The sequence below is a fragment of the Myodes glareolus genome, chromosome X, assembly GCF_982192425.1.
Source record: "Myodes glareolus chromosome X, mMyoGla1.1, whole genome shotgun sequence".
NCBI lineage: Eukaryota > Metazoa > Chordata > Mammalia > Rodentia > Cricetidae > Myodes > Myodes glareolus.
The window spans coordinates 61,682,694-61,754,782 of NC_142053.1; the positions used below are offsets into that span (position 1 = coordinate 61,682,694).

The 72,089-nt window shown below is 35.4% G+C and overlaps 2 pseudogenes; one reads left to right on the forward strand and one right to left on the reverse strand.

Moving 5' to 3' along the window:
* Nucleotides 1-21,470: 21,470 nt before the first annotated feature.
* On the forward strand, nucleotides 21,471-58,514 carry LOC125389259 (ubiquitin-ribosomal protein eS31 fusion protein pseudogene; annotated as a pseudogene).
* A 2,327-nt stretch (nucleotides 58,515-60,841) lies between these two features.
* On the reverse strand, nucleotides 60,842-62,945 carry LOC125389430 (vigilin pseudogene; annotated as a pseudogene).
* Between the last annotated feature and the right edge of the window lie 9,144 nt (nucleotides 62,946-72,089).

The window sequence follows — 72,089 nt, forward strand, 5'->3', positions numbered from 1 at the left end:
ATCGAGTGGCTAGGTCTCATTCAACCATTCATTCATTCATTTGTTCGTTCATTCATTCGTTAGTTCATTAATTCATTTTTATAAATATAAAATATAACAAAATAAATATGATAAAAGAAGAAATATTACATAAAGTTGTCAATACAAACCTATGAAGAACAAGCACTGATTAGAAGATATAAGCATTAGAAATCCCACATGTTCTCACACTCAGGAGTCCCATAAAAGCACTAATAATATTGATAACCCTGGAAGTCCTACTTACATGGCTAGTCTCATGGTTTGAATAATGGGTCCATAGTGTAGCAAAACTGAAACAAAATGCTTTTCTATCTGAGGAATATGAAATCAATTCAAACATTTGCTGTTCAGATCATGTTCTTTATTTTTTAGTCGTATAATTTTGTTTAAGTTCTAATTCTTTCTAGTTCTTTTGTTTCAATTTTCTTCAATTCTCTCCTGCTTCTTTGTTAATTTAGCTTAAATACATTTTTTACAGGAGACTTGAGGCAATAATAAAAATGCTACAAGAATTATATCTTATTGGTCATAGCACATTCCTTAGGTAAACATTAAGGGCAGAGCAGTGTACCATGACAACACAAGATTTCAAGATTTTTGGTATAAGACTATGAATAGAGGCCAAGGGCACAGGGCTCAGTAAGACAAATTGTAACAAAGGTCTTTATCAGCAACAGTTGGCAAGCAAAGAACTGACTTGATGCTTTAGCTTGCTTTGTGTTAATAACCTTGGTTCAACATCTGCAACTATGACCTTGTTCATATCTGCAAAGTTTTTTAACTTAAGATCCATTTACAGAAACATTCAGTCTAGTTTGAACTTGCTCTGTAGTGAAAATGAGCCAATTGCATATAGTATGAATAAAAGAAACAAAGCAGGCTTTTAAATGTCTTACAGCCCTTGTGTGACAATAGATCTAGCTATAAAGCACATCCTATTATATTTTCCATGTATCATCATTTTACAGATTATGAGAAATTATCTTCCTGACCATCCATGGTTATATGTGCACAGAAAATTGAAATGCAATAATGAGATTACACATACAGTATAGTTGGAGACTACCCATTCCTTTTCTGGCTGGCCAATCCAAAAATAATCACACAGAAACTGTATTAATTACAACACTGCTTGACCAATCACTTCAGCATATTGCTAGACAGATCTCATATTTTAAATCAGCCCATTTCCATTATCTTATATTTTACCAAGAGGCTCCTAGTTTACCAGTACTGGCACGTGGGCATCTTTCTCCTCCAGCAGTTACATAGCATCTCTTTGTCTCTGCTTCTCTCTCCTCCTCTATTGGCTTGAAATTGCAGCTTCTTTATTAACCAATGGAATTAACAGCATACAGAGAGGAATCCCACATCACCTCCTCTTTTCTGTTTAAATAAAAAGGAAAATTTAACTTTAGCATAGCAAGATTTCATATAACAAAACAGGTATCTAGTAAGAATTACAGTTAACAATATTTATATCTACTTTATTTTTATCATAACTAAGGGAATTTATAACTATCTATTCTTCAAACCCATCAAATACTCCAGAAATATATAGCATTTCCTTAGACTGGATGTGCACTGTAAGCAACATCCAAAACTCTAAAATTAACAGAGACATCTTGCTGCTTGGACAGTCACCCAAAATTCTTCTGTAACATTGGTGCACCCATCTTCAGCCTACAGAACCATAGTGTCCAGCAAACTTTTTCATAAAGCAGAAAATTTCAAAGACAATTCTGCCTTTATTGGCAATCTGTTGGTCACGTTCTTCTATGTCCTACAGAATGTCTGGTAGATGATTTCATGAAGAAAGAACCCAGATAGACCATCTCACCTATAGGCAAGTTCAGCAATTGCTTATCTGTCAGTCCTGCATGTCCAGTTCATACAGCTTACCATCAAGCAATTCAGGAAACAGCAGATTCTTGCCCAAATGGTTAAAAAACTCCAAAAGGAGTCTCTTTAATGCCCATCATCCTCTTGAAGTAGATTGGTGCTGCTAGGAGCAGATATGTCTCACTGTCACTAAATATCCTAAATTCTTAAAACATTTTAAATGCCATATTCTGTTAGTCTTTGAAAGGTTTGAAGAATAGGTATCCATCTGAAATATATCTCTGTACATCTTGAAAATCTAAGTTACATGACTAAAAGCTTGACTATTATAGATGACTATTAATCCACAATTTTTAATTCGACATTACATTTTAAAGTGAGTTGTCTAAACATAATGCCTTAGACAAGTAGAGAAAGACATATAACAAAATCGACCTTAGTTTTGTATCAATAAACAAAGATCCATACCAATGCAGAGTATTCATCTCTGTAGCATATCTCCCTTCAAATGTAAGCCAACTTTTATAAACAATATTGAGGGAATTTTGGTGTTGTTTTTTCCAAACTATTTCCTGATTTTTATTGAGTGAAGTAATTTTGATATTCATGGAGACCTTTCAGAGGATCTTGGTCCATAAAGCCATATTAGTCTAGACGGAATCCGTAGGATCTCATTCTCTGTGGATACAAAAACAGAACTTCTTTTCCAAAGCAATATATCCTTAGACCCAAATTTTGAAACGAAGATACCTTTAAAATATATATGTTTGTTTAGCTTATCAGCATGTACTATTAAATGTCTCTATTTATCTCATTTATAGTAAAAAATAATCAAAGAAAACAAAATAACATACATAATCCAGACTCTCTGTGAATTTCCCATCATTATGTGGCTCTGTTTTCTTTACTCTTTTAATCTATTATTGTTTCTACTCTTTTATATTATTTTACTATTACTTTAAAGACTTTATTTTGTTGTTTATACATTTATAACTGTCTATATCCTTTTATTTTCTCTCCTAAACCTATCTACAATTTTAAACATACTGTTTCTCATTTAGAAGTGTTTTATGTCTGAATCTGTCCTTTTGTGTATCTGTAATTCTTTTCTGTCCAGGAGCACTGCTTAAAATGCAGAGCAGCATGTCTTAGGATTAAGACAGTTTTGCCTTTGCCTCTGCCCAATCCAACATGGTGGAGGCAGTTCACCCACTCTCTGAGCTATACCAGTTCCAGGTATGCAAGGGGTCTACGTAACAACATTAAGCAGTTCGTAACATGCTGCCTACAAACTACATTCAAGTATTTTGTCTCCTGAAAGAGTCAGAATTTTTGTTCGCAACATGAACCAAAAACCTGCTTCTTAGGCTGAGTCAATAAGCCTTTTCTTAAAGGAACCTGGCACCTCAGCTTGCTGCTAGCAAACAGAGCCAATCCAAAAAAATGCAGTTACCAACAAGCCAAGCTCAAATCTGCTCTCCTGTGTCTAGAATTTCCTTCCAAACTCTCTCAGGTTTTATGAGGATGGTGTTGGCACACATTGGCATACCAATTTTTTTGATGGAAACTGCTCATTCATTTCCACTGCCCAGACCCATGATAATCACACAGAAACTATATTAATTATAACAATGCTTGGCCAATCACTTAAGCACATTGCCAGTTATCTCTAATATCTTAAATTAACCCATTTCCATTATTTTGTATCTTACCAAGAGGCTTGAGGTTTAACAGTACTGATGCACGGGCATTTTTCTCCTCTCATGGTTACATGGTCTCTCTTTGACTCTGTCTACTATCTCCTCCTCTGTCTCCTTAGAATTACTGTCTTGCCCTGTGCTGCAATAGTACCAAAACATCTTCTTTATTAACCAATGGTATTCACAACATACACACAGAGGGGAATCCCATATCAATACACATTATATGGGATTACACCTTACAGTACAGGTATTGGGGAGGTACCATAACTACTTTTGTGCATGTAAAATTACCGACATGAGCAACAGTTTCCATAGTCAGTGGTCCCACAGGCCTTTCCAAGGCAAGATTCTCCTCCATGAGAGAATCATTTCTCTGGTGGTTGACATCTGAATACTAGTTGTCACCTACTGCAAACGCCTGTGACCTCTGATATCACAATATATATGCAGAAGACCTGGTAATGACGTGTCCAGCCCCTGTGTTTGCTGCTTCAGTCTCTTAGCCCATGTGAGCATTGTTCACATTGATTTTGAGGGTTTTATTTTCTTAATTCCTCTATCTCCTCTGACTCTTATACTCTTTCATCCTCCTCTTCTTTGGGGTTCCATGAGCCCTGCAAAGAAGTATTTGAAGGAGACATCCCATTTAGTCCCAAGTGATCCAAGGTCTCTCACTCTTTGTGTACTGTCTGGCTGTCTGTCTATATATCAGTTCCTATCTACAACAGAAGGAACCTTCTCTGCTGATGGATGAGTCAGACACTGATCTATAAGTATAATAGACTACCATTAGGAATCATTTTATCACTTTTATTGTTTTACAGGCTAGTGTTATTTGGTTTAACCATAGTTCTCTGGGCTATCAAGTATCAGGTTCTTGGTAACAAAATGTCAGGTATGGGTTTCATCTCATGGTCTTAAGTCAACTCAGATATTTGTTGGTTACTTCCACAAACTTTGTGCCACCATTGCCCTAGCATATTCTGAAAGCAGTGCAACATTGTGGACTGAAGAGTTTGTGGCTGACTTGTTTAGATTTCTCCTTAAGTAGAGCACAGAGTACATTCTTGTACCAAATACATTGTAATGTGGGGGTGAAGGATCTATGTAGGCACTAGCTCAACTTCTATATGTTCAATGAACAGAGTAGGTGGTTTTTTTCAGCAATAGTGTCTTGTTGTCTCTTTATACACAGCTGCCTATTGTCTTTGTAGCAGTTTAGGTTGTTTGGGGATTGCTCTGAGACCCCTTTAGCAAACAACTCAGTTAGATGCAACACAATACCAATACTGAAAGCATGATTTAGTGACAAAAGATGCCCAGTTGGAACTCTTGTCTCTGCCATTACTTGTTGATTTCATTTAGATTACCTTTATATATGTATATATCTCAGTAAATGTCTACTGTGTTAGATTTCAATATTATCACTCAAATGCCCACTAATTTTTCTGTTTATCCCTATATTTCCTCCCACGATCTCTTCGCCCCTCCTCTAAACTTGACCAAACCATCTATCCATACTATCTGTTTGGTTTCCCTTTCCTAATGCAATCTATTTGCTCCCTCTATTCCCTTACTATATACCTACCATCCATGATTCCATGAATTGTGTATTAGTTATCATTGCATTCACACCTAATATCCACATATTAGCAAATATATACAATATTTGTCTTTCTGGGTCTCACTCAGGATGATGTTTCTAATTCTATCCATTAGTCTGCAAATTTCATGATGTCATTTTTTTTAACAACTGAATCATACTCCACTGTGCAAACATACCATATTTTCTTTATCCATTTCTCTGTTGAGAGACATACAAGTTGTTTCTAATATCTGATTATTATGAATAGAAAAAGAATGAAAGTAGTTGAGCAGGTGTCTCTGTGGGAGGATGAAGCATCCTTTGGATATATGCCCGAGAGTGGTGTAACTAGCTCTGGAGGTGGACCTATCCCATCATTTTTTGGAAGCCAACACTAATTCTTTAGTAGGTGTAAAGTTTTCACTCCCACCAGCAATGCATGAATTCTCCCCTTACTCCATGTCCTCACCAGCATAAGTTATGACTTGTTTTGTTGATCTTAGCCATTCGGAGAGTTGGAAGATGAACTCTCTAATTAGTTTTGATTCGCATTTCTCTGATAGTTAAGGATGCTGAACTTTTCATAATTGTTTCTTAAATTTTCTCTATTGAGAATTCTGCATTTAGTTTTGTACCTCATTTTTGTGAATTTGTCATAAAGTATATTTTGCTCTTATTTTTCCTTCACCCAAGATCCTTCCAAACTCCAAAACCAGAGAAAAAAAACTAGCAACTGCTTTTAATAATTCCTTCTGTAAGGTGAACCATCAAAAGAGAATACAGTGAAAGTTGCTTTGCTTGTTTGGATTTACAGGCAGCATATATTTACTTCAATTTTTATTATATATAAAAAGCAATTAATGAAATATATGTTATGAAATATTTTAATCTTAAATAATTAGAAAATAATGATACAATATGTTCTAAAAATCAGCACACCTACTAAAAATAATTAAAATTGAGTTGACTAATAAGAATTCTATATATTTCTTAATTTATTATTAATTTTATTGAATCAAAATTCTTATATTATTCTATATTTGATACAGCATAGTATATCAGTGCATAATATTGATTTAAAATAACATATTCACAAACCTAGCTTAAAAAATATAGTGTGATTAGTTACAACTTTTGTATATTTTTATAAAATTTTGTATGAGTATATCATGTGATATGTATAATTTAGTAGTTGAATGAAATGTTTCAGATATTATCAGAAGTATATATGTGTGTGTATTTGTGTATGTGTTAAGCTACATTAAAAAATCATGTATACGGTGTCTAAGGAAATCATAGGATACTAAAACACAAATATAAATTAATATAAAATATACTTCACTTATAAAAACAATTTAGTGATGAATTTTATTACACAGCACTCATAAGCTGAACACTATAAAATTATAAATTATAAAAATGAATACTTAAGAGGTATAGCATAATAACATGCATAAAGACTTAGATTTATTTTCAGCATTGAATACAATCAGGTATAATGTTATACACCTTGAGTCCCATTCACTGAAAAGTGAGACAGGTTGATTGGAATTTCAATGTTGTCTTTGGCTATATAGGAAATGCATACTGACCCTGAGATATACAACATTATCTCTCAAGAAGGGCCAAGCAAGATGGCTGTGAAGGCAATGGCAAATATTAGCCAAATGATGATTTGATTTGATCCTTGGGATCCATATGATGAGAGAGAACTTTATCCCATGAATTTTCTTTATACTTCCACACATATACTGATGAATGCATGGCCAAACATAGACATACCTATAAAAATAAACAAATAAAAGAGAATTTAAAAATAATACATAAACCAGCAACTGTAAAATATCCATTTTCTGTAATTTCAAATAGAATTTTATATAAAATTGTCCATATATTAAGCAGTCATATATTTTAGCAAATTTATGAAGATTAAAATTACATCAATTATCTTATTCTGACCACAATTATACAAAACTAGAAATTATTAGTAGAAAGTCCTGTAGAAAAATCACTCAATGTGGCAATTAATTGCCTGATACTAAACAACTAATTTTTAATAAAGAGACTGAAACACCATTTTTGAGAAAAAATAAAATGGAAGTACAATGTACCCAAACAAATAGAATATAGCATAAATGACTCTAAGAAATAAGATTTATCAACAAATGAATACATAACAGTTAATAAATGCCCAAAATAAATTGGTATAGTTCACCAAGGAATTAGAAAACAGAGAATAGAATGAATGCATTTCAAAATTGGTAGAGGTTGGAAATTACTCATATAAGGAGTACAAGTGCACAATCTCACAATACATGGTACCTCCCTGAACCTTTAGGATGGAGCTGGATCAGATTCAAGTCAAGGTACTCAGGTTCAAGAAAAACTACAACAGCCCAAGGATGCTGGAGAAGCAAGAATCAGATAACATCTGACCCAGATTAGGTAATCCAGGCCCAGTTATCTTTACTTGACCCGGAAAGTGACAGGGACTAGCCACAGGTTTTTTTTTGTTGTTGTTGTTGTTTTTTGTTTGTTTGTTTGTTTATTTGTTTGTTTTTGGCACTTGTAACCACTATGACAGTGGAAAACATTCAGAGGAATACAGGGGCTACACACTGTGGCCTAGAATACCCTTTACACACAGAGAAATGACACTTGAAACCTGCAAAGACATTTCTCATTCCTTCAGTAATGTAAAGGGGTGATTTTTATCAAAATTTAGGAAAATAAAGAAAAACCCAAACAACAAGCTACATCCAGATGCAAAATTCAAGACAACACATCTCTTCCAAAAGCTGCTAGTCTTCTGGAAATAACCCACAATGAAAATGCAATGCAAAGAAGCCATGAATATATTCTAAGAGAACAAAATAAATGGAGAAAAATAAAGAAATTAATTTAAGCTATGACAACAGAATTTAATAAAGAAATCAGTATCCTAATGAAGAAGCTCAGTGGAAAGCCTCATCAATAAACTGGAACATGTGGAAAACAGAGTGTAAGACGTAGAAGACAAGGCAGAGGAATAGGATTATTAAGTAAAGGTTAATGATAAATTAAAATCAAACTACATGGAACATGGGCAGACTTTAGTGACCCCATGAAAATGCCAAGTCTTTGAGTTATGAGCATAAAAATAAAAGACCCAAGTCATAGGAATTGTTTTCAATAAAATCATCAAAGAAAATGTTGCCAAAAATACAGAAAGGAGATTCACCCATATTCAAGGAATCCTAAAGTTAGACAGGACAAGAAAAGCAAATAAAAATATATTGTAGTTAAAACACTAAAACAGAATATGGGGCATCAAAAGTTGCAAAAGAGAAGGATCATGTCATATATAAAGGCAGGTCTATCAGAATTACAATAAATTTGATAGAATATTGTTAAGTCCAGAAGAACTTGGAAAGATAAATTTCAAATTTTTAAAGGCCATATCAGTCTACTCAGACCATTATACCTGGAACAACCATCTACAGTAATTAAAGGAAACAGAAAATTGTTCACTGACTAAAAACAAATGAAATTAATTTAGACATGTTTGAAAAGGATAGTAGAAAGAATAATATAAGTCTGATGGGAAGAATAAACACATCAAATAGGCTATAAGGGATATGTAAACAAATCTCTGAGAGTTAATCAAAAATGTCAGAGAAAACACAGTGAATTCAACCAGATGACAGGAGTTAATAAACTGTTCTAGTTAGATTTGTTGTCAGCTAGACATATCTGAGGAAAAGGGAACCCAGTTGAAAAATTATTTTGATTGGACAGGACTGTTGGCATGTTTGTGAGAGCATTTTCTGGATTCCTAATTGATGTAAGATGTCCCAGGCCATTGGTGGTGGTGCTATACCTGGACAGGCAGGCCCAGGATATGTAAGAAAGGTATCTGAATGTGAGTCATGGAGAAAACTAGTATGCTGTGAAAAATTCTCTTGAAAGATTTGTCACTCAAACTGGTTTAATAAAATGCTGATTGGTCAAGAGCCAGACAGGAAGTATGGGTAGGTTAGCCAGACTAGGAGGATTCTGGGAAGAGGAAAGGCTCAGTCTGCAGTTGTTACCCAGACACAGAGAAAGCAAGATGAGAATGCCTAACTGATAAAAGGTACCAAGCCACACGGCTAACATAAAGAATAATTATGGCTTAATTTAATTTGCAAGAATTATTTTGTAGTGAGACTGAGCTAATAGGCCAACCAGTTTATAAATAATGTAGGCCTATGTGTCTTTATTTGGGACTGAATGGCTGCAAGACCAAGCAGAACAGAAACCTCTGTCTACATTAGTACCCAGTGTTCCTCTGTGGTTTGGGTTTAGTTCATGCTTCCAGATTACTACCCTGAGTTGCTGCTTTGGCTGACATCCATGACAGACTTTAACCTGTAAGCCCAATAAACCCATTAATCCTCCAAGTTGTTTTTGGTGAGTGTTTTATGATAAAAAAGGAAAACAAATTAAGAAAACATCTTCAAATAATAACTGAATATTAATGGTCTCAATTCCCTGATCAAAAAGACACAGAACAGCTGACTGTTTTAGAAAATAGGATTCAGTTATTTGTTGCCTTCAAGAAATATATGTTAACAACAAAGGAATAACCATCACAACAAATGGTAGGAACACAGTTCAGAAGCTCCTTTTAAATAGAGTTAGGGGGATTTCAGAAAGGAGGGATTCATCTGGGGCTGATAAGTGGAGAAGAGATTAATATGGGAGTTGATTGGTGGAAGGTCCTAGTGGTTAGGGACCTTCTAGCAGCAGGTAGGGAAAGCTATCTTTAGTTATCAGAAGACTGGGGGTGCCTACTGAGCCAGCGGAAGTGGCCATTGGTACCTGCTGAGCTAGCAGAAGGTTGTTATTTTTCCTAAGGACTATCTGTTTAGCTCTGTCCCACTTTAGTGAGCAAAAACTAAAGCTTAGAATTCTGTCAGGCTAATTGGAGAGTCTGGTCTTCCTTCCACCCCCCACCCACCACATCCAATTCTCTCATTACCCCCTTGAGTAGTTAGTTATCTCAAATACTAAGGTACATTTTCCACATCTACCGGCTTATATTGCTGTCTCAGAATCATCAGTTGGACCATAGAGATCTATGATGATCATGATAGCTAGGTCTCCTGACTGAAACCTGTGGAGCACAGAAGGTGGCGCCTTCTTAAAGACTGCATACAGCTGAGACCAGAATTGTTTCTGCACCTGAGACAGGACTTGTAGGGAGGAAAACCATCTTTAGTCATCAAATTCAGCCAATAATTCTGCCCTAAGATTAGGCAGAATGGGTGGTGGCCTGTCATACATGATCTTAAATGGGGTCAGGCCTAGGGTATAAGGAGAATTGCAAACCCTGAGATAGCAAAGCAAAGGAGAGACATCTAGTCATCGCCATTCTCAAGGGTTAATTTGGTAAAGGTCTCTTTTAGGGTCCAGTTCATCCTTTCCATCTGCAGCCTTCTTTGCTGATATACAATACAAATCTCCCAACGTTCTAAGCAACCCTTTAGAGGCAGCTTTGCAGGATTTCAAGGTGTCATCTGCTATCAAGAAGTCATTCACAAATTGTAATAAGCTGACTTTCAGGTGGGCTTGTCAGTACTCACCCAAGTCCATGTGAAATGCTTCATCAAAGATAGTAGGAGAGTTTTTAAGCACTTGGAGTAGTCGTGTCCAGGTCAGTTGTTCATTGAATCCATCTTCTGAACTTGTTCATTCGAAAGCACACATAGGCTGACTGGTTGGAGTCAGTGGCAGGCTGAAGAAGGGATCCATGAGGTACAAGTGTATAGATGACCCATTCTGGAGGCAAAACACTTAGAAAAGTATAGGGGTCGAGAACTGTTGGGTGGATATCCTCAACCCTTTTAATTACCCCACAGAGGACTTGTACTGATATAGTCATCTCAATTAGGCTTTTAAACTGGCAACAGGGCCATGTTCCATGCTGACTGGCAAGATACCAAAATAATCAGGTCTCTGAGGTGCTTAATATGGGGAGATCTGATGCCCTGCTTCGCATCTATGGGCATTGAGTGTTGTTTGACATGTGTTGGCATTGCCGCAGCATTTAGCTCTATCGGTGAGGGTGGGGTAGTGTTCTGTCAATTCAGGCCTGCCAGCTTCTGCAAATGCTTGGGGAATTTCTTTGAAATTTTCTAGAAATTTTAGAGCAGGTCTCTATTGTCTCTTTGATTTAGAGGGAACACAAACAACTTGTATTCATCCACAAGTTACATGGTGAGCATGTGTAGTACCTCTCCCCTTTGATCAGTCACTGATATTCCAGTCTAGTCAAAATGGATATGGGCCCCTAGCTTACTTAATAAGTCTCTTCCAAACAGTGGGTATGGGCACTCAGGGATGACCATAAAAGAGTGGGTAACTTAGTCCTCTCTTACATCCATTGATCTTCAAGGAATCAATGAGTACCTCTTTATTCCTGTAGCCCATTTCAACCAGGATTGCTTTGGTGACATTTTGACTAGGGGTTATTTTAGAATGAAATGTTATGCTCCTGTACCCACCAGAAAATATATGGGATTCCCCTCCATCTTTAGGATTACCCAAGGCTCGGAAAGGGTAACTGAACCCCATCTCCTTTAATCACTATTTCTTCTAGTTTCAGTACCTTTATTTTTGAGCCCTATCATTCTGAACATTTATTCTTCCAGTGACCTAACTTCCTACAGGAGGCACAATGATCTTTTTGCAGACTAGGCCTATTGCTCAGTCCCTGTTTTAGGCCTTTCCCTTTACCTGGTGAGTCTCCAAAGGCCAATGCCTGTCTTCTAACCTCTGGGCTGTCTGACATAGAAAGAAGGACTTTGGTGAGCCCCTGCATTTGTTTTTTTTAAAGATTTCATGAGCACATTAGTCTATCTGTTTTCTGGGGTGTTCCTATTAATGAATCCTTTCTCAATAACCACAATGAGTTCAGCCAACCTCTTACCTTTAAAACTTTATAGTCTCTGCAACTTACAGTAGATATCTGATGATGACTGATTGAGAAAAGTCAGACTGACTGTAGACCAATTCTTTGGTGCTTCTGGATCTGTCACGCCCGACCTCGACCAGCAAGGACTGACGCAACACCAAGAGTCTTCCAGCAAGCGACTTTATTTCAGGATCTCCTTTACAAAATAACGTCTTCTTCCCCGAGCCCTCCGTGTAAGCAGCTTATAAGCCTCTGTTCTCCAATGATTGTAAGCCACGTGGGCATAGCTCATAGGCTCCCTGGCAACTGCAAATACTCGTCAGAGTATGATGCAGAGTCATTCCACAGAGGAGCTGTGGTCTGATGCCAAGCAAGGAGTTGCCCACTCCAAGGTGGCCATTAGAGAGGCCAAGAGCCAGCGCTATATTTAAGATACGGTCGGGGAGCCATGTGGGGGAGGCAAGCAGCGCCCCACGTGGATCCAAGATTGAATAGGTCTTATAAGCTTCTATTAGTCCCTCTAGGAATGCTCCTGAGGTTTCTTCATGCCCTGGTGTACCTGATTAACTTTGGGCATATTTGTGGGCTGTCCTGTGGCACCCTAGAAACCCTCCATTAGAGTCTGTCAGTAGACTTCCAGCCTCTCCCTAACTTTCTCTGTGTTGAAATCTTAGTTGGATCATGTCGCAGGAAACCCAACATTTATGAGGTCTTCCTTGGTGTCCGGTCTTCCACCTGTGCCTGAAACCTATTTCCAAGCCTTTTTCTGATCAGGACCCTCTCTGCAGTAGTGAATAAGACATGGAGCAGTTGAAAACAATCATCCCATGCAGTCTGATGAGTGAAAAGGACAGAATCCGACAAGTCAATTAGCCTGACAGACTTCTCAGAAAACTTAGAATATTGTAATTTCTAATTATAAAGGTTGCTAATGGCAAAGGACCAATGGACTAGCTGTAGCCTTCCCTCAGCATCAGGTTGTCTCACAGAACACAATGGAAGAGCCATGGTGTCATCCCAGGCTGGTAGCTCCTCCCTCTGAGAATGAATACATATATGGGGGGCTCCTCCACATCTCCCACTCTTCCCTTGAGAATTTCTCATCCAGGGGCACTTTGGAGTAAGATGGTGGGATAAAAAATAACTATTCCTCTAAGTCACCTGGAGAAGGAAAGACAGGGTACAGGGGTGCAGCAGGCAGTGTTCTGTCCACCTCTCTCCATTAAAGAGTATGACTCCATTCCCAACAAAACATTTTGTAGACAATCATCAGCTTTATGTTTTTTTTTAAATGAAGAAAACCAACCAGAATTAATAAAACATGATCAAATCCCATAACTCCTCTGGCCTTCAGCAACTTACTATACTCCTCAAGTTCATATCTCTTTTCCTCTGGTTTAGCCAGATATTCTTACTTCAGATAGCCTTTTCTTTTCTTTTTATTCTCTTTATTATTTTTATCTTCTGTATATTTTAAACAACATGAAAACTTTTATCAATGTCTTTCTTGTGATTTCTCTTAGTAGTCTAGAATATTGTATACCTATAGTATTTTAAATAAGAAAGGCAGTGTCAGAACAGGAAAAGGTTAAGGGGAAATAACTGGCAGCAAGGCCACTGATCCACAGTAAAGAATTTGTCTCAGTAAGGAAGGGAAGGAGAGCACAGCAGGCAGTTTGAAGGTACAGAGTTCTGCCAGACAGTATTCTGCAAAAAAATATAAAAATTGTCAGCTTCCTATATATGATACCACAATGATCAACTGCAGGTTTTCTGTCAGGCACCCAAAGTTCTGCCAAGTTCTTATCAAACATGACTTCATCCCCTGTCAGTAGCTCGGGTTTGAAAGTTCTTGGAATGTTCCAAAGCATAACTCAAGGGAACAAGTTGAGTTTGACTAAGCCACTCTTAAGAGATGTAACAAGGTAACATTATAGAAAGCAGGAAGACACAAAAATAACACTGACAGAAATGTACCTATATGACATGTGTGCATGCGTGTTCATGTGCGTGCATGTGTGCGCGCGCATGTGCGCGCGCGCGCGCGCGCACACACACACACACACACAAACGCAAACTAGAAAGACTGGCTGCATGTCTCCCTGAGGAGTTCCATTTTGTAACAGGCATGACCTGTGTTCCCTATTCAACCAAAGGATCCCTCTGTCCCAATTTAACCAAAAAGGACTCTCTGTTCCAGTTTAACCAAAAGAGACCCTCTTTCCCAGTTCAACCAATGGAACCCAGTTGTCCCTACCAAATGAGTCTGGGAAATCTACTGGCTCTAGCAGAGGTACCTCTAGCAGGTCCTCTGAGTCAGCCTCGGCCTCCAGATTCAGTTAGCTTGAGCCTCCAGGAGGGGAAAAACACCACAGGCCACAGAACAAGAAACAGAACAGACTAAGACAATGAGCGCTCACTTTACTTACCAGCTTGCTGGATTGATTATCAGGCAGTCAACATGGTGGGGTTCTCTGGGGGCTTCCCAGACAACACCCCAATTGTTAAGGTCTAAGAAAAGTCCCCCAAAGAAGACCAACAGCCACGGATGCAGTAACAAGAGAGCTTTATTAATTCCAACATCGAGGTAGCACTTTTCTATCCCCAAAGAAGGTCACATGATCTTTTTTAACAGAATTAGGGGTACACCAGAGAAGAAGGATTAATCTGGGACAGATTGATGGAAGGTCCTCATGGTTAGGCACTTTCCAGCAGCAATTTTAAATTTTAAAAACTTTGAAAGATCATTACATAAATTCTTTTCCAAATTAATCTCACAATTCTTGCTTCCACAATGTATTTGGTTATTCTCTTTGTTATTCCCCTGGGTAACTACATTTCCCAGGAGGCCCCTGTGCGCAGGCACAGGGTACAGTGTCGTCCTTCTGACTTGGAAGACTTCATTTCCCAGAAGCACATGCACCCAGCGTCCAACGCAAAGCCACTCCCCCACCCCCCACCCCCGCACGTCTATAGCATTTAATGCGCATGCACTGGGTTCCCCTTTAAAAAAGCAAGGCACAACATTCCCGTTCTCTTTCTTTCTGTCCCCTCCCCTTCATGGTCTGGCATGTCCCCATCCCTCCCTGTACCTCGCTGTTCTCTTTCAACTCCACAGGAAATAACATTATTGGTGCCGTGACTCGGACATTCGCCTGATTTCCACCGGGGGCTGAAGCTCCGGCTTTAGGTGCTGCCCTGGGCTCCAACCTCCCTCACGGGGCACAATCAGAACCAAGGACCTCCTCTACAATGACCCACATGTTCCATCTGCCAGGGCGGGCTCCTAATCATGAGTGTCCCCTTCTGGCCAGCTTAACCAACTCTTAACCCAGGAATTTACTGGTGAGCTCCCAGAAGCTCCCAGTGTTTCTAGGGTTGGGGGAACTTCCCCGAACCGCGGGTCTTCAGGGCCTGGGGTCCCATTGCTGGCATTCATTCCTGGCTTGTCCCCTTTGCTAAGCTCATGCCTGGGACAGCTTGTCCATGGCCAGCCTCCAGCACACCCGCACCTGTAGGTCTGGGGTCTCCAGTTCTTACTCTTTCTCTTTTTTTCATTCCTTTCATTCCTTCTTTTCATTTTCACAGCAACTACGATGTGGTTGGCTGCAATGGTGCAGCACGCTGCTTTGGTGCAGCATGGCCTCTGCTTTCTGAGCAGTCTGCCCAGATTCAGCTAGGCCATTAGCACCCCACTAGGGAAACGTGGACACCTGTTCTCGAGTCTTGGGTGTTTGTGCCATCTGCATCTCGTCTTAATGGGGAGCAGTTCTCGTTGTAGGCTAGAGGTGTCACGTTTTGTTGCATGTGTTTTCATGGCCTTAGCTATGGGTAGCAAGCTGTCCAAGACTTTCACTCCAACCTTCCTGCTGGGACGTCTTTTGGATGCTCTACAGCCTCATGCTTTGATGCCTTCCCTACAGATTTCAACACTTATCTGTCTTTGCTCCAAGAAATGGCCCTGGTATACCTTAGAGGGAAACTGCAAATGGCTGCCTAACAGAACCTTTGACCCCGGCATTACGAGAGTTATCAAATTATTGCAATCATAAAGACAGATGGAAAGAACTCTCCTATGTCTCTGCTTTCTTCTATATGAGCCTTAAGACTGACCTCTCTGTCCTCGCTCACTATTTACCTGCTCACATGTTTCTAGCTATGCCATCTCCTCTGGATCCCTCCACTCCTGCTATGGACCCAGCTGATGAACCTCCACCTCTCCAGCCTCAGAGAGCTACCTCCTCCCGCTCTACCCGGTCAAGCATAACCTCACATGTCCTAGGTCCTAGGACTAACCTTCCAGTCCTAGGTCTCTGAAAGTCCCACACAAATCTTCTTCCAGGTCCAGTCATAAAGAAACCTCACCTAACCTTTCTCCTTCTAGGTCCCTGAAAACCCCACACAAATCCTATTCAAGATCTAAAGAAGTCTCACCTAAACACCCTTTTCTCTCTTCTGCCAGCAGGTCTCCATCGGGCTCCTCCGGTTCCGCCCCCCCCCCCCACTCTCCCTCTTCTCGTTGCAGCTCACGTAGGTCACCAGAAGCCTCTTCTGATTCATCCTTCACCGAAGAAGAGGTTTTATTATTCCTGGGAGTGGCTGGATTCCTGCATTCCTGGATCCCTTCCTTTTCTCTCCTCGCCCACCCCCTATATGAAGCAGCCCTTGGCTCTCTGCATGAGCCCTTTCTCCATCCGGTTACCAAACCTTTCCAGAGACTCCAATGGGCCCTTTTCCAGACTCCAGCTCTTCATCTTCCAGATTTGACTCGCCCTTTTTCTCTTTGTGTAGCAGAGCAGGAGGGATATGCCCTTGGGGTCTTAGGACATCAATTGGAACCTTCTTTTGCGCTTGTAGCATACCTATCAAAGAAGATGAACCTCACCACTCAGGGCTGGGCACCATGTATACGTGCTTTGGCAGCTGCTGAGCTTCTGATTCGTGAGTCAAAGAAACTAACCTTTGGGGCACCTACCACAGTCTTCTCTCACCATAATCTGCCCTACCTCTTAACGTACAAAGGCTTACAAACCCTACCCCCTTCTCGAGTTCTTTCCCTTCAGGTGGCGCTGGTAGAAGATGCCAGTCTCACTTTTCAATGCTGCCCACCCCTTAATATCTCAAATCTTCTACCTTAACCTAATGTTAATGATTCCCCATCCCACTCCTGCATTTAGGTCCTAGAGGACCTACTACCCCACCCCTCACATATACAGAAGGGCAAACTGTCCCAGGTCACTTATACTTGGTACACAGATGGCAGCTCCTTTTTCTGTGATGGAACCCATAGAGCAGGCTATGCCATAGTATCAGATATGGAGATAGCTGAGGCGAGGGCACTCCCTGCCCATACCACTAATCAGCAGATTGAGCAGATAGCTCTCACCCGTGCCTTCCAGTTAACAGAGGGACAATCTTTAAATGTTTACACAGACTCTAAATATGCCTTTCATATCCTCCTGTCCCACGCAGTTATCTGGAAGGAACACGGGCTCCTTATGACAAAAGGAGGATCCATAACAAACTCAAGTTATATCATGGACCTGTTAAAAGCCTCCCATCTCCCTAAAGCTATAGGAATTATCCACTGCCGGTCTCACCAGTCCGACAGTTCCATTATTTCCAAGGGAAATAATCGGACTGACAGAGCAGTTAAGACAGCAGTACTCCAGAGCCCAGATCTACCTCAGTCACCTCAGGGGATCCTTACAGTGCAGCCCACACTCTCATAGACACCTCCTGACACCCAACATATCCTGTCATACCTACATTAGCTCTTTCATCCTAATAACAAAGCTCAACTTCATTTTGTTTAGGCTCACCTCCAACCCACGCCTGAGGACATAAGGTTCCTAAAGGCCATCACTACCTCCTGTCAGATCTGTCAAAGGTCAGATCCTAAGACCAATACCATAGCTTTCTTTTTCCTACCCACCAGGCCAGAGGGTCCCTTCCAGGAACTGACTGACAGCTGGATTTTATGCATAAGCCTACAGTCAAAAGAATTAAATATCTCCTGGTTTTAGTGGACACAATGTCTGGGTGGGTTGAAGCCTTCCCCACTACTAATAAGAGAGCCCAGACAGTCTCTTATGTTCTTCTCCGAGAAATCGCTCCCCGCTTTGGAATTCCAACCTCTCTTCCGTCAGATAATGGCTCTGACTTCACTTCTCAGATTTCTCAAAACTTGTCCAAGGCTCTTAATATTCCCTGGCTATTTCCATATCCCATGCCACCCTCAGTCTTCAGGGAAGGTAGAATGGACTAACCACACTTTAAAAGATGCCCATACTAAAATGTCACAGGAACTTCACCTTTACTGGGTAAAACTCTTACCTCTGGCCCTCCTTAGGCTTAGGGCCCTCCCAAAGAGTCCCCATTTCATCTCACCCTTCGACCTCATGTATGGGCCGCCCGTTCTAGCTCCCGGCTTCTCACCTAAAACCTCCACCATTCCTGATCACCTACTTACCCCACTACTAAGCCATTTACATGCCTTACTGTGGGATTTTACTGACCACTCATTACCTCACCCATGTGCTAACACATGCCCACCACTGATTAAAATAGGAGATCAGGTATTATTTTCTCCTCCAGGGCAACGTCCCTCACCCTTTTCCCTTAAATGGCAGGGTCCCCTCAGGGTAATTCTTTTAACTCCTACAGTTGCCAAACTCGAGGGAATTCCTCACTGGATTCACCTGGCACATCTTAAACCATTTACTTCTCTAGCTCAAAACAATCCCTCATACACAGTAACTCAGACAGGAACTTGCTTTCTTAAGTTCAAGAGGACACCAAGTTCAGCTCCCCTTACTCCAGTCCTAGGAAAATAGAGGTCCTGTCCTTCACTCAACTCTCTTGTACCAACATATTTTCCTTTCTCCTCTTTTTCCTATGTGTGACCTCTCCAAATACCTCCAATGTCATGTTTAAATTTTCAAATAACCACTCAGCTTCTGTTACAGAAATCATCAGAGACGGAGTCAAAGATACAAAACTGTCATAAGCCCAGGTGGTAAGCAAAACTTTAACGGGTCCCTTGACATGACAAGTCTGACACTGACTGCAGCAGTGTCCCCTGGATGTTGAGGTAATGCCCAAGATACACTCCAGTACCCTAATCATAAAGGGTTAAAAATTATTTCTCTTAAGACATTTTCTTTAAGCTCCAGGGAGCCAGCTTGACCCACCTAAATGCACCAGACTCAAAACAGAATAAGTATTATTTGATTTTTTTATCCCCCCACCTCAAATCTCCCCTTTAATTTTTTTTTCGTCTCCTAACATGACTTGCTTTCCTGCTCCTCAAGACCCAGAGAGATGTGGTTTCAACCAGCCATCACAGGACGCCAGTGGACAGGATGCGATAACCAGGATGCATCGGATACCCCGAACCCCTCGACCCCCACAAAGTCAGCAGGAAGCAGTTATGAGAGACCGGGCTATGCCCCCATTCCTTACCCATTAAGACCCTCAACCCCCCAATTTTTTTTTTAACAAATCAAAAAGCATGGAAATGTTATTCCCCCGGGGAGCTACATTTCCCAGGAGGCCCCTGTGAGCAGGCACAGAGTACAGCATCATCCGCCTGACTCAGAAACACAGGCACCAGCACCCAGCATCCAACGCAAAGCCCCCCTCCCCCGTGTGCAGATGGAGAACATAGAATTTGACGTGGTTGCGCTGGGGTCCACTTTAAAAAAGCAAGGCACGGCATTCTGGTTCTCTTTCTTTCTGTCCCCTCCACTTCATGGTCTGGCACATCCCCATCCCTCCCAGTAATAAACTGATACACGTGGGTTTGTTTGTACCTCGCTGTTCTCTTTCAAGCCCGCAGGAAAGAACATTACTCTTACAGCTATGATAAGACTCTATGAGAAAGGCAATTTATAATAATAAATATTAATTTGTGTTTGTTTTCTCTGGGATTAACTTTATATTTTAGAACTGAGTTTTATAAAATAGAGGTTTGCAGGGAAGTGAAACAATGGGTGTTCTCCTAAGGTGAGGCAAAAAACTGTGGGGAATCTATTTAAGACAAGAAGTAAACAAGGCAAAATAGCTTCAGTGTGTCCCTGAAACTGACCAGATTCTCTAGGTCTATTCTTCCCCCAAGAGAATATAAACAAAAAGGCTGCTGAGAGAAATTCTTAGCAAAACTTCTAGCAAGAATGCTCTTCAACTTGTTGAGAGGCCTGTAAGTTATGCATGGTGCTTCAGTTTCCCAGCCTTTTTGTGAGTTTTCACCTATGCTTTAGTGGCCCATTGGTGATGTAGTTATCTTTGATTCTGGTCCTGTAAGTGACATGCCACTCTTACTCCTACAAGTTTTACTTGATTATGATGTGATGCATGTTATTCAATAATTAAACAGAGAACAGGTAAGCTGTAAGACAAAGCAGAGAAAATTCTCTGCGACAGAAAATTAATGTTCAAGATACTAGCAAACTGACAGCACATGTATTAACTATAGGGAAGTAGTGATATGAAAAGAGATATACAAATAAAGTATTTAGTCAATACTACATTGAATTTACTTCATTTTTAGCAAGTCAATAACTTTCCAATTTTGTTTCCTGTGAGAGATTTGACAGGTAAATGACATTTAAACAAGGTATTCTGTGTTGTAAGAAAAAAAAAACTTGTGCATTAAAAATATCTATATGAAAATATGACTTCTTTCTTATTTATCTCTTATTATTTTTGTATTTATTTTAATTTTAAGTTTTGATTTTTTTCATTTATTAAATTAAAAGTAAATAAAATACAATATTTGAGAGGTACAGAGGTAAGCTTTGATCTTAAATAACCTAAAGGGAGGCGTTGGTGATGAATATGATCAAAAACACCTGGTGAAATTCTCAAAGAATTAATAAAAATTAAAAATAAGGCATATTCGAAGTTTTTTATGTTTTAAAAACTTTATGAGAAATTGTGTAGTTATAAAAATTACAGCCCATATGCCATTTATTTATCCCTCTACCTCTGTTTAGATATTTTACCTTTAATTCATATGTATGGTTTATATGACCATTCTAAATATTTATAGGTTATTTGAAGAACTAATAGAAAAGAATCCCCTGAGAGATGCTTTTGTGACTATTGTAAAAATGGTCACTAATGAAAATATTTTATATGGGCACATTATTGTCACAACATAAAAAAATTCATTTATTCAAGTTGGTATTAAAAATGTCTGGCAGAAATGAGGACATGAGACACAAATGAACCCACATTGGATTTTATTAACAGGGGTTGTGCTCAATGGGCCCGAGGAAACGGTGTGAAAGGAAAGAGAATGTAAAAATGGCACATCCAGCTTTTAAAGGCTTCCTAACACTTGCACATGAGGGGAAAAACGTGCCTAAGTCAGACGCTGATGACGGGCAACGCTACACCTTGTACCTGTGTACAGGGGCTTTTGCATCAGACGCTGATGACTCAGATGGTGGGTGACCCACACATGCACACATAGGGGGTACATGTGCCTGCTTTAGAACCCGGAAGTGCAGACTTAGGGGTGGTTAAAAGAATTACAGGTATGACAACAATTATTTATATTACTAAGAATATAAATAAGAAAAAGATGAATTTACATTAATTTTTCATCTAAAAGAGTAAATATGAACTGAATGCCTTATAATACATTGATATTTGACAAAAAAATAATGTCTATAATATAAATTTATAAAAAATAAAATGTCACTAGCAAGTGAAAACCAATTATAATGAGATAATCCTTTCTCCAATGCTCAGAAAATAATTTAATATTGCAAGGCATATGAATATATTTCAAAAGCACAAACACCATTTCAAAACTCCACCAATGTTTTGCTCAATGGCTATATAAACTTTGATAATTACATAGCCTGATTTATGTCTAAAATACAAGAAAGAAAGAATGTTTAGCTTATCAATTAAGAGGGATAGGCAAAATAGATACATGACAGATGTAACTACAGATGAGTACATACACATATTTATATCTTGATTAAATAATTTTGCAATGCACATTTTTCACTGAGGGTATGAAGCCTTTCCTTTGTTTCTAAAAGCAAAATTTTTCTTTTTTTGTAATACATTTTGAAAACTTGGAACTAAAAGAAAGGGTAAAATAATTCATAATCACCGTTAGATGGAGCTGTTTTTCCATAGAAATAATAACTCAAGTTACCTTATTATGAAAACAAGAATATCTTAACTAGTGCTGTAAAGTGTAATGAATTGTCAATACATTAATTATTAGCACAGTCAAAAGAGAAAATAGTAGGCCACTTCAAAATTTCTCATATTTTCACCAGATTCTGAAGAGAGCTAATATAATTTGAAGTAACTCGGAGTACTATTTGACATATACATAAGCCAGTAAATATAATGATGATACTTTGAAGGCATTGGAGAGTATTCATTAGAAAGGAACGTCAGAGTGTCATGGTTACAATCAAGAAGTTAACAGTTGACTGCAGTATTTTCAATTCAATGGAATGTTTTGTGATCCTAAAGTGACATAACCTACAGTATTGTTAAACTGGTTAGATAAAGGAGACAAATTTTGTAAGTAAATAAGAAAGAAAATGTTGGAGAAAATGCAGGCAAAATATGAATAGTTATCAGAATGCCAAAGCTGATTCTGCATTAATTTCCCAAAGTTTTATGGTTGTGTGAGGTAGAACATTATAAATATATTCTTATTTTGATTTTTCATGTCACAAAATTTGAAAAAAATACAATGAATTATTATAGCAATTCCATACTTTATCATCTTTTCTGCATAGAATAATGTTAATTTTCAAGCTGAAAATAATGAAAAATATGCAATAAAATAATCAACATCTTTCTTTCACCAATAATATTAAACTAGTAGGTACACACAGGTATATACACATTTCCTTATCAATTCTAATAATTGAATAGCTGTCTAACTGGTTGTTACCATGCAGAAGTACATCCTAAGAAGCAAGACATATATATCCTCTCTCTTATTTATACATGACCTAAGTATCACTCCTGAGCAACAGTGATCAAGTCACTGAGATCTGTGGACACTCATATTCTGCATTTAACCTGAGTAAAATATAGAATGACCTAAGAAAAATATGAAATGCATTATAAACAATTTATTTAAAAAGTAACAAATTAAGACAATTTTTTAACAGAATTTACTACAAAGGGAAAGAAGAAATTTGGATTTAAATTTTATGTCCCAAATCCAGAACCCCAGTTACCACCATGAGATTGACTCTGATGCAACAACAAAGAGTCTTAATTGCAAGTTAACTCCAGCCCCTCCATCTTTCTGAAGCAGCAGCAGCAACAGGAACAACAGCAACAAAAACAGTGAAGGAGAGGGACCTTGAGCAATAAACAGGAGGGACTTATATAGAAAAAAAGATTTAGGGAATTCCAAACCTCTAGACTTGTGCCTGACTGGCCCCAGACTCCCAGGCTTTAGATTGGCTGCCCCCTATGAAGTAAGGGGGATTTCTTGGCCTGAGGGGAATTCAATGTCTCTAGGGGCTCAGAGATTTGTCAGTTTTCCCTGCTGAGGGATTGGCTTGTTTTCTGTCTGGGTCACATGGCTTTCTTCTGGGGCCAAACTATGTTTCTTTCTTTGGTTCTTTTTTTTTTTTTAACTTATTGACCCTAATTTTGGGACCAGGGTGAATTTCTTTGGTATGCTCTGAATCTAGGAAGTTAGTATATATTTTTATTCTTTTTTTTTTTTTTTTTTTTTTTTTTTTTTTTTTTTTGGTTCTGGTTTCAGGGTCCAGATACTTTTCTCTAGTTCTTGGTTTAAGAACAAATGTCTCTTCCTCTAGCTCTGTTTCCATTTTCAGTGTGTGTTTCTTTAGCTGAGTTTCGGCTAAGAGCTGAGATGTTCAGGGTCTGTGTAAGGACTTAGAGTCAGGGATTTTATGGACCCAGGGTCTACCACATGTAATAGTCATTACTGATATAAAAATTATTATCAACATATTAAACTAGCTGATTATGTCTATAAAGTTAATGATAGCCCAAATAAGTATTTCATTATTATATTTTGAGATCATCAGTAAATGCATCAAGGAAAGACTATATTGCAGCAAAGTAAATTTTTAGGAAAATGGTATTTTATTCTTAACAAAAAATGCTGGAAAAAACACAACAGTTTTTTTTTTCAGAATTTCTATGCTGTTTAGATATCTGCCACAAAGAATAAAGCAGACACAAACAAGCAGTGAGGATTCATAATTGAAGCCAGAGCTGGAACCAAGCATTTGAATATAATGTAGAGAGTTTCTATGCAGACACCACAGCAATTTCACTAATAAAAGCTACTATTCTGCTTCTTCTGTGCTTATATGTATTTATTGATGTATTATTGATGTACATAAAAATTTGCAAGGATATAATTGTCTCATTTCAATTGAAATTGAACCATATATTATAGTGATATTCTAGCTTAAATATTCTCCTTTCTACTTCTCTTGGACAATCTGTTTTAAAAATAAGATTGTATTATTGTTGAGTAATTCAACTAAGATTATAATTTTTAACAATTAAATTTATGTCAAAGTGATGATCATCTTATCACACTTTGTGGTAAGAAATATGTTTTAATTTAAATATTACTCACTCATTTTCTCTGTTGAAGTCATATTTTAAAATATGTACATTTTTAACTAAAGTTCTTCTCATACAGATTTCAGTTTATAGTCATATAATATTAAATCATCCAGATAATAGTTGAAATAAAAATCAATTATCTGTATATTATATCTACATCTTCCAAGCTATGACAATTTAGGGTAAAACTTTGAGAATTAATATGTAATTACAAGCACAGAGAAAGCTCATTTCTCACATTATCCTGATTCTCTAGGACAATCCTAATCATAGATTTAGAAATAATCCACAAATCAATGAGATATGAGATAAGGTTTTCATTCTTATCTAGGGACATCTTCAATGTCACCCATCACTTTTTCTCATCTAGCTAAGATTTAAACTTGCAATAAGAATTTTATTCCACTTATTACTATGCTTAGGTCTTTGAGTTTGGATATGTGCAATCCTCTAGGTAGCTGTATTTCTCAGAAACATTAAAGAATGCTAAATATATTGAGACAGGCAGGTAAAGTTTCTAAAAGATGTTGATTGACTGTTTATAGGTTCTCTTGAGAGAAAAACTAGCCATAGCTTGTTTGAATATACTAAATTTGCTAATTTTAAAGCAGTCACAATAGTGGCTGGACCAAATATTTATTTTTCTCAGAAAACATGTTAAAATATATAAAAATAAAAGCTGTGGTTTTGACTAAATATTTTCAACATTTACTCAAATATTTTGGTGCTTTGAAAAGAAAAGTAGAGAAGCAAAGTGACATCCCAGGTTTGTGTAATAAAACCTAGAAGGACCAGTTATATCATATTCTGCTGTTTGAAAAAGAAAAGGCTATGAAATTATAAGAGACTGTAAAAAGTTAATTCACATTATAGAGATATACATTTCAAAGAAATATAATTTACATTTCCAGAAAGTGTATAAAAAGATAACAAGATCTGTTATTAGGAAAATGCAAATTAAATAAATAAAATACTACCATCTATCCATTAAAGTGGCCAAAGTCAAAACTCAGGAACACCAAATGATGGCCAGGATTTAGGAATACAGGAACTCTCATTTATTGTTAATGGAAATACAAATGTTACATAAAATTGGAAATCAATTTGACCATTATGTAGAAAGTAAGTTTACCCTTATTATGGTTTGGCAAATACACTCTTGGTATGTACGCAATGGAAGTGTATTTTATGGGATATACATATACATAGTTGAAATCAGCTTTATAATAACTAGACTTCGAAGAGACCAAGATACTGCCTATAGATAATTGAACATATTATGTCTGATAAATCCTGACAGTAGAATATTATTTAGCAGTAGTGAAATAATGAAACAAATCATGAAGAAATATAAATGAAAGAAATAAAGAAAGGGATTACATACAACTATATGATATAAGACTTTAGACAAGGCAAAATTATAGAGATAGTAAAGAAATTTGAGGTTGCCATGAGTTCATCATTCAGTAGAGAACAATAAACAAGTATAACAGGATTTTTAGAGCAACAAAATACTCCTTATAATACTTCAACAGAGGACTTATATTATGCTCTTATCTAAACATTAAAGTAAACTGTGTGATGGGGTAGAGACAACCGTAAATCATGCATGTTCCATTGAAGGATATTAGTAATGGGGGAGGGAGCTTTCTAAGAGTAGAGTCAAAGCTATTTTAGAAATTATTTGCCATAAAATTTAAGCATCTTTATAAAACAAAATAAACCCAAATAAAGAGATGAAATTTATCAGAATTTCAATTTTAAAATGAAATATTTTGTGTAGAAAATATTTGAGAGTTTCAAATGTAATATAATGACATACACTTTTGGATGTTGTTTTTATTGTAGTTAAACTATTTTATTCCATAACAGTCATAATAAAACTTAAATTTAGACTACATATGCTCTTCAGTTCTATGGACTTTATTTTTCTGAGCTCTTGATATTTATGATTGAAATAAACATGATCCTTCTGCATAAATTAAAAAGACCTATCATTGTCATAGAAAACAGTTTCTTTCTATTTCAGTAGGAACAAAAAAGTACTTTTAGGGACAGAGCTCAGCTTTTAAACCCCTTACCATGAAGGTGTGAGAGCACGAGTTTGAATTCCTAGCACCATTGTAAATGCTACCCATTTGTGGTGACCTCTTGAAATCCCACCCGCATAAGAGTTCAAGACAAAACCGACAGGGCAAACTGACCAAGGAGACACATTTTTAGTGTCTGCCCCAATTGGCAAGGAGGAGAAAGATATAGCAAAGAGCACAACATAAACTTCTGGCTTGTATATTCACACACATACACTTTAATCTGGATACACATGTGCTCTCATATGTGAACCCATATACGTACATGTAAAAAAGTTTAAAAAAGCTAAAGCTCTATCTACTTTGTACTGAAATAAAAGGTGGAAAATCAAAAGACCTATGTATTTATGGATTACCTATGTTTTTTCACATATTTGCTGTCTCTTAATTTCCAAAGTCATACCTGAAATAATGAAAAACTTAATCTTTATATAAAGAAATTCTCAAAATTATGTGACATAAAATTTTTATTTCGAGGTTTCAGCTGACAGTTAACAGGCCCAAAGAGGGTCTCAGATACCCAGGACTTTGACTTACAGGTGTTTGTTAGCCACAGATGGTGATTTCTGGGAAAATAAAAAAATAATGGACTTTCTTTTTTTAAGTCAGCTACTCAGAGTCTACAAGTGGTTCAGGAGCATCCACATTTTGCAAACATGCCTTGGAAAACTACCTATATCAGTTTTATCTAATTAACAAAGATTCAGCAGGTGATAACAACTTAATATATTTTGGGTTAGTTCCTATATTCCATGCTTCTCAAAATGGATGCTAAACTAGGTGTCTGCTGTACTTGGGTGCATTGCGACTAATGAGAATAACACTCTTACAAATTGGAAAGAGGAAATCCAACTTGTTTTGTTTACAAATTCTGAGTGGAAGTCTTATTAGCCATCATCTTTGGACATATATATGAAATTGAATGAAGTAGAAATCTTTATTATGATTATTATTATTGAGACACGGTTTCACTATATTGCTGAAGCTAGCCTTGAAATTATTATCTTCTTGTCTCACTTTTCAGAGTGCTAGAATTATACGCTTGTGCAATCACAGCTCACTTCAATAACTTTTATTTTCATTTTCAGTGTTTGTCATAGTGACTGTACTGGATCATGATATGCAAAATACCTACCATGAACTTTCAAAAAGAAATGGAGATTGTGTGAAACCAATATATAGCCATAGAAATTATTCTTCAATAAAAGGGAAAAGGAAAATAACAAAAATGGAATTTTGGTCCTCAATATATACTTCATATTTTGTAATATATTTTTGATTTAATCTTGAATATAACTTTCCAGAGTATTTATAAATAAATGATAGAGGAGAGGTAAACAGAAATAGATGGAACCTTTCACTGTATTAGTCAATAACTGAATGAAATTATTGTTCATAAAATTTATCTGAACATGAAGTTAAAGGAGCACTCCTTTTTAAAACTAATATAGAAATGATTACTGATATTAGACTCTAATTGGAAATTTAATATTTTGTGATCAGTTTACAAAATAAGAAATCATTTTTATTAGAATTCAGTGAGACTTGTTAAATAAAAATAAATTGGAATAATCTTCAAAGTATTTACCTCTTAAATGCTAGATACATTCCAAAATAAAAATATGAAAATATAGCAGTCTGAAATATATTCATAAGATATTATAACACTGAATGTATTAGTGATTATTTCCTTACTTGAGGCTATTTTGTTGATAGCAACATATATTAGAAGAAATATGTAACATATTCATAGGACAGTGATGCCAAAGTTGGTCAATATTGTTTAGTATGAGAGTTAAACTTTTAGTTTTTTATGACATTTTCAAATAAATTATTGGTAGATTACAAATCTAGGTGTTGCTATTAATAATAACTGCATGATGCATGTACATATTGACAGAATATTAGAAATTACTTTATGTTAGAATTCATAAGTTTCAAAAATTGAGACATTTTAAGTTTATACAGATTAAGATTATGTCTCAAATATTACCAAAAATCTAATAAGTCAACATCAAATTGGGAAAAATATATTGGTGATGATAATGACACATGTTCAATAATATGTACAAACAAACACTTCTGAAATATTTGTTAAAAATTTCAATTTTAGAACCAGGTGTGGTAATGCACACCTTTAATTTCAGCACTCGGGAGGTAGAGGGAGGTGGATTTCTATTAGTTCAAGTTCAAGGCCAACCTGGTCTGCAAAGGGTGTGCCAGGACAGCCAAGGTTATTGCACAAAGAAAATTAAAAACAAATAAAATTATACCTTAAACAAGCTAAAGAGTCACATTGTCAGAATTCCTTGCAAATCTTTATAATAGATCTATGCTGTCCTTGGCCTTGGTCTGGAAAACCTTATTTTTCGTTTTAGCAGTTAATGTAGACTCTCATAACTAAACTGGCCAAAGTTCTAACAAGAATTGATTGAGAGTATTCAGGACAGAGACATCTATGTAAATCCCTTGTAAGATTAAGGGAACATTGTGAAAGAGAAAACAGAATGTAAGAGCTGTAAGCTCTTTTTACAGTGTAAGAAGCACTGTGAAATTCTGTCTTCTTAACATGACAGTGGCAATTACAGTTATGAAATTACGGGATCTATGATGACCTGCACAAGAACATCACAAGATCACAGAAACAATTCAGCATAGGTCAGGGAGAACCTCCATTAGGCCCCTTCTTAGTGGAGGATTTATTTATTGTTAGATGATGACTGCTGAGCAAGAATTGCTTGCTCTCTTTTTGGTATATGGCCAGTGGTAGGTTCTCCACACACTGGTTGATAGAATTACATCCAGAATCATATAGACTGTACTAATTGTACTAAGTGGGTTATAAAAAAACAAACAAATAAAAAGAAAAGAATATGAAGTTGGGAGGATGATGTGCTGATTTTGTCCTTGTGACACTGGCAGGAAAGCAGTAGAATGGATAAGATTAAAACACAATTTGTACATGGAAAAATAATCTACAGATTGAAAAAATATGCATAATTTGAATAATACCCTGGAAAGTGAAACTTAGAGCAAAAATAATAAATATTTGTCTTTTAATACAGTTATAGATATATCAGTGTATGCATGCACTAATAAATATTTGCATTCATTTTATATATATATATATATATATATATATATATATATACACAAACTCAATAGGAATGTAACATCTATTTCCACTGAATATTTTAATATGTTGGTAGTTTTTTTTTTTCTTTTGAAACATTAGGTTCAAAGTGTGGGAAGGTTTCAGTCATTATTGGTTGAGAAGGCATGGTGAAAAAGTATATCTCATGATATCTGAAGTTCATGGCTGAAGCCACACACGTAAGAGGGTAGGTATCTGGTATCCAAAAGAACAGATAAGACCAAGGGTGGATATCATCTTTAAGTTCCCACTCACAGTAACCTATTTTTATCAACCAGGACTCACAAATGAAAGACCCTATACACTCCAAAAATAGCATAAGCTATTGAAGAATGCACATTCAGAAAATTAGCCTATGGTAGATAATTAAGACTATCAATCAAAATAAGCACTTAAACCATATACAAAAGAGAAATCCTCCCCCATATTTCACGTGGTGACCTACTTTTTTCATTTTATTGAAAATAAATGATACTTTCCTCACATAATATATTCTGATTGTTGTTTCCTCTCCCTCTACTCCTCCCTGTTCCTCCAAACCCTTTCATTTGAATCTATTCCCTTTTTGCCTTTCATTAGAAAAGCTAAAGTCTTCTAATGGATTATAATAAAATATAACAAAATAAGATGTAATAATATAAAACGAAATTATCATATTGACATTGGATAAGATATACAGAAAGAAAAAGGAAAAGTAACAGAGACTTACTCATTTGCACACTGAGAATTTCCATAGAAACACTATTCTGAAAATCATAGTATAGTAAATACGCAGAGGACTTGGTGAAGACCCAAATAGGCCCTGTGCATGCTGCTTCAGTTTCTGTGAGTTCCTATGAGCTTTGTTCATATTGATTTAGAAGGCCTTGTTTTCTTAATGTCCTCCATTCCATCTGGCTCTTATACTATCTCTGCCTCCTATTCTTTAGGGTTCCATGAGCTCTGTGAGGAGGAATTTGAAGGAGATAACCCATTTATTGTTGAATGCTCCAAGGTCTCTTACTCTATCTATAATATCTGGCTGTGGGTCTCTATATTTGTTCCAATCTGCAACAGGAGGAACCTTTTCTGCTGATGGATGAACCAGACACTTAGCTTTGAGTATATCAGAATACCATTAGGAGTCATTTTATCACTTTTATTTTTTTTTCAGACCAGTTTTGGTTTTACAATAGGTCTCTGGGCTATCAAGTCTCAGGTTCTTGGTCAACCAATGGCAGGTATGTATTTCTTCCCATGGCCTTAAGTCAATTCATTGGTTGGTTACTTTCACAAGCTTTGTGCCACCATTGCCCTAGCATATCCTGTAGGCAGGACACCATCATGGACCAAAGAGTCTGTGATTTACCTGGTGTTTATGCTTCTCCTTAGGTAGAATGTAGAGTGCTTTCCTGTACCATTGACTAGAAATGTGGGGGTCCAGGCTCTATACCAGCACTAGCTCAAGTTCTCCATGTTCAATGAAGTATGTGAGTGCTTTCTTCAGCAATGATCCCTTACTATTAGGTTATAAACAACAGCCTATGTTCTTGGCAAAAGTTCAGGTTATTTGGGAATTCCCAGGGAACCCCCTCCACACACACACTTTAGTAAACAACACAATTAGATATAACCCAATCCCGGTACTAAAAGCTTCATTTGGTGACAAAAGATAGCCAGCTCCAACTCTGTCTATCCAATTACTTGTTGGTTTCATTTAGATCACCTTCATGTATGTGTATATTTAAGAAAGTTTCTACTATAGTAGGTTTCCATACTACTCCTTAAATGCCTGTTGATTTTGGCTGTCTATCCCATATTCTCTTTGCCAATTTTTATTATTAAAACACACCAGTAGAAACACTGTCTTTTACAATCATTGTTTGAATTATCTACAGACCTTCTTCCTTTAGAGTATATTACTGAAATGTCTTATATTCTTACTGGTTATCAGAAGAACACTCTTCTGCAGGTGTTCATTCTTTTAGAGTATAGCAACTAACAATTTCAGAACCAGTAGAAGACTCGCTCTTATAAACTTGCAAAATATAGTCATATACTATATAACATATTCACAGGACTAACTATCTCAGGAAATAGATGATTCTTGAAGAAAAAATGTTCTCAAAAAATTATAGCTGTCAACTGCTATACTTGGCAGTTCCATAAGTGGATTGCTTTAATCTTGTACTTCTCCAAATCAAATCAAGACTAGACTTGCATTGTGTGTAATATATACTGAAGCATTAAAAGGCCACACAACAGCAAAACCTAAAGCAGAGAAAGATACAACAGAGAAGACAAGTAAAATGTGTACAAAAAGTCTAGAAAGAACTTTAAGGATAAAATTAAAGACTGAAAAAAAGAGGTGTAATATAATTATAAGCTGACCATTAGAATCTAGGAAAGTCAGACAGCAATAGTATGATAAATCTAAAGTATAAAAGAAAAGATAAGCTCCTGCCACCAATGATCCTTAACTGAAGGTAAAAGGCAAACCAGTGTAGTTTGCAGTGCACACCTGCAATACAAGCATTAGTGAGTCCCAGACAGAGTGTTCTCAGGTTGAAGTAAGTCTGAGCTATGTAATAAGATTGTATCAGAAAAAGAAAACAAAGAAGTAGCAAAAGAAAGCAAAGATTAATGCACTTGGAAATAAATAAAATTGAAATTCCTATATTCCTATACAGAACCTAGAAGAAATTCTGAGGGATAACTTTCAAACTAAGTGTAAGAATACTATGCAGTAACTGAAAAACACATGAAATCATAAAATGCTCCATTTACTAAATAGATAAATTCTGTTGAATATATTATAACAAATTTAGATTATATTATTTTGAATAATTAACGATGAAAAAATCATTGATATTATTTCTATGATAAATAGGCATGCACTATATGAAGATTCAATAATATAAGATAGAGAATACAAATTATATCAGAAAAAGTGATTGCATATTCTTTACTGATAACAGCATACTTTCCAAAAGTTATTAAAATTTAAGATCATAATAGTAATCTTTACAGATTACTCTAATAAAAGTCAGTTTTCATTTAACAATATAGTGTTTCATGAGTATTGCTGATATCTTACAATAGGGGTTCTCATATTTTTCTACCAATCCTATCTCACATTACAGTTACGTGTTATAGTTAAAGTTATGTGTATGCTATGATCACCAAATACACTATTTCTACTATTATTTTGAATAAACTGCTACTTATTAGATGAAAATTGAAACATTTTATTTTATTACCTTTCATTATTCTTTTCCTATTTTTCTTGTCTTGCATAGATACAAAATTCTAATCTATAGTTTTTCTTTTGATATAAATGTATTGCAATCTAATTCTATGAATATTTTTTATAAGTCACTCTATTTCTTTCCTTTGAATGATGTTTCCCCCTCCTGTGTATGAGGCTATAATTTGTTTTAATTTTTCTAAAACTCTTAATATTTTATTCAGTTATTTTCTTCCTACTTATACATGATAAGAAGCCTGATATGTTTGTATGCTTAACTTTATGTGATTAAAATGTTTTTTTTTCTCTCCTTCAATTCATTTCATGTTTTTTTCTGTCTATGATTTCTAGAAATTTAATAGAATCTTCTGGTACATATTTTATTTTTTCATATATATCCTTTGTCATATTCTGTAAACTTACTAGATCAATAGTTTGTCATTAAATAATGTTTTAGTCATTAAAATTACTTAAAAGATTTTATCCTTTTTTCCTTTTAAATTTTCATTATACTTATGTTACATGTACTAAAATTATCTGATAGTTCCTAAATACTAGACTTTTGTAGACTCTGGTCTCTTGACATTTTAGTTTTGCCATTTTCCATTGTCACTGACTCTTCCTTCATCAATGATTTAAATATAAACCCATCAAAGTTATTATTATTTTGTATTTTATACTTTATATTTCTCAAAATTTTTTTTGATTATTAAGAGTTTTTATTTCTCTCACTAAATTACTTAGATATTCTAACATGATGACTTCTTTTTCACTACAGTACTTAATGTATAATTCAGCTGCTTTATATTGTTTTAGTCCATCATATATGACTGTTTCTAACACTTACATCTGTATTCCAATTATGATTTTTTCTTTTGGTACACATATTTTGGTGCTTTTGAAACCTAGATATTATGTGTTTAATAAAATATAGTGGGATATTTAATATGTGGCAGTATTAGATTCCCTGCAAGCTAGATATGAGAATCCATGGTATAAAAATCCTTAGTTATAATGGATACAAATGACTTTGAAGATGTCTGGAACATGAGATATCCACTAATGAAAACTGCATCATGGGGTGGAGATGGGGCATAAAAGAGAGGATGTGTGTGCTGAGGAGGCAGTAGAACTGAAGAGGCAAGACTACTGTTATGATTTGTGTTGTTAATTTAAAAAAAAACTAAGAATCACCATCTGGGAACAGGGTCTTCTAGGCATTACTGTGAAATATTTTTCTAAATTATTTATCCTCTGATCATGTATATGGAAAATAATCCTGACTATGTTAATTGAGGTGAAAAATACTTGCCCAGTATTGGTGGCATTACTCCCTGTGCAGGTTACTCCATACTGTGAAGGATTAGGGAAAGCAAGCCAAATATACATATATTCATGGCTCTCTTTTTTTGCCTGTGGATGTAATATATAAGCTGTTTTGAGATAATGATGTCTTGAGTCCCTGAACATAAAGAATTGCAGTCAAGAAATATTACTGATGGTTTGAATAATAATGAACCCAATAAGCTCATATATTGGAGTACTTGGTTTCCAAGTAGTGTGACTCTTTGGTAAGAACTAGAAGTTGTAGCCTTGGTGGAGCTATATTACTTGGGATGTGCCCTGATGTTTCATAAGCTTGCATTATTCCCAGTATGCAATGATGATTATCTCTTGTAAAGAGAAATTTTCTTGATAAGAAATGAGGACTACAATTATTCAACTAGACAATGAAGAATAATTTTATTAATTTTAATTATGTGTATATGCATATGTCTGAGCATTGGGTTGTATACATGAATGCAGTGCCTGTGGAGGCTGTAGGTTTCTGTGAACTAAATTCCTACCCTGTGCAAAGCAGTATGTATTGCTAACCACTCAGTCATACTAATCCTCATCTTTAGAATTTTAAAGTGTTGAAACTTTGAAAGACCATTTGGAATTTTGAAGTTGGAACATTTTACACTATTAGAACATTGGAACAAAATATGAAAAAATAAGACATAGGAGTGTATAGATGGTTTCAATGCAGAATTCTACCAGAACTTCCAGGAAGAGCTAATACCTATACTCCTTAACGTATTCCGCAATATAGAAACAGAAGAGTCATTGCCTAACTCCTTTTATGAAGCTACAGTTACCCTAATACCAAAACCACACAAAGACACAACCAAGAAAGAGAATTACAGGCCAATCTCACTCATGAACATCGACGCGAAAATTCTCAATAAAATACTGGCAAACCGAATCCAAGAGCACATTAGAAAAATTATCCATTATGATCAAGTCGGCTTCATTCCAGAGATGCAGGGCTGGTTCAACATACGCAAATCTATCAATGTAATCCATCATATAAATAAACTGAAAGAAAAAAAACCATATGATCATCTCACTAGATGCTGAAAAAGCATTTGACAAAATTCAACACCCATTTATGATAAAGGTGTTGGAGAGACTGGGGATACAAGGATCATACCTAAATATAATAAAAGCAATATACAGCAAGCCGACAGCTAACATCAAATTGATTGGAGAGAAACTCAAAGCCTTTCCACTAAAATCAGGAACACGACAAGGCTGTCCACTCTCTCCATACCTCTTCAATATAGTGCTTGAAGTTCTAGCAATAGCAATAAGACAACATAAGGAGATCAAGGGGATTCGAATTGGAAAGGATGAAGTTAAACTTTCGTTATTTGCTGACGATATGATAGTGTACATAAGCAACCCCAAAAACTCTACCAAAGAACTGCTACAATTGATAAACACCTTTAGTAATGTGGCAGGATACAAGATCAACTCCAAAAAATCAGTGGCACTCCTATACACAAAGGATAAAGAAGCGGAGAGGGAAATCAGAGAAACATCACCTTTCACGATAGCCACAAATAGCATAAAATATCTTGGGGTTACTCTAACCAAGGAAGTGAAAGACCTATTTGACAAGAACTTTAAGCCTTTGAAAAGAGAAATTGAGGAGGATACCAGAAAATGGAAAGACCTCCCCTGCTCTTGGATTGGGAGAATCAACATAGTAAAAGTGGCAATTATACCAAAAGCAATCTATAGATTCAATGCAATCCCCATCAAAATCCCATCAAACTTCTTCACAGACCTTGAGAGAACAATAATCAATTTTATATGGAAAAACAAAAAACCCAGGATAGCCAAAACAATTTTATACAATAAAGGAACTTCGGGAGGCATTACTATCCCTGACTTCAAACTCTATTACAGAGCTACAGTATTGAAAACAGCTTGGTATTGGCATAAGAACAGAGAAGTCGACCTATGGAATCGAATAGAAGACCCAGATACTAACCCTCAAACCTATGAACACCTAATTTTTGACAAGGGAGCTAAAGGTATACAATGGAAGAAGGAAAGCACCTTTAACAAATGGTGCTGGCATAACTGGATGTCAACCTGTAGAAGAATGAAAATAGATCCATATCTATCACCATGCACAAAACTCAAGTCCAAATGGATTAAAGACATCAACATCAATCTGTCCACTTTGAACCTGATAGAAGAGAAAGTGGGAAGTAGTCTACAAGATATAGGCACAGGAGGCCACTTCCTAAGTAGGACCCCAGTAGCACAGACAATAAGAGAATCAATGAATAAATGGGACCTGCTGAAACTGAGAAGCTTCTGTAAAGCAAAGGACACTGTCAGTAAGACAAAAAGGCTGCCTTCTGACTGGGAGAAGATCTTCACCAACCCCTCATCAGACAAAGGTCTGATCTCCAGAATATACAAAGAACTCAAGAAACTAGACACTAAAACCCTAAGTAACCCAATTAAAAAATGGGGTACTGATCTGAACAGAGAATTCACAACAGATGAACTTCGAATGGCCAGGAGACACTTAAGGTCATGCTCAACCTCCTTAGCGATCAGGGAAATGGAAATCAAAACCACTTTGAGATACCATCTTACACCTGTCAGAATAGCTAAAGTCAAAAACACCAATGATAGCCTATGCTGGAGAGGATGTGGAATGAGGGGAATACTCATCCATTGTAGGAGTGTATTTTTGAATGTCAAGTTGACAATAGGTAGACTCATAATACTCAATATTTATTGCGAAATTTGCAGGATCTAGAATCACTGAAGAGACAAGTTTATGGGCATGTTTGTGTGTGTAGGGGGGTCAAGATTAGGATAATTGAGGTGTAAATATATGATTTAAATGTAGGCAGCGCCATGCCATTGGCTGTGTTATTGGACTTAATGAAAAGGAGAAAACAAACTATGTGCAACTACTCTTTTGCTTGTGCTTTCTGACTGCAGATGCATGTACCGCATGGTCTTCTGTTATAATATCTTTGCTACCCTTAAAACCTGCATTGCATCCTTGAACTATAATCCAAATAAACTTTTCCTTAAGGTGCTTTTATTAGTTGTTTTACTGCAATAATAAGTAGGCAATTAATATAGATTATGGGTAAAATTGATTTCTGTGTCAGATTTTTGAGTTTCTGGACAAATTGTAGGCTATCTTTACTATTTCATATTGTTAGCCCCATGAGCTAAATTTTTATTTGATGACCTTATGTCTATCTCTTTTATCTAATTTTCATGGTCAGGCTTATCACAGCAATACCCCATTTCCTGGTATCAACTATGTTCATAGCAGCATTATTTGTAATAGCCAGAACCTGGAAACAACCTAGGTGTTCTTCAATAGAAGAATGGAAGATAAACCAGGATAAAGGTATCTTGACTTCAGAATTTGGGTCTAAGGAGATATTGCTTTGGAAAAGAGATTCTTCTTTGTAACCACAGAAGATGAGAACCTGTGGATTAATTTTAGACTAATTTAGTTTTATGGACCAAGACCCCCCAAAAGGTCTCTGTAAACACCCTCAAAACTGACTTCACTCAACAAAAAGCAGATAGCAGTTTTGAGAGAACTACTCTCAAATTCCCAAATATTGTCTATAGATGATTGTTTATATTTAAAGGGGTATATGCTATAGAGATGGATACTTTGGATTGGTACAGCTCTTAGTTTATTGATAAAAATTTTAGGGCATTCCTATATGTATATATCTGCTCTTGATTAAGGTATTGTGATTGCGCAGTTCATTTAAAATATAATGCATAATTAAGAAATATAGATTAATAGATAGATAATAGATATCTATAATAGCCAAGCTTGAAATTATGGTAGTTAGGTTTTCTAGATATAGAGATATATTTCAGTTAGCTAGGCATTCTTCAAGTCTTGCAGAGATATTCAGAATATGACATTTAAAATGTTTTGAGGAGTTAGGACTTTTTATGACATGAGACACATCTGATTCTGGCTGCACCATTTCTTTCAAGAGGAAGATGGGCATTGAAGGGGCTCCTTATGGAGTTTGCTAACCATTTGAAAACAGAACTGCTCCTGCCTGGACTGCTTGATGTTATGCTGTGTGAACTGGACATGCAAGACCAATAGAAAAATAACTGCCTAAAGGTGAGATGGTCCTTTGGGATTCCTGCTTCATGAAAGAGACTGTCAGACATTCAGCAGGATACAGAAGAAAGTGACTGACAAACTGCCAATATAGGCAGAACTATTTTTGTAATTTCTTGCTTCATGGAAATTCTGCTGGATACTATGGGTCAATGGGTTTAAGATGGGTACCTGCAACATAACAGAAGAACTTTGGATGACTGTCCAGGCAGCAAGATGTCTCTGTAATTTTTAGAGTCTTGGAAGTTGCTTACAGTGCATTTCCTGTTTACTTAGGTAATATTATATCCTTCTGGAGTCTTTGATAGAGTTTAAGAATAGATATAGTTTTCCTTAGTTATGATAAAAGATAAAGTATATATAAATATTGTAATGGTAATTCTTGCTTGAAACCTGTTTTGTTGTATTTAACCTTGCTACATTAAAGTTAAAACCTTTCTTTTTTATTTAAACAGAAAAGGGGATGTGATGTGTGATTCCCCTCTATATGCTGTGTATACCATTGGTTAATAAATTGTTTTTGGCCTGAGCAGGGCAGAATAGAAGTAGATGAGGAAAACTAAACTGAATGCTGGAAGAAAGAAGGCAAAGTCAATGGGAAGTCATGTAGTCCCATCATAGAAAGATGCCGTAACTTTACCCAATAAGCCACAGCCTCATGGTTATACACATCTTAAAGGAGATGGGTTAATTTAAGATGAGTTAGCCAGTAATGTGCTTAAACTATTGGCTTAACAGTAATGCAAATAATATGGTTTCTGTGTTATTATTTCATGGCTGGGAAGCTGGGAATGAAAAAATGGTCTCCTACAACACATGAATACTAAAAACTTAGAGACAGATATTGGGGTTCAAGCTGAAGATAAGAAAAACAAAGCAGTCAAACCACTACAGAGCTCTTAACTCTTTGAAATTTTCAGACTGAAAAAGAACAAGTGTTGCTGTAGTATCTCTCCTTATATTTTTCTCTAGTTTTCATATAAAATGTGTATATTACTATTGCCCAGTAAATAGCTAACTAGTGTGGCTTCTGGAATTAAACCTGGCATTAGAGAAATTCCTAGGATTTCACATGGATGACCCTTCTAAGACAATAGAGGAGTGGCTGCACAAACTGGCCTTGCCCAGTAGTCATACTGATGAATATCTTAAATATCACCATAGAACCTTCATGTAGCAACTAATATAAACAGAGGCAGAGACCTACATTGGAGCACTGAACTGAGTTCCCAAAGTCCAATTGAAGAGTGGTAAGAATGAGACTATGAGCAAAGAGGTCAAGACCATGATGTGTATACACCCTGAAACAGTCTACCTGAGCTAATGGGAACTTACCAACACAAGACAGATCAGGAAGGAATAAGCATAGGACCTAGATAGTCCCATAGAATATGGTTGACAGTTACATAGCTGTCGCAGACTGTGGGGCCACTAGCAGTGGCACCAGGATTTGTCTCTACTGCTTGTACTATATTTTATGGAACCTATTCTCTTTGGATGTATAACTTGCTCAGCCTAGATATAGTAGGGAGGGCCTTGGTCCTTCCCCAAAGCAAAGAACCTTACACTCTCCAAGGAATGGGTGGTGGTGGTTTGGGGGGATTAGGTGGAGGAAAGGAGAGATAGAGAGGGAGTGGAAACTGGGATTGGTATGTAAAATAAAATAGATTGTTTTCTTTTTAAAAGAAAGAAAGAATGAATGAATAAATGAAAAAGAAAGATAAGTGATGTGTGCCACTACTGCCTGGCCTGTATGGCTGACTGGTGTTGCTGGCTTTGCATTCTGGTTTCAGCAAAGTTTTATTTATTAAAACACAAATATATTATCACAATATTTCTACTTTTTGTCTAACATGAAAAAGACTATAACTAGTATAAGTAAAACCATATATAGTAACTATAATAACTATATACAATATATACAGGCAATAAGTATATCAACAATGTCTAGTCCATTTGCATTTGACAAATTCAGAGAAAATACTCCATTATCTGTCCCATCTTGGTGAGTTAAAAGTCTTATACTTAATTTACTTTCTATCATAACTTGCATTACCATCCAAAATTATCTTTTGATAGCTCTCAGATTTATGCATCTTATACTTCCTTAGTGAATTTCCTTTCTGAATCTCATAAACAAGGAAATGTATAACTATCTAGTACTCTAGACTGATTCAGCAATCACACTAGAAGATATGGCCATCATGGTTATACCTGCAGAAATAAAGAAAGACATTGCTCCAGCATATGTTTCTAAGAAATTAAACAGTTTTAGCTTACAATAATATAAAGTGTAGTACAGGTATACCACACATTCCTACACATAAGTCAGTTAAAGACCAAAATGAACTGTAAAAGATATGTTAAACAAACAGAAAGGGATTTAAAAAGATCCCAAGAAATAGATTGTATAATGTTTTATTACCCTTGAATTTTTTTAATGCTAATGAAAAAGTAATAACTGCTGCAAAGAAATGCTGGATAGTAAAAAAAAAATAACTTCTGAATTAAGTCAGCTTGTATACTTCAAAGATATGTTGACCTCAGAATGGAAACTAGGAGATGTGCTATGTTGGGGAAGGTGTTTCATTCTTGTTTCCACAGAAGAAAAGCTAAGGGTACCATCAAAATTAATCAAGATTTGGTTTTAAAAGGAGAAACCTGTTGATAAAGAGAAATGACAATTCATCCACCGAGGTGTCAATTTTACAGATTGTTTGAAAATCTCATAAGGGTTGGGGCAGAGTTCTGTTCCTGTCATTGCAGAAAAATACCCATCTTCAAAACATCAAGAGACCTTGTACATCTAGATGCTTAAAGAGGAAAAGATAACTATCCAGAAAGCATTACCAGGCAAAGAAAAATCTGACTTATGATACCAATATCCTCTTCAGGGTAAAACCTCACTACTAATATGTACATTTCTCCCCACTTCTCAATATAATGGTAGTTGCAACTCACTTAAAAATCAAAGCTGGCTTTGGAGATGGATGAAATTTTTATTCCCTAAATCAAAGTATGTTGCTAAAAGAAAAAAATCAGAGTTTCTGTCTCATGCCAGGAGTTACCTGCAGTAGAACAGAAGGAAGATAAATTCTATAGACTAAAGTTATCAGAATTCTCCTTTCAAAAATTCTACTTCTCCCCATACCTATCTTTCTCTTGGTGGTAACTTTATTTAAATGTATGTCTATTGAAATTAAAACTTACTGTTTCCATATGAATGATTTTTAAGTTTTCCTTGGTGAATAATAGATTTTTCAACAGTGATATTTGAAGTCTCCAGGAAGAAGATGGGGTCCCACATCAACGATTCCACCTGGTTCATATGATGCCATTCAGCTGATAGCAAAACTTTAAGATTGGCTTTGGATTATCAAATGCTCACAACAATTTTGAAGTGACTAAATGAGATGTTCCATCCACACAGTCTATTCTAGCCAGAACTTCAAACAAGCCCTGCACTTTCCCATAGACCGAATGATACAGCTACCTCTCTAAGTATTTAACAATTAACCATATTTTTTCTTTCAGAATCCCCTAAATATAACATAGCCCCCAGACAAATAATACTCTGAGAAGATGCTGGAATTAGGACCAGGATCTATTCTTGGTGCAGTAGCTAGATTTTTGGACGGGCCCATTCCCTACAGTGGGATGCCATTATCAGCCTTAGTGCTTAGTTTGGAACTTACCCAACTTAATTTGCAAGACTTTGTTGACTCCTCATGGAAGCCTCTATCCCTTAGTTCAGAGGAGTGGATGAGGGCTGGGAGGAGGGATAACAGGAGAGATCTGTATTTGGAATATAAAATGAAATTAAAGAAACTAAATTAAAGGGTAAAAAGAAAAGAAAAGAAAAGAAAAGAGGACTTTACAATAGACAACAAGTAAATTCAAAGAATTCTTTGGTCATAATTCAAAAATATGTACTCCACAAGATTAGACAATCTAAAAGCAACAATCTTCTTCATAGACACCAGAAATCAAAGTTAAATGAATATCAGACAAACAACTCATCATATCTATAACTCCTTAGCAACTATTAACATTCATTAAAAGTCTTCTAACCAACGAGAGTGGAGGGTCTGATGATTTCACTGCAGAATTCAACCAGACTTTCAAGAAGAGCTATTACCAATACTCTTCAAATTACTCCAAACAATAGAAACAGAAGGAACATGGCCAAATTCATTTTATGAGACCACAGTCACCTTGATACCCAAACCACACAAACCATACAATGACACACAAGAAATCAATGGATTTACAGACCAATCTCCCTCATGAACACAGATACAAAATTACTCAACAAAGTACCCATAAACCAAACCCAAGAACACATAAAAAAGATCATCCACCATGATCAGGTGGGCTTCATGCCAGAGATTAAGGAATGATTCGTCATATGAAGATCTGTCAGTGTAATCCACCATATAAAAAAAACTGAGAGAAAAGAACATCATATCATTGCATACTGAAAAATAATTAACAAAATCCGACTCCCTTTCATGATAAAATTATGTAAAAGTATAGGGATAGAAGGGCACACTTTAACATAATAAAAGCAATCTACAGGAATCTGATTGTCAATGTTGAATTAAATGGAGAGAAACTCAAAGCAATTCCACTAATATTAGTAATAAGACTAGACTTTCCACTGTATCCATACCTAATCATTACAGAACTTGAAATTATAGCCTGAGGAATAAGACCACCAAAGGTATCAGCAGGATGCAAATAGGAAAGGAAGATGTCAAACTATCATTATTCAAGGATTATATGATAACATACATTAGTGACCCCAAAAAAGCCTATCAGTGAACTCCGACAGTTGATAACTTTAGTGAAGTGACTGAACAAAAGACTAACAAAAACCATTAGTAGCCCTGCTATATACAAATGATAAATAGGTTGAAAAAGAAATCAGGGAAACAGTACCCTTAACAATAGCCACAAAGAAAATATCTTGGTGTAATTCTATCCAAACAGCTGAAAGACCTCTATGAATTGAACTTCAAGTATTTAAAGAAAAGAAGTAGAGAAGATATGAGAAGATGGAAAGACCTCCAATGCTGCTCACTGATTGGTAGGATTAATATAGTAAAAAATGGCCATTTTATCAAAAGCAATCTACAGATTCAACACAATCACAATTTAAAAAATCCCAAAACAATTTTTATCAGACCTTGAAAGAACAATACTCAACTTCATATAGCATAAACAATCCTTTAAGATAAAACAAATTCCAATGGTATCACCATGCTTAATTTTAAGCCCTACTACAATGCTATAGTAATAAAATCCATGTGGTATTGTCATTAAAATAGACAGGTAATGGAATCAAATAGAACAACCAGACATAAATCCACTTATGAACACCTGATTTTTGACAAAGAAGCCAAAGTTAAATAATGGAGAAAAGCATCTTTAACAAATGGTACTGGTAAAACTGGATGCTGGCTTATAGAAGAATACAAATATATTCATATTTATCACCATAGAGAGCACTAAAGTTCAAATGTATTACAGACCTCAATATAAACCCAGATATACTGCATATGATAGTAGAGATATTGGGGAATAGACTTGAAAGTATTGGCACAGGAGAAAAATTCCTATATAGAACACCAATAGTGTAGACAATATGCTTGACAATTTACAAATGATACAATGTGATTTATAATTGATAAATGGGACCTCATGAAACTTAAAGGCTTCTGTAAAGCAAAGGACACTGTCATTAGGACCATTTGGCAGACTACAGAATCTTTACCATCCCCACATCTGACAGAATCCAATTTAAAAAATATAGAAAGAACTGAAGAAAGCATCCATAAAAAAATCTTATTAAAAATTGGGTGCAGATCTAAACAGAGAATTCTCAACAGAAGAATCTCAAATGTCTACGACACACTTAAAGAAATGTTTAACATCCTTAGCCATCAGGGAAATGCAGGTCAAAAGGACTCTGCTATTCCACCTTACACCTGTCAGACTAGCTAAGATCAAAAATACAAGTAACAGCTCATGCTGAAGTGGATACAGAGCAAGACAAATGCTCCTCCATCAATGGCAGGAATGCAAACTCATACAGCAACTTTGGAAATTACTGTTTTTTTTTTCAGAAAATTGAGAATCGATCTTTCTCAAGATCCAGATATACCACTCTTGAGCATATACCCAAATGATGCTCAATTTTACCACAAGGACACTTGTTCACTTTTATTCATAGCAGCACTTTTCATAATAGCCAGAACTTGCAAACAACCTAGATGTCCCTCAACTGATGTAATGGTAAAGAAAATGTGATTCATTAACACAATGGAGTGTTACTCAGATGTTAAAAACAATAACACCATGGAAATCAAAAGCAAGTGGATGGACCTAGAAATAAATCATTATGAATGAGACAACCAGACCAAGAAAGACAAACAAACATGGTAGGTACTCACTTTTAAATAGATAGCAGTTGTAAGATAAAGAGATAATTATGCTATAATCAACAGACCAGAGAGTCTAGGTGACAAGGAGGGCTCAAGAGTGACATTCAGATCTCCCTGGAAAGGTGGTGCAGGAGAATTGTCAGTAATCTGTCAATCATGTTTTAAATAAACGCTGATTCGCCAGGCAGGAAGTATAGGTGGGAAAACCAGACAGGAAGTAGAAATGATGCAATGAAAACAGGAGAATTCTGGGAAGGAGGACGTTGATTCCTCCCACTCCTGCCCAGACTCTGAAGAAGCAAGATGTGATCTGCCACACTGAAAAAGGTACTGAGCCAGATGGCTAAAATAGATCAGAATAATGGGTTAATATAATCTAAAAGAGTTAAAAAGTAGCCTGACCTAATGGACCAAACAGCTTTATAAGTTGTAGTGATCTCTGTGTGATTTTCCTTTGAGTCTAAACAGCTGTGGGAATAGGGCAGGACAGAAACCCACAAACAAGCCAGCCCTTCATTTTACAGAATGGTGCAAAATCAGCTTTCTGGGCCATCCTGCCAGGGAAAACTCTGACTCTTTCAAGCAGAAGGTCCCAACTATGGAGCTATAGACACAATGTTGCAGCTTGCTTCCTGACAAGGACCTTGAAAGACAAAGGAGCTTTTGAATGTTGTTTATGGAAACACTGTTGCAGCTTGCTTGCCTGCAAGGACCTTAAAATGCCATAGAGTTATGGGGAAAAAAAACTTCTCCATATTCCTTAGCAAATTAAAGACCCATCTGGTCAGAAAAAGAAAGATATACAGTAAAGAGAGATTCAAAGAGTAAGAAAACCTATAAATGATTTACAGTGTGTTAAAATAAACAGGCTAAAGGTTAATGTTCTCAAAGTAAAAAAAAAAGAAAAGAAAAAAAAGAAAGAGAGTAGCCAGTTGTGGTGGCATACCCCATTAAGATTTGCCTGGGAGGCAGAGACAGACGGATCTCTGTGAGTTCAATAATAGCCTGGTTTACAGAGTGAATTCCAGGGCAAAGATATACAGAGAACCTGTATCAAAAAAGCCAAAAGTTAAAAGTAAAAATAAAAGAAATAGAGTTTAAAATAAAGTCACATAAAGATGGAAAACACACAGAGAATCTTGATACTGTATGTCATTATTCTATCTTTGAATTGTTTGAATGCTGAAGAAGGAGCAACAACTGCTAAAAGATATTTGCTTATAAATGCTGCAGAATTAATCCAAGATAGGTATTTTGAAAACACCTTATCTTCAAAATTGAAGTCAAAAGGTATGTTACTTTGTAGAAGAAATTTAGATTTTGTTTCCACAGAAAATGAGAGACTCTGGATTTATTCAGAGTTAAGAAAAATCATCTTTGATCAAGTAAGACCACCTGAGAAATCTCCAGTAGGAACAGATGTCCCAGATGTCTGAGTTCTTCATCCAGAACAGGTTCAAGACTGCTGCCTGAGATGATCAAGAGTCAAAGGATGCTTCACTCAGGACTTGATCATAACACTAAATTTTCTTTAGGTCCCCATTAGATTATCAGTGCCCCCAACCAGGTGGAAGTAGCCTGGAAAACTACGCCCACATAAACAAAAAATGAACTATGGATATTTTTCATTGTTTTTTTTAAAAAGAGGGGGAAGTGGTGTGGGTGAATTGTCTGTAATCTGTCAATCATGCTTTAATAAACGCTGATTGGCCAGGCAGGAAGTATAGGTGGGAAAACCAGACAGGAAGTAGAAATCATACAATGAGAACAGGATAATTCTGGGAAGGAGGACGTTGATTCCTCCCACTCCTTCCCAGACTCTGAAGAAGCAAGATGTGATCTTTCACAATGAAAAAGTTACTGAGCCAGGTGGCTAAAATAGATCAGAATGATGGGTTAATATAAGCTAAAAGAGTTAATAAGTAGCCTGACTTAATGGAACAATCAGGTTTATAAGTTATAGAGATCTCTGTGTTGTTTTTCTTTGGGGCAAAACAGCTGTGGGAACAGGGCAGGACAAGACAGCCCTTCATGTTACAGGAAGGAGAAATAGAAGAGATATCATGGATTGACTGGGGGCCATTCGATTTGAAACATGCAAGAATCTGGTGAGATACAGTAGTGTGGAGAGCAGTAAAATAAACTAGAGATGATTAGAAAGAGGATCATTTCAGGTTCAGGTAAAAACCTGGTACAAGTGAAGCTCCCAGGAAGCTATAACGAAAAACCCAGCTAAGACTCCTAGTCATAGGGGATATGTAGCCTAAACTGGCCATCCCTTATGACCAGGCAAGGCTAACAGTAAAAGGATTAGGACACCAATCAACCACATAATCTTTGAACTACAGTCTGTCCTGTCAATGGGATGTGCTGGGGTAAGGCTGTTACAAAGATTGTGAGAGTGGCCAACCAATGACTGTTACAGCTTGAGACTCATGCCCCTTGGATAAGCCCACCCCTGACACTGCCTCGAGTAACAGGAAACAGAGGCTGGATGGCCCAGAGATCTAGGATAGAAACAAACGTCACTGAAAAAAAGAAATGTCAATGATAGTAATCATTAGATGAATATCGATATTCTGTTATACTAGATTGGTGTCTAGCCCAATAGTCACCAGAGAGGCTTTATCCATCAACTGACAGAAATAGATGTAGAGACTCACAATCAAACATTAACTTAAGTTTTGGCAATCCTGCTGAAGAAAGGGAGAAACAATGTAAGAACCAGAGAGTTCAAGGACATCAGAATAAAATTCACAGAATCAATTATCCTGGGCTCATAGGATTTCACAGAAACTGAACAGACAACCAAGGAGCCTACATGGGACTGACCTAGTCCTTCTGCATAAATATGACAGTTGTGTAGCTTGGTCTTCTTGTGGTACTCCTAACAATGGAAGCAGTGGCTGTCTCCATTTACTAGATTTTGGTGCCATATTGCTTACTCTGGTTTGCCTTGCTCAGCCTTAATACAAGGAGAGGTGATTGGTCTTACTGTAACTTCATATGTCATGTTCGGTAATATTCATAGAAGGCCTGTCCCTTCATGAATAGTAATGAAGGAGGAATGGATGGATAGAAGGTAGATGGGAGAGAGTGTCTGGGAGGAGAGAAGGAAGGGGAAACTGCAGTCAGGATTTAAAATCAATCAATCAATCAATAATATTTTGAAACCCACCCTCAAAAAAAAAAAGAAAGAAAAGAAAAGAATTACAGATGTGCAGTCTTTGAACTCAAGTGTACTTTATAGAATTTCAAGTCTTGCTGAAAGGTCAAAATGTTGGATTGGTAATTTGTCTTTCTCTAGTACTGTTTAACGGAGAAGTTTCTCTTCCTGAGCTTCAGTTTAGTAAATTTATTTTTCCATGTCTTTTCATCTTTCCATTTTCTTTTTCTCTTACCAGGCTTTGGTTTAGTTCTATTTCCATATTTTTTCCAATGTATATGGTCCTTTTAATGACCAAAAAAGAGTTAATGATTTTTCAGTTTCTTCTCCAATTTTATTATTATAAAATATAAAATATATTTTCCAATTTCCTTATACACAAAATAGCAAAGTTTTTCCATAAAAATAGCTTTTGAGTTACAGATCATGTAGAATCAGCTGAAAATTATCAGAAATAGAATGTGGTAAGAGTAACTATAAATTCTTACTATTTCCATTGTTTTAAAATAAAGTTGTTCAAGGTAAAATTTGTAACACTATAGTTTGAATGTAAAAGGTACATATGCAAAGATTTAAAAAAGAAAGAATTTGACAATATACAACTTTGCTTTCCTTATACTGTACATGAACTGCTATAATATCATGTGCAACTAAATATGAGTTATAAAGAACTTCATGTTGTAGAACTATCTATATGTAAGGATAGAAGTTATATTTACTATAAAATGGGTGAAATATGGTATTTTTTAAAAAAATCCTTACTAAATCAACTCATTAATGAGTATAGAACTGTGGGAGCTGGTGAGATGGCTCAGGCAGTAAGAGCACTTGGTACATATTAGGAACTGAATTAAATAACCAGGATCCACAAGGGTAAAAGGAAAAATAAACTACTACAAGTTAATTTATGTTATCTACATGTGAGATGTGGCATGCACATCTCTGTACCACCCAAACAAAAAATTTTAAAAATGTAAAAAAATGGAAATGTGAATATACATATTAATAAACACCATAAATTTTCTAGTTCTGTCAACTTACAAGGGCTAGAAGAAGTAATAGCCTATTAATAATCAGTATGTTATAGCTATTTCTTATATTCTAAATATACTTATCCATAAAAATGTATCATTTTTCTGCACAATAAATAATTATAACTTAGCCCCAGATAAAGAAATTATAAAGTAAACACTGAAGAAGACTTTTGGTTATATTGAGAGAAGGAGAAAAACAAGACTCCTGGAACAAAGTTGTTTTGCTTAAGATCAATTCTTGTAATAAACATCATGTCTAAAGCAATTTAAAAGGAGGAAAAGATTTATTTCATCTGACACTTCCAGGTCACAATGCATTATTGAGGCAAGTCAGGGCAAAAAATAAAGCAGGAATCTGAAGGCAGAAACTGTGGAGGACTGTTGTTTCTTGTATTGTTTACTGGGTCATATTCATCTTGCTTTCTTATACAGCCCAGGCCCATATGCATAGGCTTTCCTCAGGAGCCTGGGCCATCTCACATCAATAACTGATCTCTTTGAGAGATGGTCACAGATCAATATGATCTACAAAATTCTTCAAGTGAGTTTCTGTCTTCCCAGGTAACTTTAGTTTGTGTTAAATTGAGTTTAAAAGTCAAGCAGGAGAGGAAATGTGAGTGTAGATTTCCACCTCTAGAATAAAGTGACCACTCATTTTCTCCTGAGCTTCTTTTGTGAAAAAAGGTACATGTGTCATAAGTAATAGAACGGACAACAATATCTAAATCTCTCATAGCAACAATGAAGACAACTGACTGACTGACAACCTCAGGATTTTGAAGGACAAAATCATGGAGACCAAAATATCAATGTTTCTTATTTAAATTTAACCTTCTATGCACTTACTGTACTAGATAAAAGTGAGGTTTGTGACTCAGAGCTTATAATAAAGCTTAAATATAAAAAGATAACAGTAAAGGGTAGAAGGGACAGATTAAGAAAGAGGTTGAAGGCAGGCCTTAAATCTGAATTATTAACTGAAAGATAGGGAATGCAGAAGTCCACTTAGGCTGAGAGGAAATGCAAAAATCGCCATACAACTATGACCCTAAAATGTCTAGTATCTGCTGGAATAGTAATACTATAAAAGTTTATATTAAAACTAGATTACATAATCTTCCTAAAATAGTAGTAGAAAATTGCCATGTCATCTTGCCTCTTTCCATGATGAACTGGTGCTATTTTTCATTAACAGTAGCAGAAGAGATGGTCTGGGTTTCTCTTCCTTTCACTTAGTGGTGTAAGGAGTCATAACTTTAGTATCTTTTGTCCACTTTGGAATAAAATGTCTAATAACATCAGGTGATCCAAGGAAAAACATTTGATTTTTGCATATAGAACTACCAATTATTTAATGAGTCAATGAATACAATGAATAACATCACAAGAGTACTCCTAAATATTGGAAAATAAAACTATCTGAAGTAGAAGGTCCCAAAACAAATAAGACTCCATAATGTTAAATTGAAGCAGGAAAAGTACTGTTAACATAAAATATTTAAGTAGGATTATTATCTATTAAAATATATAGGATATAAGAGAAAATCATTCATCAAATAAATAATCACATAAAACAAAATTAGAATCAAAACTGTGTCAATGTCAAGCCATTTACTAGAATTATATGACAATATTTCAATACAATTATCATAAAGTTATGCCAAAAATCAGTTATGTATTCTCTTGAAATTTAAAAGGGCAGTGAGAGAACTTCATCGAAACTATGAATTTTAATGAAAGTCTGAAAATAGATTTAAAAAAAAATGAAAAATAATATAAGTAATATTTTAAACTAAATTGGGTTAAGAATATAAATATATACATAGATAAATGATAAATTGAAGAAGTATAAAATTAATGTATATGATAAAAACTAAGAGAATCAATTTAAAAAATGAAGAGATAAAAATATAACAGCTTAAGGTAGTAGAGAGGCAGTAAGTTCTTGAATTCTTATTAATGAGCTGAAGAAATGTATGTTATTTTTTAAAGTAATATCAAAAAATATAATGGAGGAAAGAATGAATATTTCATAAAAGTCTGTATTGGTTTAAATGAAAATGGCCCCCATAGACTCGTAGGGAGTGGCATTATTGAAAATGTGGCCTTGTGGTGTAGGTATGCCTGGTTGGATGATCTGTATAACTAGGTGGATTTTAGAGTTTCAGAAACTAAGCCTGGCCCAGTGTCACTCTCTTTTCCTGCTGCCTGCAGATCTGTTTGCAGAACTGTCAGCTACTTCTTCAGCATCATATCTGCCTGCATGACAGCATGTTTCCTGGTATGATGATAATGAACTAAACTTTTGAACTTGTAAGCGAGTACAAATGAAATGTTTTCATTTATAAGTGTTGCTATGCTTACTTTATATTCCATGTTTTGTTGATACTCTTGGAAGATACGACCTTCCCTAAACATAAATGGAGGAATGTATTGGGGGTTGGAAACAGCAGTGGGGTAGGAGGAGGGACTGGGAGGAGAGGAAGGAGGAGAAAATGCAACCAGAATATAAAATAAAAAGTAAATTAAAAAAATAAACTGTCATGTGTTTACAAAAGAGTTGCTGTATTCATGGTGTTTCTTCACAGCAATAGGAATCCTAAGACACATTCCAAAGTGATGATGACATATACAAGCCTTTTTTTTTCATCTTTGATAATTGTTATTGTTTTATACAGTTCACTAGCAATTTTAATTCTGTGAGTCACTGTTTAGGGGAATCTTTTCATATCTTTGATTGAAGGGTTTGGGGTTTGGTTTTAGTTGTTTGGGGTTTTTGCTTAAAATCACTTAAACCATGTCAGGTAGTGTCTACATTTTTATATTAGGTGCTTTAGGAATACTATTTTAAATTGCTTGACAGTTCCAATACATTAATCAGATTTGTGCATTATTCTGAAAACTTCTGTAACTTCTCAGAAGGTGGTTTTCTTAACATTTGTAATTCCCATAAATTTTGACTGTAGTTACTGAGTTATAGGGGAGTAGATGAATTAAAGCTCTGTTTTTTGCCAGTAAGGCAATTCTTCTATTTCTTCAAGATTCCTCATAATTAGGATCTGTCTCAATATAACAAAGACTATTTAATCATTATCTACTCCATTTTTTCCATTTCTTTACCTTTCACATGCAATTAAGAATGTCTGTATATTGTATCCAATGCACTAGAATTTTCTTTTTTCCTTATTCTTTTTTATCTGAATGTTATATTGTGGAGGTAATTTTATAAATAAAATTATACATCAATATTAGATAAGCACTGAAATACAAATTTCACATTTTTGTTGTTCAAAGTTCTATGAAATCTTTAGCTAGGATACATTTTGAGGTGGGCTCTAAATATGAATACATTTTCTTAAATTATATATTTTATTGTTATTCAGATTTAGTGTTTTAAAGTTACCATTTAAAGATAACCACTATCTGCATGGATTTAAGGCCCCACTCCATGAGATAGAATTCAAAGCCTACAAGTGCTTAGGTGTCCAACAATCTGAGACTAGAAAGGCCAGGGGCATAGGATAAAGTCAAATATTATTGCTCTGCCAAGGGAACATAGCAATATAATAACTTCTAATGACATTGTGACATACTCATACATCAATCTTTTCTTCAACCATCATCCCTTGCTGCAGATGGGAGTTAATACAGAGACCCAAAACTGTATAATGTGTAGAGAATGAAAGATCTTGGAAAACTCAGTCATAAAAAGGATGTCTCCATCAAATCTCTCCTCTGAGGGCTCAGGGAAAACTGTGTAAGAAGGAGCAGAAAAATTTTACAAGTCAACAGGGATGGAAAGCACTAAAGAAACAAGGCCTTCTAGACATACCTGGGCTGATACTCACATAAAACGCAGAGACTGTTCAAGCATGCACTGGGTTTACACAGATCTAATGCAGTTGGAGTCCCAACAGTAATAGGGGAAAGTGGACATAAGTCCTGGTACCTATCTCAGAAGGTATCTCCAATTGATAGCCACTTGCAAATGAAAATTTAGTTTTCTCCAAGGTCGTCTCACTAGGTATACAAATCACAGTTAAGGGCAAGTCCCATGTGTTATGATTATGCAGGCTCTCCATTAAGAGACAAGCCCTGCCCACTCCCAATCTCTCCCTTCCCAAGAGCCAAGCTGGTCTAGGCTCTATTCTCTCTCTCTTTCTCTCTCTCTCTCTCTTTCTCTCTCCTCTCTCTCTCTCTCTCCCTCTCTCTCTCTCTCTCTCTCTCTCTCTGTCTCTCTCTCCCCAGCTGTTCTTCTGAAGAGACAGCTTTCTCTTCCTCTTCTCTTCTCTTCTCTTCTCTTCTCTTCTCTTCTCTTCTCTTCTCTTCTCTTCTCTTCTCTTCTCTTCTCTTCTCTTCTCTCTCTTCTCTTCTCTTCTCTTCTCTTCTCTTCTCTTCTCTTCTCTCCTCTTCCTCTCTCTCTCTCTCTCTCTCTCTCTCTCTCTCTCTCTCTCTCTCTCTCTCTCCTCTACCCTCCCAATAACCTCCTTCCTAAATAGAACTTCATACCCACCAAATTCTCTTTGTGTGTCATATTTCTCTCTATCTATTACTGCTGCAGTTCGGCACTCTCAGGGGGACCTGCCAAAGGTTACTCACATAGTATCATTCATTGGTGCATTATCTTTTATTGGTACATGACTCAGCCAAGCTCTCTCGGTGCTCCCATTCTCCAGCAGGTGGAGGGGCTTAAGGATGTTAAGGATCCTGGTCCCAGATCAGGACCAGTTCACTTTTGAACATCCTGTCTGCTGTATTACTCATACAATACTGGCTACAAATGGTAAGATCTTCTGCATCCTCACCTCTGTCCATGTTTCCATGACTGAGGATCCATCTCAAATGGTTTTTCTCTCCTTTGACTTTTTGACATTCCATCTGTGGTGGAACGGCCACCAAGATTCAGATTTTTGTGAAGACTCTTAGGGGGAAAACTATCATGCTTGAAGTTAAACCCTCAGACTCTATAGAAAATATAAAGGTCAAGATTCAGGATAAAGGAGGAATTCCTACTGATCAGCAGAGGCTGATCTTCCCTGGTAAGCAAGTGGAAGATGGCCTTACTTTCTCTGACTACAACATTCAAAAGACGAGACTTGGTGGTGGTGCTAAGAAAAAGAACATGTATTATACCACTCCCAAGAAGAATAAGCATAAGAGAAAGAAGGTTAAATTGGCAATTATGAAGTACTGAAAGGTGGATTAAAATGGAAAAATTAGTTGTCTTTGTCGAGAATGTCCTTCTGATGAATGTGCTGCCAGAGTTTTCATGACTAGACATTCTGACAGACATTACTTTTGCAAGTTTTGTCTGACTTATTGCTTCAACAAGCCAGAAGACAAGTCGTTAATAAGGAGACAAGGTACTGGCAAGGAAGACCAGCAAAATTATAACATCATGCCCAGCAGTAGATGGCTAACACACAATGAACTCAATGGAATCTTAAGGCTATTTTGTCTCATAATGAATTGTCTAGGCATTTAGCTACCTTACTTGTCTTTTGCTTATACAATATGCTTTCTTATTTTTTATTTTTATGGGATTTCTCTGTGTATAAATGTATATGTAGTGCATCTGTATGTGCTCTTTGTGCTTTTATCTTTCAGTTTTGGTTGTTTCATTCTGATTTTTACATTTTAATTTACTCTATTATTTATTACTATTTTAGATACCTGTGTTTTGATGAGAGACAGAGAGAGAGAAATAAATTATTTATTTGAGTGGGTAGGAAGGTGGGCAGGATCTTGAAGGACTTGTGTGAGGGGAAACTCTGATCAGAATATATTGTATAAAATGTGGTTTAAATTAAAAACTATAATCTCAAGACGAGTAGGCAGGCATTTTAATTTATTTTGATATTATGACAAAATATTCAAGAGTTGGTGATTGATGAAGAATGGGAGTTTATTTGGATTCATGTTTCTAGGTCTGTAATATTCAAGAATATGAACCCAGCACCTTCTTGAGTTTAAGATATATCCTTGTATTGTACCATAACATGATAAGAGGAGCAGAAATATGAGTTAATATACAAATGATTTTTGCAATATTATCAAGAGAAACCAATCAAATTTTTAGCTTTTTTTATTTTCCAGGATGTGACAACATGCACACTATCATTATGGTCTCAAGTACCTAGCAGATGGGTCTCAATTAATTCCTAATTATCTTGTATATATTGTTTAACCTGCCCCAACTATTTTAATAAAGCGTACTGGGAACACCAAGATGGAAGGACTCATTAATATAAACAGGTGTGTAAGGATATGATCAAGCTAATAGATAAAGAGCATAGAACTAGTAGGCTTCTCTTATGTGGCCTTTCCCTCTGTAGCTATGAATATGTTTTATTACCATTGCTTATGAAAGATGTTGTTTTAGTCAATGACTTATTCGAACAAAGTCAGGCAGGAAATCTGAACAGAGATAGAGACAAAGTAGACAGAATTAGAGAGACACCATGTAGCTGCCGAAGGAGACAGACACCATGGAACCTTTACCAGTAGGCTACAGTCTTGTGGTAATACACAGATTAATATAAATGGGTTCATTTAAGATATAAGAGTTAGCCAAAATTATGCATAAGCTATTGGCCAAATAATGCTATAATTAATATAGTTTCTGTGTGATTATTTGCATTGACGTGGACTGGAAATGAATGAGCAGCCTCTGCCTACAAAATGGCAAGCCAATGTGGACTGACTACATCCACATAACACCTGAGAAAGCTTGGAAAACAATTCTAGACACACACACACACACACACACACACACACACAAACAGAGTTAAGCATGGCTTTCTGGTAGCAGCATTTTCTTGGGTGGGCTCTGTTTGTTAGAAGCAAGCAGAGACATGATTCCTTTAAATGAAGCCTTCCTGACTCAGTGGTAATAGTAAAAACTGTGTGGCTCCTTTAAGAAGGCATCCTGGTTCATGCTAGTTGCACAAACAGCCCTGGCTCTTTAAGTAGGCAAAGCACTTGAATGGGTTCTGTGGCCATTGTGCTGCATGTTGGGGGCAGCATGGGCCAACTGCTTACCAAAGTCGAGATGGTGAGCACAGTTCCTACCTGATGGTCCCAGAGCTAGCAGAAAATTACCTCTGACAAATTGGAAGGCTGAGAAATGTGGAACCAACATCCAGAGCTGCTGTGAACAAGCTGCTTATCATTTGAAATGTGCTCCTGGTCAGAAAATGGTTACAGATATGAAATAAAGACAGATTCAGACAGAAATAAACCTCTGAACAGGTCACGGTGCACTTTAAAAAATTGTATGCAGGCTTCAGAGAGAGAAAAAAAAGAGTATAGACAGCTATAAAAGAATAGTTTTAAAAAACAAAACAAAGTCCTTAAAGAGACAGAGTATAGGCAGTCATAGATTAAAGGAGTAAAAAAATAAGCCACATAAAGATGGAAAATATACAGAGAATCTGGATTGTGTATATTATTGTGTTTTCTTTGAATGCTTTGACTGTGAATGTACAGGGAGACATTTAGTTGTATGAACTGCTAAGCTAAACCAATATATATTTTAAAGGTATCTTGACTTAAAATTTGAGTCTAAGGTTATGTTGTTTTGGAAAAGAGGTTCTGATTTTGTTTCCAAAGAGGATAGAAAGCTGTAGATTCCTTACTGGATAATATGGTTTGATCAAAGAAGATCCCCCTGAAGCAATAACTGAGATGGTCCAACATTCTTGATAACTTCAGGACTGCTGGATGAGATGGACCTATCACACAGGATGCCTCATGAAAGATCTGATTAACAGAGCTCTGAATCAGTAGGAAGTGAAGTAGTCTAGAGAACAATGCCCAAGTTCCCTAAATGATTGCTTATAAAAGTTTGCTTACATTTAAAGGGTGATATGCTATAGAGATGAATGCTCTGCATTGGTATGGATCTTGGTTTATTGATAAAAATTTAATGTCCATTTTGTTATATGAATATTTCTGCCCTTGTTTAACATATTATGCATGTACAGCTCATTTTAAAATATAATGTTTAAGTTAAGAAATAGAGATTAATATATAGTCATCAAAATTGTCAAACTTTTAGTCATGTTAGATTTTCTAGATATATCGAGATATATTTTAGTTAGACAGATAATCTTCATCTTCAAAGACATACAGAATATGACATTTAAAATGTTTTAAGAACTTAGGACTATTCATGACAGTGAGACATATATGCTCCTGGCAGCATCAATATACTTCAAGAGAATAATGGGCATCAAATAAGACTGCTTATGGAGTTTTTCAGCCATCTTGGCAAGAAACTGCTCTTGCCTGGACAGCTTGATAGTATGCTATAGGAACTAGACATGCAAGACTCACAGAAAATGACTGCTAAACTTGCCTACAGGAGAGATAGTACTTCTGGGTCCCTGCTTAATGAAAGAATCTTCCAAACATTGTGAAGATTACAGAAGAAAGTGACTGACAAATTGCTAATAGAGGCAAAACAGATCTTCAAATTTCCTGCTTCATGAAAAAGTGGGCTGGAAACTATGGGCCTGTAGACTGAAGATGGATGAACCAATGTTACAGAAGAGCTTTGGGTGACTGTCCAGGCAGTGAAATATCTCTGTCAATTCTAGAATTTTGGAAGTTCCTTACAATGTTCTTCTTGTTAACTTAGGTAATATTATATCTTTTTGGAGTCTTTGATAGAGTTGAAGAATAGATAGATATAATTATAGTTTTCCTTAGTTATGATAAAAAATAAAGTAGATATAAATATTGTAACTGTAATTCTTGCTTGATACCTGTTTTGTTATATGTAATTTTACTATGTTAAAGTTAAAACCTTCTTTTCTATTTAGACAGAAAAGGAGAGATGATGTAAAATCCTCCTCTGTTTTTTGAATAGGTTTTGCTATCGTTGGTTAGTAAAGAAGCTGTTTTGGCTAATAGTTTAGTAGAGTAAAGCCAGATGAGAAATTTGAGTAGAGTTATAGAGAGAAAGTTGACAGAGTCGGAAATGCTATGTAGCTGACAAAGGAGACAGATACCCCAGAACCTTTACTGGTAAGCTACAGCCTCATGATAATACACAAATTAGCAGAAATTGGTTAATTTAAGATATAAATCTTAGCCAGAAATATGCATAAGCTGTTGGCCAAACAGTGTTGAGCATTCTCTACCAACACTTTTCCCCTGCTACTTGCAGCCTACGGAACTAGACATCCAGACAAGAGTGCAGCCTGTGTATTCATCCTCATGATCTGATACTGAAGCCTTTCAGCATCTTTTCCATCATGATATCTTGTCTTCTTCACTTTTATTTGTGTTAGAGTGCTTCATCTAGAAAGATTCCCATGTTGATTTTTTTATGTGGATTAGTTATATGTTTTTACGCACAACTATGACATGTCTGCTGTTTTCATTTGGAAACAAAGCATGATTTAAGGATATGTGTTTATATGTCAAGCTGAGAAAAGAAAGACTTGCGAGGATAATTATGATTGTCAACTTGAATACATCTGAACTCCACTAAAACCCAATAAACTGGGCTGCCTTTATGGAATTTTCTTGATTAAGTCATTGAAATGGATACATCTACCCTAAATCTGGTTCACACATTTTGATGACTGTCCATACCAAAAGGATATGGAAGAAGGTAACTTTTGCTTTTTGACTCTTTGCCCTCTTGCTAATAAGTTCATTATTACTGTTGCTGAGGCATTTCTTCACTGGAGTTAGAATCTACTTCCTTAGGATTCTAATGTATACTGAAGACCAGTTGAGATATCCAACCTCATGTACTGAACAACTACTAAATCCTTAGTCGTTTCTTTGAGAAACAGCCATTTTTGTACTTCAGCTGGACCACAACCTGAAGCCACTCTAAGAAATGTGCCATTAATTTATATTCATTCTATAAATTGTATTTTTTCCTTTAAAGAACCCTGACTAATACAGTTTTGATCAAAACAATTGCTGTAAAAGAATTTGAAATGAAATATAAAATAGCTAATCACTTAAATTGAAATAAATGCAATTTGAGTTATTCATGTATTTTTATCGTGCCACAGTCTGAATTGCTTCTAGTAATCAATGACTGATTTTTAAGCACAATACTCAAGTGAAACAAAATAATCTTTCATATTGACCGTAACAGTCTGTAAGTGTGGATAAACAGATCTCAGATTTACTGGAAGCATAATGGCTATGCTTCATGGATTAGGATCAGATATCAGGCCATTTGCCTATAATCCTTAAAGACATAAGGTTTCAAAATCAATACTATTCTAAGGCAATATCTACCATTGTAAACTCATTGCAGCTATTCATGATATGGACAACAACATACTGAGAATACTTCTGCTTCCTGTTGATGTAAAGATAATGATCCAAAGTGCACTAAATCAAAAATTCACATGCTACACATGTCTGTGTTTCCAGCACTTTGGAAAAATAAATAAGAGGAATAGAAGTTTGAACCAGTCATGGATTATATAAGACCCTCTGTCAAAGTAAAAAGCAAACAAAAGACCTAAATCCTTAATGCAAGATCATATGACCTCTGTAATTAGCTCAAATAAAATAGGGTAAGAACTGGAAGGCATGAACTTGGATGGCAGACATGAGGTATTTTTAGCAGTAATCCTTTACATAATGACTAGCACAAAAAAGAAATGAAGAAAGAGAAGAAACAATAACAAACTGAAAACTGAAAACTTTGACATCCTTAAAGTTTACCAATCTAAGAGTTCACAGGGAAGAAAATAAATACACAGTCTGTCTTGGGTTTGATATTTTTCCTCTAGGATTTTTTCTAAAAGATGTGTCTGGAGACAAAAAAAATCAAACAAACAAAGAAAACAAAAACTATGTAATTTACCTAAGTATACAATATTACAAGATATTACCTAAGTATACAATTCCAGTCAACAAAATCTGTTGTTCTTTAGCATCTGTGGTTCTCTGGAATATCACTGATACAGTATTTAGTGTGCAAGAACTACCACAGCACCTCAATACATAGTACACTGGCAGTACTTTGTATTTTTTCCCATGTTATAAGCTATAATAAATGAGAAATAGGCTGCTAGATCCTTATAAAATGAATAATAATTCAAAAGCACAAGAAGAAAGAAACAAAAAAGCACAATTAGATTGTAGTTTTATGAAGAAAATGGAGTACTGTTTGGGCAAATATAAAGATGTAGCTCCCTTGTGACAGTTTCTGAGGTTCATAATAATGAAAAGTAAAATATGTTGTACTGATACACTATGAAAGTCATGATGCCTATTGTATAACTGGAATACATGAATGGAGTATATTCAGAACAATGGAAACTGGATGCTGTGAAAGGAGTTAAAAAACAAGTCTACATTAAAAATAAAAAACAAGTGGGTACATATTGCATTCTTAAAAGTGGAAGCAAGCCAAATTCACTGTGACACATTTTGGAAGCACAGAATATATGATGCAAATGTATCAGAAATGTGCCTACAATTCAGTAGGTGAATTAGTTAAAAAATAAATTTTTCATAGTACTTTCATGTAAGCAGGTTGGAACAATTTCTTTTATTTTTTTTTAACATTTTTGTTATGGTCTCCAAGGATGAGTCTTAGGAGGTATTTGTTGTTTCAATTTTGGGAATTCTTCGGAATCATCATTTGGGGAGTTTGGGGTGACTTTTGCATTACGTGGAACATCTCTTTTCAAAAAACATTTAGGTGATTGCATGGTTATTTTGTAAAGACAAGTATTCTTAAGATTATCCAATGGAGATTCATACCTCATGATAGTTGATAGGTAATACTTCTCAAGATCATGGATATGGTCAATTGCATCTTGAACATTGTCAGAGAGGCCAATCACAGTGATATTGGAATTCCAGGATCCTTTTGGAGGTAACCGAATGTCTACTTGAAATTGATCCATGATTTTATGGATGACTTTTCCACCAAATCCAAAAATATTGTCACGAACCTGGTGGTTTAGTGGGATTTCCTTAGAAATTGTTTTTTCTATCTTATGCAACATTTTCATTATTGCATCTTTAGCTGCTAGTGTGTTCTCTTTATAGCCAGTAATTGTGATATGGTCTTGTATCTCATGGTTTCCTTTCTTTGGAAAATGGATAGTAACATCATGTTCTGTGCAAATCTGAGCAATAAGTAAGCCCTTATGACCAGTGATCTTGGAATGGTATTTTGGATCTAGAGTAAATGTTAGCTTAAAATTTCTTAGTGCACGATCTTCCATTTTTGTTTGGAAATCCTTGATTTGCTTTTCTAATTTAGTCTTGGCTTGTTCCACCTTGGCAGCAAGACCCATTATGGATATTATATCAGAATTGCCTCCAGGTTGTGACACCTGAGTATGGACATCAAATTCACTCATTAGCTTCTTTATCCTACTTCCTTTGTGCCCAATGATGTAAGGATGTAGGTGAGAGGGCACGTGGACTTCAGCAGTCACAGGAATTAGATACTCAAGAGCTTCCATAGCAGCTTTGCAATTTTCCATTTGACCAGAGACAAATATGGTTTTGCATTTCCTTTGATTATTAAAAGCAAGTTTAGTGTTCTTTCCCCCCTTTTCTTTCCCAGTTTCCTGAACCACTGGTTGTACATACATAGTTTTCTTTTCTTTGTCTGGGAACATGAGTTGAACTTTATAATCCTTAGCAATTTGTTGGACTCTGGAACACATTGGTCCCATAAAAAATGTATAGAACTTCTGAGGAATAACATATTGTGTTGTGACATGAGAACCCAAGGGCTCAAAAATCTGTTCAATGTGTTTCTTTGCTGCTTCAACACAAGCTTTTTCTCCTTTCATTGTAACTCTGATGCTCTGTTTTCCCTCATAAGTAAAGTTAATAATCATACCAGCATAAACTTCAGTCATTTCTCGAATTAGCTGATCCCTTCGCATGACAAAATAATGGTGAAATTTACGATTTATCAGTATGCTATCTTCCACCACATACTCTAAGTCTTTCAATAATGGCTCTAGTTCTTTTTGTACTTCTTTAACAGCTTCCTCTTTCCCTATGATTGTTACGAAATCCTGATCCTTATTTTTAGTGGTAGGAAAAATGGCACGTGCCCCATGTTTTACACAGATGCTGGGAAGATTGCCACCATTTTTATTCTTGAGAAACTTGTGATATTTTGATTTGACATGGACAGCTACAGAAAAACTTTTGACTTTCTCTTCTTCCAATAGTTTCAGAAATTTTTTATTCACCTTTTCAACATTTTCTACAGGACCTCTAATAATGACATTTTGAGGACCTGACTTGTTTCTTGAAAAATAAATATTGAATCTTCCACATTCTTCCATGATTGAATCAATCAAATGCTGTTTTGGACTGATAAGTGATTTATATAGATTAGAAGGAACAGAAAATGTCACTTCTGAAGTTTTGAGTGCACTTTTCTGCATTGAAAGAAACCAATTTCGAGCTAATTCACAGTTTTCTGGATTTCTGATAATTATATCATTCTCCAAATTCCAATTGGATAGAAAATCTACTTTTGAATTTACGGGTATAGCATGATGTTCCTTTTGCAAACACCTATTTGCTTGCACAATGCAAGTTTTGTTTGATGCCATTGTTAAATTTCAAGTAATTATAATCCAGATATATTGCAGAGAAATTGCTAGTAGCCAGTAGTGAAACCTCCTGTAGTTGCCTTTTTGCATATTATTCTAAGAGAAAAATAAACACTTTAAATAGATAAGTTTTTTCCAACATAATCTACAAACTTACAATATAATGACATTGTTATACTGTACCAATTTGTCAAAGTAATATGTTTTGCCTACTGATCTATTCTTAAGTGAGCAAAAGATGGTCTCAAATTGTGAGGAGTGTTAGAAAACAGATACCGTTTGTTGAAAGGAAAATCATCTTTTAATTATTCTTTAACAGTCATAAAATGACATTGTTTTCTTCAAAATCCTGCATTTTCATTTATTCTTCAGTGTCAAATGTAGACTGTAAATCACATCTGAAATACATGTAATTTTCTTTTCTCTTTCTAAGTGTAAAATATAGGATGCTCTGCACCTATAGGATCAAACCTGCATTTATAGGAGATAGTGTTCCCTGAATAAGTTTTGAGCTGGAGGAGTAAGAATGCAATAGCAATCTCAATTAAGGAAAGGGTAATTTTAATAACAATAAAAATAAAAGGGTTGGTTACTTTCTTCTATGTAATCTCCAGAGATAATTGGTTGGAAATCAATTGTACTAATTACATTAAGAAAATGTAATTCTTATCAACAATTGATACATATAAGAAAATCAGACTGCATCTGCAGTGTGTCAGTATCAGGCTGCTTATTTCAAACCCCAAATGATGTTTTGAAGTGAATTGAAAATGATGTTGTATTTACCAGCAACTGATATTTTTGTAGAGTTTACTTGAAAAATAACGTAGAAATTTACATATTGCATGTCTGCAATCCACAGATATTAGTAAATTCAAAATTCTGGACAAATATTACATCCCAAGTTTACAGCATTTCCACTATATCACATACATGACCATCACTCATGGTAACCTTTATTTCTTCTATCACAATTAGGCAAAATAATTTTAGTTTTCTTTTCTAATGATGTGTTACATAGAAATTTAATAAACATAACATCACATACTCTACTGTATGTTGAATTTTAAATCTTTAACATCTAATAATTTTGAAGTTTATCCATGCTAAAGTTCAAAAATGTAATATTTTTGTTATTGAATAAGATAATACTTCTATTTAATTTTACCTTCACTATTTTTCTGACTTAATTATCTTTGCTTATTCTGCCATTCTCAATAGACTTTCACATATAAACATTATTTCTTCTTGTCTTAGAGAAATTTTTAGCTAATAATTTCCTTTGTAATACAATTTATATGCATACCTTTGAAGATTCATAACTGTGAATATTATATTATATAATATATTATATATTACTAATATAATATATTATAAATAAAACATATTATGTTTCTCAAATATATACCCACAACCCTGAGCTGTAATGTTTATATCCATAAGCTATCTAGCTATCACTATTTGCATACTTCATAGTCCAATTACCCTTTAATTAGATCCCTAACTTTTCTCTTTTGTGACTAGTCACACATTTTTCAAATGATACTTGATTTTCCTAAAGTTTGTCAAACACTTGGTGTCATCTTTTAACACTCACATCCTCATAAAAATAAGAGAATTCCTGCTAGTCTAAGACCACCTTGCCATATCCTTTCTGATGTGCATTCATTGCATAAGCCACCATATCACTATAGTATCAGAAACTGACTGAAGAATGATGCCTCCCCATTCTCTGGTTTACTGTCCAAAAGCAGGATAAAGTGTACTTTTTTTCTAGACCCTAAACAGTGGAACAGAATTGTAATTAGAATCCTCTTAAATAAAACTATATGAAATATCAAATATTTATTTCTATCTTGAATAAGACTAATTCTATTATTTTTTAAACACATAACTGCAACTTACTTCATATTAGCCACTAGTCCTTCCACTTTTCATCTTCTTGGTCTCCCACCTTGATTCTTCATCTTTTTAAGACTTTGGTGTACTTCTTTGTTTTCTATTTCACTGAGCACAGCTAGTACCATATTTCACATAACACAGTGTACCAATGCTAAATTGGTCCATCTCTTCCTTGATTATTGCCTATATATTTGTACTTATGGGCTTCCTCTGGTTTTTTGCTGTCATCTGATATGATTTAGATATCAGCTCAAATGTCATATCAAAAACAAACATCTCTATCAGATTAGGCTTCATAAATACTTTGTTCTTATTTCTTTGATCTTTTATTTATCTTCAATGTTATTGTCTTTAAGGGACATGAAGCTTTTATCTATTTGCATCTATTCTGTCACCTATATTTCAAAAGTTGGCTTATTCTTTATTGTTTGCTATTACTTGTATTGTATTACAACTATTGACAAAATACCCATGTAAATTCTGGATAGCATAAAAAGATAATCAAATCATGAGAAATTGCAAGGTAACATATGGAATACAAAATCAGTAAGACCTATCACAGTCATAAAATAGAAGATAAAATGTTATTGTCAATTAAAGAAAAATAACACAGACTCTCCAAAATTTAAGAAAGTACAAATGAATATCTATAATATTACATTGTCCATAATATGAACAAGTAGTATAAAGTTTAACTATATCAAGGGTTGACTAATGAAATTCTTATTCTTGATTACTGGACTTTGATCATTGTTGATGTTGAAAATTTGGAGACTACACTTGTCAGTGGTTCAATTCTTGAACAGGAATGGACAGGTATGTATGGTAATACAATTTTGATAATGCAACATTCAGTTGGAAGTGTTACATTTTGACGTACTTTGAAATTATATAATGATCTATATACACCTTACTTCCTTCTTTTTCTTTTTACACTGCTAGCAATCAAATACTAGCTCCTGTACATGCCACACAACCACTCTAACACTTGGTCATATACCTACAAACTACTGTTAATTATCTAAGAGAAACACATACCTACATATATCAATAAAACTTCATCAAAATGTTCATACTTAAATTACTCATATTGACAAAAACTTCAGAGTAACTATATGACCATTTGTAGACACTTACATACTTCCAATATATTTAGACTTTCACAACAGAATGCTAAATGCTATCAAAATACAGTAATGTACTAGAATAAACAGAAACAAATAAATTATTGAACAATATTTTATAAGATTATATAATTATGTTCTCTCTATACTTAAAACCACATTTAATGACTAAAGGAGCTTATATATTGTTGATATTTGTTTGAGACATATGTATTCATACAATTCATAGAAAAATCTCTCTCTATATATACATATATATAAACATTAAACAAATAGATTTAGTATAAGAATAAGATCTGGAACTCAATGTTGCTAAACTTTTAAGGTATCAAATGGCACATTATTCACATGTGACAACTGATAAATATAATCATTGAGAATTTTCCCCCTGTAACTTTAAAGACAGAACTGCATGAAGAAGTCTGCTTAGCACCCAGTACAGAAGGGTAAGAGATTTGATTTCAGGCCTAAAAATATACTAAAACATGTAAGGTCTGTACAGATCCTGTTGCCCAATAGGTAAGTAGATAAGTAGTCTCCAGAACATGAAGTACTAGTCCACAACTCTCAAGTTTCTGTGTGCTGGTTCTGTCAAGTAAGCAATCTGCAATAATGACCCCAGGTAAGACTCCTAGCAAGAGTGGAGTGGGAGCCCTAAGTGGACTTCCCCTGTAATCAGAATGGTGAATACCTCAATGATCATCACAGAGCTGACATCCAGCAACTGAGAGAACCAGATGCAGAGATCCACAACCAAGCACCAGGCTGAGTTTTGGAAATCCAATCAAAGAAAGGGAGGAGGGAATATACAACCAAGGGAGGTCAAGATAATGATGGAGAAATTTAGAGAAATAGCTGAACCAAGCTCATGGAAACTCATGAACTATACACTAATAGTTGTGGAGCCTCCATGGGAACAAACTAGGTCTTCCATATGTGGGAGACAGTGGTGAAGCTTGGACTATCTGTGAGGCACCTGGCAGTAGGCACAGGATCTTTCCCTGGTACATGAGCAAGCTTGTTAGAACTCTTTCCCTATGGTGGGATGCCAAGTTCAGCCTTAATTTAGTGGAGAGGGCCTTGGTCCTGCTCCAACTTAATGTGCCAACCAGACTTTTTTGACTTCCCATGGGATCCCTTACTTTTTGGGAAGTATGGGTAGGGGATCGGCTAGGGGAGTTATGGGGGAGGGTATCTGTGGATAGAATGTAAAATGAAACTAAAATTAAAAAAATTATTCTAAATTTCATGTCATGATTCATGATTTTAAAAGTTATATTACATGAAATTAGGAAATCTGAAAGATAAAGATAAATTTTTAGATGCCTAAACATATAAAACTTAATCAATATACTCTCTATTTTTATTCAATATATTGAGAAAAATTATCATACCCAATTTCAAGTTACACAATGGTGTCATGGGAATCAAACAACATAGTACTGGAACAAAGATAGACATATAGATTGATGGAGCAGAATAAAATAGAAGACCCATATAACAGTACATGCTACTATAATACCTAATATTACAAACATGCCCAAAAATATTCACTGAAGAAAAGATAACTTCTTCAGAAATAATGGTGTTGGAAATACTAATTTTCTATATTTAGAGAATTGAAATTAGCTTCTCATCTCTCAGCATGTACAAAATACAGCCCCCCAAAATTAAGAAACTCAACATAAGCATTAATCCTTTGATACAGGTAATGGGAAAAAAATCTGGGAATGTCCAATTTATAGGTATAAGTAAAGACTTTGATTCTATTTGCACAGAAAACAGTGAAGAGATTGTACTTCATGAAACCACAAAGCACCGCAGTTTCATTTTCTATAAATTAGTAGAATGAGATAGTGTAGAAATGAACAGAAAACTCCGAAAATAATTGAAAATTTCTACCAAACACTTTAAATAGTACCCTATATCCTTAGCCATTAAGGGAATGAAAATTTAATCTACTTCATTATTTCACCTCACACAAGTCAGAATGATCATTAATCAGAAACATAAATGACAATAGTTGTTGGCATTGATGTAATGATTAAATAACTCTTACACACAGTTGGTAGAAATGTAAACTAGCACCTATAAACAAGAAATAACTCTTGGTTTCTCAAACAGAAATAAAAAAAACTGGAAATTAAAATCCTATGTGTCCCAGCTTTACCACTGCTGTATATATTTCTAATATCCTACTATAAAGATACTTGTACATTCATGTTAAATGTTGCTTTATTCATATTTGCTGGAAATGGTATCAACTTAGATGCCCACTGTCAGATTAAAAGCCAAGAAAATTGTGGCACTTATACCCAATGGAAAATTACTCATCCATAAAGAAAAAATACATCATGAAAACTACAGGTAAATAGATGTAATTGGAACAAAAATTATTCTGACTGAGATAATTCAGGTCTAGAAAGATAAAAGTCTATTATCTCTGTCATATGTGAATCTTATCTTCAAGGCTTTTGTGTATTTTACTTGGAGCACAATTGAAATCCAGAAAATAAGAAATGGGCTTTTGGGGGAGAGACAGGTTAAGAGAAGTGCAGTAATAGATTATAGCTAAAAGTAGTGAGGAGAAACACTTGGAGTGGAAAGGCTAAAGCAAGAAGTCTGACTATATGGGAGAAATAAGAGCATAATGAGTGCACAAAAAGTCATGTCAAAGCCTACTATCTTACAACCTAAATATAAAAAAAATATTAAGTGGAAAGATAACAGAATACATCTGAAAGAAAAGAAGAGGAGTGACACCAAGTGATAAATGTTTAACTACTCTAATAAAGGTTAGGAGTAGCCCAAGTGTAGTAGTTTGAAAGAAAATGGCCCCCGTACGTCTTTAGGGAGTGACACTTAGGAGACATGGTCTTGTGGAACAAGTGTGGCTTTGTTGGAGGAGGTACATGACTTGGGGGTGAGCTTTGAGGTCTCAGAAGCTCAAACCAGTTCGCTTCCTGCTGTCTGCAGAACTCTCACCTCATTCTCTGGTATCAGTCTTCGTAAATGCCACCATGATTCTCACCATCATGATAATGAACTAAATTCCTGAAACTCTAAAACAACCCCAATAAAATGTTGTCCTTTATAAGAGTTGTTGTGGTCATAGTGTCTATTCACAGCAACAGAAACCCTAACTAATATACAGGTCCATAGGCACAAACATAAATATTTAGCAAACAACTTGACAAAACCTTTGGCAAAGTAACAATAGGAAGGTCCATATTAGGGACTATGTCCTCCAAAACCATGGACTTTTTGATCAAAACTACAGCACTGGCCATGAAATTCCCTTCTGTAGAACAAGCCTCAGCTCTAAGCAAAAAAAAAAAATATCTAGGTAACAGCAATCAGCACCAAAATACAGCCTGCATTATTTAAAGAGAAATGTGGTCACCAGTGAATAGGATTCAAACTGTCCAATATTGAGGATTTCTCCCTTGTAATTCCTTCATTCTTAGAAGGTCTTTTCTCACTTTTCCTCAATAAATCTACATTTTCTCTGAAAGAAAATGTCAATTACTTGTAGATATTGAAATTTGAAAAGGAAGAAAACAGATTTGCTGAATCCATGCTGAGCAGTGTAGAAGAGTCAGTTTTTATATGGGAATTTCTATTCATGAGATAGCAGAAGTTTCCATAAGCATAAAACTGATACAAAACTGTATACCAAAAAACCAGCACCATAAATCAGTTTTTTTTCAAGAGTAGGTAATGCATTTTCCACAATATTCATGTTATGGACCATGAATACATACATCTCCATGAACTTAAAGAGATAGGCATTTTGCTTGATTAGTTCTCTATTCACAGTGAAATCAACAGTAAGATAATCAGGAAAATAAATCCTAAAATACTGGGTAATCTGATTTGTAATAAATGCTGGGTACGTGAATAAGAAATATTAAGAAACCTATAGAATTAAATGAAGTTGCAAAATTATAAAATTGACAGGGTATAAAGTAAAGATTAAAGGAAGCTTAAGATTATCTAAACCCACACTTTGTGAAAGCTAAAATAAATCTTCTAAGCATAGAAAAAAGAAAATAAAATATCAAGAATCCTTAACTTTTAGTTAAAGACTGAGAAAATTCATGTAAGTATAAAATTCTAATCAAATTTATAAAAGCAAACAAGAATTTACCAAGAGCAATTTACAATAGAAAGATGACAAGAAAAAAAGTCAATAAGCTGAAAAGGTAAGCAACAAATATTATAAGAAAATTTTTTAATACAATGTGATTTTTACTAAGACTATCTCTACAAGATGCTTTTTATTATACCAGAAAATATAATCATTGGTGGACAAATTTAAAAAAAATAAACAAAATCAATGAATTTTTACAGGTTATTTCAAAACATCCAAGAAGAATACATATTGAATATCATCTGCTTTACTCAATAGACACCAAAACAGCTACTTAGCTAAGTGTAGTTCAGTATTAGAGTATCCATATAATGGGCATAATTTCCTAGTAATAGACATAATTTTCAAGGTTTGATCCATAGCATGACATATATATTTTCTAAGTATACACTGAAGCATAATTTGTCTGTGAAAATATTTTATAAACACTCTTGAGTATTTACTGTTCATGTAAGTAATATATGTGAACACGATGGAGAAAGGCTACCTTAAGTACTTTACTGTTTCTAACAAAACATTCTGTCTCAGAGAGTGAATACTTTGCAATTAGGGAAATCATTGAGTATAAGTACATTATGGTTGTATAAAGGGCTATCCAGTAGAGACTTACAGTAGTTATATTTTAATTTTTAAATCATTACCTTGTTTGAACCACTCAGTCAGAAATTTTCAATGTTTTTCTTAATATTCCTTCATGCAGAAATGTTTTTATTATTATAATACCAAAGTGTATTTCAAATGGTTTTTGATATTTCTTTTTCCCTTACCTTTTCATCTAGTCCAGTCTGTAAAGTATCTTTGTTGATAGATATATGAAAGCACAATTTTACCTTTCAAGCTTTCAAAACAATTGGAGAAGGCAGCTTCATGGAATTGTTGATTTATCTCAATATGAAGTGAAAAGCTGAAAATAAAAAGGGTAATTTTCCATTACCAGAAACTTAAGATGCTATGATGGCTCTGTATTAAAATGTCATTAAAAATCAAACAAATGCCATTAACATATATGTATGTGTATATGCATGTATAATATATATATATTTATGTATTTATATATATGTACATGTGTACATAATGAGACTTTGGAGTAAAAAATGGCCTTTTTTCCAAGAAAAGTAGAAAATACATATCAAATTTAGATAAGAAATTGTCTCTAGACAATCCTTTTATCATAAAGATATAAAAAGATTGCCTATGATTTTGGTATGCTCAATATATATGATTCATGTGTGACACACAGGTTTCCTAAATGCTTTCAAAAAGTAAAATGTAGTTGGACAGTAGTGGTGCATTCCTTTAATCTTAGCACTTGGGAGGCAGGGGCAGGCGACTGTCTACGAGGTCAAGGCCAGCCTGGTCTACAATAGCTAGTTCCAGGACAGCCAGGACTACTACACAGAGAAACCCTGTCCCACAAAACCAAAAAAAAAAAAAAAATAGTAAAATATTACAATAGGTTATAAAGTAGAAATGAATGTGTACTTCTTTCTATGTATAAACTATTCACATTGTTATATTAATGGTTTATTTACTTTCAAATTTATCAACATTTTCAAAAACTCATTTGGCTTTAAATCTCTGTAACTGAAAAGATAGCAAAACATGTCTTTTTCAAAAATTTCCTTTGTCCTATGGTGATATGGAAGATATTCATCAGTGTGGCTATTGGAGAAGACCAGTTCAGGTACCCTCTCCTCTACTGCCCAAGCACCTAGCTGGGGAAATCCCCTTGGACACCTGGGAACCCCTCTAGAGCCAAGTTTCTTGCAAAACCTAAAATGGTTCCCTTAGTTAAGATATCTTCTTCCCTGCTCCTATATCGACCCTACCTCTATCTCAACTATCCCATTCCCCAAAGCTCTCCCTAATCCTCCCCTTCTCCCTTCTCTCTAACCATCTCACTTCCCCCCAACTCCCCTCACCTCACTCAAAACTTTGCCTGGCAATCTTGTCTACTTACAATATCCAGGAGGATAAATTTATGTTTTTCTTTGAGTTCACCTTCTTTTTTAGCTTCTCTAGGATCATGAACTATAGGCTCAACGTC